Source organism: Lissotriton vulgaris, chromosome 7, assembly GCF_964263255.1.
Source record: "Lissotriton vulgaris chromosome 7, aLisVul1.2, whole genome shotgun sequence".
NCBI classification, from domain to species: domain Eukaryota; kingdom Metazoa; phylum Chordata; class Amphibia; order Caudata; family Salamandridae; genus Lissotriton; species Lissotriton vulgaris.
This window is the reverse complement of record NC_141695.1, coordinates 121,196,737-121,268,825: the sequence shown is the minus strand read 5'-3', so window position 1 is coordinate 121,268,825 and position 72,089 is coordinate 121,196,737.

Here is a 72,089-nt window from a genome sequence, read left to right as displayed (position 1 = left end):
AATAAAGCTTCATGAATTGAATTGAATTGACTCAATGTACATGTTCAGTAACTTTCAGCAAGGAAAGGCGCTCCCAGCTAAAGCTGTTGTCTGTTCAATCCCCAGCTTGCAATCCATGGATTGATGTTCCTCTATAGCTCAGCTGGCTTAAATGCATCTCATATACTCTGCTTGAACATTGTTGAATGTTTTTAAATAAACAATAAATGTAGAAGACCCTCTAACCTCTCGCCTACTTATGTTCTGTGAAATATTGTTTACTGTTTATAAACAATAACAAAGAAAATAGGATATCAGAATCTATGAACTATTCACCATTGAATTTTCTAGTTAATATTGTTAAATAGTGAATAAAGAATAGACAATACTTTGAAGCATTAACAAATTGCAATGAAAAAAACATTTTAGAAACCTTTGCCAATTGTGCATGAACATGTATAATGCAGAAACAGGTTACTTAAATAGCAAATATATGAAGATTATATCACCTGTACTTCTTACAGAAAAATGTCATTTGGGGGCAGGGAGGTTTGTTTGGATTGAACCAGGTGGACCCCCTGGAGAACACAGAAGACTATCACATATGTGTTTAAGGTAATCTCCCTCCATCTCTGAAGTAAACAAGAGAAGTGGGCTAGATGCACCTTACCGATGCCCCCTTGACAGACGTTTTGTTGGTGATTGTTAGATCTGGGGGTCTCTAGTTGGCAGAGGTAAGTACCTTAGGCCAAGTAGGGACCCTTGCTTCTAGTCAGGGTGAAGGAATACACACAGTAGATAACCTCCGCTCTCCCTCTAGGTAGCTTGGCGCGAGCAGGCAGGCTTATCCCCAAGGCAATGTGTATAATATTTGCACTCAACACAACAATAATCCCCAATCCACCACAAACTGAGACCACACAGGTAAGTATTTTATAAAAATATAAATAACTTTTATCTGGTTGCAACAATGTAAATAAGCAGTTGCACGATAATCACTTCAGTATAGCAATGATGAACTTAATCTTAATTGGTGTTTCTAAATTTCAGGAAGTTCTTGAAACAAATGTCTCTAGTCTCTTTTAATCGGCAAAAAGATATGCCAATGATTGTGTGATCAAAAACGCTCTCAAAATGAGCCAAGAACCATGCCAATGTTTTCTAAAAGAAACGCTCTTCAAAATGAGCCAAGAAACAATGCCAGCGTTGAAAAGATCTGTCACAATGAGCCCCTGGCGTCAGGGACCCTAAGCGCTTCAACGCGTCTCACCCGGTAGCTGGGGGGAGGGGGACTCCCTTCCCCGTGATCGGTATCTCTACAGGCTCTCAGGCGCACCTCCCGGGTGAACGCTTACTCGCGCTCCAGCCCGGCCGGTCTCAGGACGCTCTCCGCCCGCTCTCGGTCCTTCAGAGAGCAGCAAGGGGAGCAGAGACGGCAGGCCGGGGGCTGGAACACTCCGTAGATCCCTCGGCGAGGTCAGGTCAGTCTTCCCCCGGGCCCGGCGGTGATCCCGGTGATCTCTCGGCTCCTCGGCAGCTTCAGTCGAGGCAGCCAATCCCGTCGCGGCGTTGCAGATGAGCCCCTCTGAGCGCGAGGCCGCCAACCAATGGCAGCGCGGCCTCGTGGATGACGCTCCGCTACAAGGACCAATCCCGTCGCGACTCTGGTGAGGGGGCTCGGCTCTCTCACCCAATCAGAGCGCGGCGGGCTCGTTCTTCGATACACAAACGCCGGAGAGATGCGGGGCACTTCCAAGGGGGTTACTGACCCCGGGCTGCGACGATGACACGGCCAGCAATTATTTTTCAGCGTTCCTTACGCTGGAGAGGCCCACAAGCCTCAGATCTTCGCTCCCTACGTGTCGATGAACACGTCGATCTCGGCCACACGGCAGGCTGGTTCAGCGCGGCGCCCTCACTCAGATCAGAGAGCAGCCAGTGCGCTACACAGCCCCACACAGTGTTTCACGATCTCTGCACTGCACAGCAGCTTCAGGGGGGGCGCAGCAGAATCTTGTGGTCCTTTGGGCAACCTTTATGTTCCTGGGTTGCAGACAGGGAGCCAGCTCTTCTCAGGCCCTTGGAGATTCAGGTTGCAGACACAGCACACAGCAAAGTCTTAGCAGTTTCAAGCAGGTAGGGTCACAGCTCACAGCAAAGTCCCTTTCTTCTCCTCTCCTTCAGGTGGATAGCAGGATAGGTCAGCCCTTAAAGCACACAGCAAGGCAATCTTCCATCAGCTCCTTCAGCAGTCCTTCTTCTGGCAGAGGTTCCTCTTGATTGTAGAATCTGATTTTCTGTAGTCAGGGGTCCTTCTCTTATACCCCAAAAAGGCTTTGAAGTCCTTTGAAGTCTTTTGAAGTCTTTGTGCAAAGGGGGCCCTGAGCCCGGTCCAAACCAGTTCTGGGGGTCTGGGGTGTTTCTGGTTTCCTCCTTCCTCCCTGTCCCAGGGACAGAGGTGACAGTCGCCCAGCAGGAGGTGGAGCCAGCTTTGTGGTTAGGCAGGCACAGCCCTTCACTATCAGGTGCTATCTCCTCCCACTTCCCTGGCAGCAGATGCTGCCTTTCATCCACGGGGCTGGCTCAGATAACCCCCTGGGGCTCTGCAGACCCTGTCATCCTCAACCCAGACAGTCAATCCACAAACAGTCCCAGGCACACAGAAAGGTTTAGACAAGAGAACAGCCACTTTCTAAAAGTGCCATTCTCAAACACAGAATTTAAAAACAACCCTTACTAAAAGATGTGTTATTAAATTCTGAGTTCAGGGATATCTTTCACTTATGTCCCATCTTGTTCCTATGGGAAGATAGGCTGGGATCCAATGGGACCAGCCTCCCCCATGTTACTCTATGGAGCAAGATAGCCTTACAGCAGTGAGCACACAAAATGGCTGCTGCTCACTACCAGAGCATGTTACCTGCACTAGTACATGCTCTACCTTATCCATGCACTGCACCCTGCCCAGGGGGGTACCTTGAGCCTTCCATAGGGGTGACTGGTGTGCACAGACAGGGAAGGGTTAGGCCCAGCCAGTGGGGACACTGGCCAGGCGGACATGGCAGTCCACTGACTGCACACAGGCCCTGCGCTGGCAGGCCTGAGACATCATTTTAGGGATACTCATGTGGGTGGCGCAATCTGCGCTGCAGGCCCACTAGTAGCATCTGTCATCACCAGCCCTGGCACACACAGTGCACGTTACTAGGGACTTCATGGTGACACAAATATGCCAATCAGGTATACCCAATCAATATGACAATTTACAGAGGGAGCACTTACCCTCTGACACTGATCAGCAGTGGCAGAGGGTCCAAAGCATCTAAACCAGCAAAAACGAAATCCAGCACAGCATCAAAAATACATGAGTCAGAGGCAAAAAGATGGGGGAAAAACCACGCCAAGGATGTCAGGTCTTACACGTGTCCCCTCCAGCTGAAAGTGGGGAGAACTACCCAACCTCTTGGGAGTCCTCATCACTAAGGCGGAAGAACCTGGACAGACCATCAGCATTGGCGTGTTCTGTACCAGGGCGGTGCTCCACCGTGAAGTCCATCCCCTGTAGGGAAATGGACCACCTCAACAGTTTTGGATTCTCACCCCTCATATGCATTAACCATCTGAGGGGCCTGTGGTCGGTCTGAACACGGAAGTGAGTCCCAAACAGGTAGGGCCTCAGCTTCTTCAGAGCCCAGACCACAGCAAAAGCTTCCCTTTCGATTGCACTCCATCTCTGTTCCCGGGGGAGTAGCCTCCTACTAATGAAAGCCACCGGTTGGTCTTCACCCTCCTCATTGATCTGTGAGAGTACTGCTCCCACGCCTTGCTCTGAAGCGTCAGTTTGCACAATGAACTCACTTGAAAAGTCAGGTGCCTTAAGCACCGGTGCTGTGCACATGGCAGTTTTGAGTTTGTCAAAAGCAGTTTGACAGGCCTCAGTCCAATTCACTTTCCTGGGCTGATTTCTAGATGTCAGTTCTGTCAAAGGGGCTACAATGGTGCCATAACCTTTGACAAACCGTCTGTAATACCTGGTGAGACCTAAAAAGGCTCTCACCTCAGTCTGGGTCTTGGGGGGTTCCCAAGCCAGAATGGTATCAATCTTTGCCTGTAGGGGCGCCACCTGGCCGCTCCCCACCTGGTGTCCCAAGTACACCACAGATCCCTGCCCTATCTGGCACTTACTGGCCTTGATAGTGAGGCCTGCCTTTTGCAGAGCCTTCAACACTGCGCAGAGGTGTTGCAAGTGTTCCTCCCAAGTGGAGCTGAACACAGCAATGTCATCCAGGTATGCTGCGCTGAATTCCTCCAGCCCTGCTAATACCTGGTTGACCAGTCTCTGGAATGTGGCAGGGGCATTTTTCAACCCAAAGGGCATGACACGAAACTGGAAGTGCCCCTCTGGTGTTGAAAATGCTGATCTTTCCTTGGCCCCCTCAGTTAAGGCAATCTGCCAGTAACCTGAAGTCAAATCAAAGGTGCTCAGGTACCGGGCAGCTCCCAACCGATCCACCAGCTCATCAGCTCGGGGGATGGGGTGCGCGTCAGTCTTGGTGACCGCATTGAGCCCACGGTAGTCCACGCAGAAACGGAGTTCCTGGGGGCCACCAGGGGTAGCAGCTTTCTTAGGCACTAAGACCACTGGGCTAGCCCAGGGGCTGCTGGAGGGCTCAATGACCCCTAGCGCTAACATCTTAGAAACCTCTTCTTTGATGCTAGCCCTGACCTTGTCAGCCACTCTGTAAAACTTCTGTTTCACAGGCAGGTTGTCACCAGTGTCCACATCGTGGACACACCAGTCAGTGACACCTGGGGTCAGGGAAAACAGGGGGGCGAACTGACCCAAGACTTGGCGACAGTCCTGTTGCTGCTCTGGGGTCAGGGTGGGTGAGAGTATCACCCCATCAACTGACCCATCTTGCTCCTTGGTTGCCAGAAGGTCAGGGAGAGGATCACTATCCTCCTCCCCTCCTGCATCTGTAGCCATGAGCAAAGTCACTGCTGACCTCTCAAAGTGGGGTTTGAGGCGGTTTACATGCAACACTCTCAGGGGCTGCCTGGGAGTCTTCAGGTTAACCAAGTAGGTAACCTCGCTCTTGCGCTCCACCACCTCATATGGCCCAGACCACTTGTCACGGAGCGCACAAGGCTCCACTGGCTCCATCACCCACACTTTCTGCCCAGGTTGGAACTCCACAAGAGAGGTGTTCTGATCATACCATCTCTTCATTTCCTCCTGGCTAGCCTCCAGGTTCTCTTGAGCGAGCTTCCTGAAGCGCTTGGTCTGGTTGCGGATGGCCAGCACATAGCTGAACACATCCTGAGGGGTTTTCCCACGGATTTCTCCCACCCCTCCTTCACCAGAGTGAGAGGTCCTCTGACAGGGTGGCCATACAGCAACTCAAAGGGGCTGAACCCTAAGGATTTCTGAGGCACCTCCCTGTATGCAAATAACAGGCATGGTAACAAGACGTCCCACTTCCGCCTCATGGGCTCCTCTAGGCCCATAATCATGCCCTTCAGGGTGCGGTTGAATCTTTCAACCAACCCATTTCCTTGAGGATGGTAAGGTGTGGTGAACTTATATGTCACTCCACACACCTCCCACAGAGACTTCATGTACCTAGAGATGAAGTTTGTACCCCTGTCAGAAACCACCTCTCTGGGGAATCCCACACGGGAAAAGATCCCCATTAAGGCACGGCCCACCACAGGGGCTGTGACTGTCCTGAGAGGGACTGCTTCAGGGTATCGGGTGGCATGGTCCACCAAGACCAGGATAAACCTGTTGCCTAAGGCTGTCTTGGGGTCCAGGGGCCCCACGATGTCAATGCCCACCCTCTCAAAAGGGGTGCTCACCACAGGAAAGGGTTGGAGGGGTGCCACGCACTTCCCTCCGCTCTTGCCACTGGCCTGACAAGTTTGGCAAGACTTACAAAAGGCAGCGACGTGCTTCTTCATCTGGGGCCAGTAGAAGTGGGTGACTAGCCTGTAATAGGTCTTGTCTTGCCCCAGATGTCCTGCGAGAGGCACGTCATGAGCCAGACCCAGTAGGAAGTTCCTGAAGCGCTCGGGAACCACCAGCACACGGGCTGCACCGGGCTCAGCGAACTTAGGCTCACTATAAAGTAAGTCATCCTCCCAGTAGATCAAATGTTCCTTGGACCCCAGGCCTGCTGCCTGGTCTGCAGCCTGCTGCCGCACACCAATGAGGGAAGGGCACTCCTTTTGAGCTTGGCAGAATTCCTCCCTGGAGGGACCACCATCTTTCTGCCACTGGGACAGCTCAGGCAATTCCCCTAGTTCGGCCACCTGTTCCCCTGTAGGTTCCAGGGCATCCCCCTCAGGTTCTGCTTCCTCCTGGACCGTGGGAACAGTGGGGGCTGGTTTCCCGCGCACTCTGCCCCATCCTCTCTTGACAGGTCCCTGGGCCATTGTTCCAGGCTCCAGTTCTGCTAATCCACCCTTACTGGCTGCCATTGCACGTGTGGTCACACAGATCCACGCAGGCAAGCCCAACATTTCCAAGTGAGTCCTGTGCTCTACATATTTCCATGGAGAGCTCTCCAGGTCATTACCTAATAGACAATCTACAGGCAAGGCATCACTTACAACAACTTCCAATGTACCGGAGACTCCTCCCCACTCAAATGGAACACGTGCCAACTTGCAGAGGCGCACTGAACTGTCAGCTGCCACCACAGGACGGAGTACATCGGGAATGATCTGCTCTTCAGACACCCATTGACACCTGACAGATGTCACACTGGCCCCTGTGTCTCTCAGAGCTTCTATCTCTTTTCCATTGATGGTCACCTTCTGCCCATATTTCTTAGTGTTTAAGGGCAGCAAGGTTTCCTGAGCCATCTCTTGGTCTCCTAAAGAGACAAGGCTCATTACTGCTAACCCCTCCTCCCCACTAGAAATCAAATCCCCTCCCAAAGCTACACTAGCTAATGCCGGTGTTGGAGCACCAGTGGGTGCTGGAGGTTTCTTTGGACATTTGGGGGCAATGTGCCCCACTTCCCTACAGGCATAGCAAGTAGGTGGGGGCCTGTTGTCCTGCTTGCCCTTATGGGGCCAGGACTTCTTAGACTTGGGGGGTTGAGACTCTTTCTCCTGGGAACTATTTTGGGGCCCTTTAGAAGACTCCTTTTGATTACCCGTGTCCCCCCCACTCTTCTGCTGGGGACCCTGTCCACCCTTGGCTGGGGTACTTACCACCCCCTTGTGGACCCTGGTGCTAGTCCAGCGGTCCGCCTCTTTAGCAAGCTCACTGGGATCAGTTAACTTGCTGTCTAAAAGATACTGGCGCAGCTCTGGAACACATAAACTACTTAAGTGCTCCCAACTAATCAAGTGACACAACCCCACATAATCAGTAACTTTGCTGCCCTTTATCCAACCTTCCAGTGCACGCGTGTACATACTCACACACTCCACCCAAGTACTTGAATCAAGCTTCTTGAAGTTCCTAAACTTCTGGCGGTACTGTTCTGCAGTGAGCCCATACCTGAGGCACAAAGCCTCCTTCATGGAGGGGTAGGCTAAAGTACCTGTTGCTTCTAAGGGTGCCAAGACATCCCTCCCAGAGGCCTCAAAGTGCTTCCATAAACCTGCCCCCCAACTTTTCTCAGGCACTTCATTCATCTTTAGGGCTAGTTCATACGCTCTAAACCACGCATAAATATCCTCACCCCTCTGATAATTCTGTACCAGATCCTTTGGTATGTATACCTTACCCGCCTGTACTGGTTGTGCGCTGCCACCATTAGAGCTGGACCCCCCTTGCTTTTCTTTGATGTCCAGCTCCCTCATGTTCCTCTCATGAACCAATTGGAGTTTCTTCTCCTCCAAAGCGAGAGCATGTCTTCTCTCCTCCGCCGCCTTCTCATTTTCAAGGCGCATTCTCCTTTCATCTGCTTGGGCTCTGAGTTTAAAAATCTCAATCTCATGAGCCCTAGCTCTCTGATTTTCCTCCAGCTCCTCTGGAGAAATAACCCTACTGGAATGGTTGCTGCCAGCCTTAGATGCTGACCGCGCTGGCAAATCACTGAGCAAAAAAACATTCTCCGGTGCGCCTTCCACTTCAGTAGCTTCTTCTGAGACATGTTTGGCCTCCCACCAGGCCCTTAGAGCTTTCTGTAGCTCTTCCTTGTTTGCGCTGCCCATTCACTGGGCATCCAAGCTGTTTGCAGAATTGTTTCAGGATATCCTTTCTGTAGTTGTACAGCTCCTGAATTTCGAATTCCACTTCCAATTCTACTCTCACGCTTGCAGCTTTCACAGACATGATGCTTCCTAACCTTTTCAACAAAAGGTTTCACCAAAAAGAAAAAAATCTTGCGCAACCTGTGCTGCTAAACTAGACTAGTGATGTACAAGAGATCACTGCAGGTCAAGTGCAATTATTAGTTCAGAATCCGCACCGCTGTCCACCAATGTTAGATCTGGGGGTCTCTAGTTGGCAGAGGTAAGTACCTTAGGCCAAGTAGGGACCCTTGCTTCTAGTCAGGGTGAAGGAATACACACAGTAGATAACCTCCGCTCTCCCTCTAGGTAGCTTGGCGCGAGCAGGCAGGCTTATCCCCAAGGCAATGTGTATAATATTTGCACTCAACACAACAATAATCCCCAATCCACCACAAACTGAGACCACACAGGTAAGTATTTTATAAAAATATAAATAACTTTTATCTGGTTGCAGCAATGTAAATAAGCAGTTGCACGATAATCACTTCAGTATAGCAATGATGAACTTAATCTTAATTGGTGTTTCTAAATTTCAGGAAGTTCTTGAAACAAATGTCTCTAGTCTCTTTTAATCGGCAAAAAGATATGCCAATGATTGTGTGATCAAAAACGCTCTCAAAATGAGCCAAGAACCATGCCAATGTTTTCTAAAAGAAACGCTCTTCAAAATGAGCCAAGAAACAATGCCAGCGTTGAAAAGATCTGTCACAATGAGCCCCTGGCGTCAGGGACCCTAAGCGCTTCAAGCGCGTCTCACCCGGTAGCTGGGGGGAGGGGGACTCCCTTCCCCGTGATCGGTATCTCTACAGGCTCTCAGGCGCACCTCGCGGGTGAACGCTTACTCGCGCTCCAGCCCGGCCGGTCTCAGGACGCTCTCCGCCCGCTCTCGGTCCTTCAGAGAGCAGCGGGGAGCAGAGACGGCAGGCCGGGGGCTGGAACACTCCGTAGATCCCTCGGCGAGGTCAGGTCAGTCTTCCCCCGGGCCCGGCGGGGATCCCGGTGATCTCTCGGCTCCTCGGCAGCTTCAGTCGAGGCAGCCAATCCCGTCGCGGCGTTGCAGATGAGCCCCTCTGAGCGCGAGGCCGCCAACCAATGGCAGCGCGGCCTCGTGGATGACGCTCCGCTACAAGGACCAATCCCGTCGCGACTCTGGTGAGGGGGCTCGGCTCTCTCACCCAATCAGAGCGCGGCGGGCTCGTTCTTCGATACACAAATGCCGGAGAGATGCGGGGCCCGGGCTGCGACGGTGACACGGCCAGCAATTATTTTTCAGCGTTCCTTACGCTGGAGAGGCCCACAAGCCTCAGATCTTCGCTCCCTACGTGTCGATGAACACGTCGATCTCGGCCACACGGCAGGCTGGTTCAGCGCGGCGCCCTCACTCAGATCAGAGAGCAGCCAGTGCGCTACACAGCCCCACACAGTGTTTCACGATCTCTGCACTGCACAGCAGCTTCAGGGGGGGCGCAGCAGAATCTTGTGGTCCTTTGGGCAACCTTTATGTTCCTGGGTTGCAGACAGGGAGCCAGCTCTTCTCAGGCCCTTGGAGATTCAGGTTGCAGACACAGCACACAGCAAAGTCTTAGCAGTTTCAAGCAGGTAGGGTCACAGCTCACAGCAAAGTCCCTGTCTTCTCCTCTCCTTCAGGTGGATAGCAGGATAGGTCAGCCCTTAAAGCACACAGCAAGGCAATCTTCCATCAGCTCCTTCAGCAGTCCTTCTTCTGGCAGAGGTTCCTCTTGATTGTAGAATCTGATTTTCTGTAGTCAGGGGTCCTTCTCTTATACCCCAAAAAGGCTTTGAAGTCCTTTGAAGTCTTTTGAAGTCTTTGTGCAAAGGGGGCCCTGAGCCCGGTCCAAACCAGTTCTGGGGGTCTGGGGTGTTTCTGGTTTCCTCCTTCCTCCCTGTCCCAGGGACAGAGTTGACAGTCGCCCAGCAGGAGGTGGAGCCAGCTTTGTGGTTAGGCAGGCACAGCCCTTCACTATCAGGTGCTATCTCCTCCCACTTCCCTGGCAGCAGATGCTGCCTTTCATCCACGGGGCTGGCTCAGATAACCCCCTGGGGCTCTGCAGACCCTGTCATCCTCAACCCAGACAGTCAATCCACAAACAGTCCCAGGCACACAGAAAGGTTTAGACAAGAGAACAGCCACTTTCTAAAAGTGCCATTCTCAAACACAGAATTTAAAAACAACCCTTACTAAAAGATGTGTTATTAAATTCGGAGTTCAGGGATATCTTTCACTTATGTCCCATCTTGTTCCTATGGGAAGATAGGCTGGGATCCAATGGGACCAGCCTTCCCCATGTTACTCTATAGAGCAAGATAGCCTTACAGCAGTGAGCACACAAAATGGCTGCTGCTCACTACCAGAGCATGTTACCTGCACTAGTACATGCTCTACCTTATCCATGCACTGCACCCTGCCCAGGGGGGTACCTTGAGCCTTCCATAGGGGTGACTGGTGTGCACAGACAGGGAAGGGTTCGGCCCAGCCAGTGGGGACACTGGCCAGGCGGACATGGCAGTCCACTGACTGCACACAGGCCCTGCGCTGGCAGGCCTGAGACATCATTTTAGGGCTACTCATGTGGGTGGCGCAATCTGCGCTGCAGGCCCACTAGTAGCATCTGTCATCACCAGCCCTGGCACACACAGTGCACTTTACTAGGGACTTCATGGTGACACAAATATGCCAATCAGGTATACCCAATCAATATGACAATTTACAGAGGGAGCACTTACCCTCTGACACTGATCAGCAGTGGCAGAGGGTCCAAAGCATCTAAACCAGCAAAAACGAAATCCAGCACAGCATCAAAAATACATGAGTCAGAGGCAAAAAGATGGGGGAAAAACCACGCCAAGGATGTCAGGTCTAACAGTGATGATAATAATTTGGTACTTTCCTGCTACCAATGGCCCATACTTGTCATAATCACAAAAGCCAGAGCTGTGTTGGCCCTAAGACAACCACACTGGTGCTAATATTTGAAATGTACAGTACCTCTTATGGTTCCACTGCTCAGGAGCCACCAACCATACACACAAAAACTCTCCTAAAGAGGGAACGCCTCATATGTTTCAAAACTATCTTTTTCTGGAAGTTTAGAATAGTTCAGATGATCATCACATGATTATTTCTTCTTTTAGTCCATATGTGAGGAGGGAGCCATAATATGGTTTCCAAAGAACGTTTTAGTTTTGTTTAATCAATACATTACACTCCGGGCCAGCCAACGCGTTTCGTCCTGAAAAGGACTTCATCAGGGCTGTAATCTAAAAATATATATGTGTTTTTAAATGACAGGATGACTAAAACATAGTCTTTGTACAATTCAACAAACATTTAAAGACACACAACTATTATTAAAACAAGAATCTTAAGACGCCCCACATCCTCGAACAATATACAATTACAAAAGACAATCTTAACATAAATGTTCCCACATTTCACTCATGTAAGAGCAGCTCACAATCCATTCCCCTCTGAGATTACAAGACATCAACATCATATTTCGTCATGCTAAGATCCCTTTTAAGGTATGTGCAACCTTTATGAACAAGGATAACAAAGTTCTGAATTTAAGAACTACATATTTGGACTGTAATGCAATAAAGTGAACATTCATCGGTCTACTCATTTTACAAAATAGTGTTTCTCTATATGGAATCGGTATGGGCTAGCATGAGTAGGGCATTGAAAGAGCAGCCTACCCCATGTGAGTTCTGGAGAAAGAAGCCAAAGATTCCAATATTCAACTTCAATCAGCGTATGCGCTCATACCCCGTACATTTAAATAATACCTGCTACTCCTTGATAGCAACAACTCCCCATGTACACATTCTATACTTCTTACTCGCGCACAACACTTTCTTAACTCGAAGACCACATTCATTGATTACTCTCACCCTTCATTCATAGTATCAGGTGGCAACTTCCTCACAATCTCACATACAACCCATCTGCTCCAGTCTTGTGGCTCATTTCATTGCTTCCTCCATCTCTCATCTATAGTAGTTCAGAAAAGCATGCCACGTCTCCAACATGGGAAATACATTTCTAGTAGTCAGTCATTGCTTCATGTACAGATCTTATAACACGCCCTAGCCAATCAATGTATCTTAAAATTCAAACCTACCAATCCCCTGCCCATATCATATAATCAGTGAATTTCTCACTGATCAATCACTCAGTTTATTTCTTCCATGTAAACAAATCATAATATAGGGAATTTCAAAACTCAAACGCAATGCTTTGTGGACTAAAAGAAGAAATAATTACATGATGATCATTTGAACAATTCTGAACTCTCAGAAAAAAAGATTGTTTTGGCACATATGAAGTGTTCACATGTCAGTAATACACAGCTTGAAGAAGGTTGCTGCAATGGAAAAGGCTGACATTGTCTGGAATTTTATGTCAGCAAATACCCTCTGAATGTACAATACTGCCAGACACACTGCCTGACAGGAGACATCAGACTCAAAGTGTAGGTAATGACCCTGCTCTACCTCAAAGACTCCCGAAGACCTTTTAGACTTCTCAAGCATAGCAAGATGATGAACGGAGTGCTGAAACCTTTCAACCACTCATTCACAGTCAACGGATCTGCGTTGAATCCATCGTTATTTTGCTCACTATGCCAACCCAGTTGTACCCAGCCAGAGGCCAATCAGTCTTGACCCTGCTCCTCATGGGAACAGTCCAGCCTCAACTGCCAGCAATCCAGTGGCACAGTGAGCATGGGACCCACATCTGGGCATACCCATGGTCACTTAGAGCAAACATAGTAAACACAAGATGATGGACAGAGTGCTGAAATGTTTAAACCACTCACCCCTATTCATTAGAGATGGATTGAATCCATCGTCCTTCACGAAAAGCCAGAGCAGTGTTGGCCCGAGGACGACGGCACTGGTGCTAATATTTGAAATGTACAGTAATAGCACACTATGCCATCCCAGTTTCGACCCATCCATATGTAAATCAGTCTTGACTGTGATCCTTATGGGCACAGTCCAGGATGAACTGCCAGGCCAGATCCTCCCAGGACCGGAAACCAGGATCCTAGGACCAGTTTGGGGTATCACCTGAATCCAGTGGCACTGCGAGCAAGTGACCCACGTATGGGCAAACCCAAGGCCACTTAGAATAACATAGCAATCACAAAAAAGATGATGGGCGCAGTGCTAAAAAGTTTCAAACACTCACTCCCAGTCAAGAGATCTAGGATTAATTTACTGTTCCTTTGCTCACTATGCCACCCCAGTTTGGACCCAGCCTTGTGCAAATCAGTCTTTACCCTGCTCCTCATGGGAAGAGTCCAGCCCGAACTGCCAGGACATATCATTCTTGGACTGGAAACAAGCATCCTAGTACCAGTTTCGGGGTATCCCCATATTAGCCAGGCCAGCTTGAATCTAGTGGCACAGCGAGCAAGGGACCCACGCCTGGGAGTACTCTTGGACAATTAGGGTGAACATAGTAAACACAAGATGATGGAAAAATTGCTAAAACATTTCAACTACTCACCTCCAGTCGAGAGAGCTGGGTTGAATCCATCATTCTTTTGCTCCCTATGCCACCCCAGTTTGGACCCAGCCATGTGCAAATCAGTCTTGACCCTGTGCCTCACGGGAACAGTCTAGCCCGAACTGCCAGTCCAGGTAGTTCCTGGACCGGCAACAAGCAACATGGGACCGGTTTGGGGCATCACCCATCATCAGCCAGGCTAGCTTGAACCAAGTGGCACAGCAAGCAAGGGACCCACGTCTGGGCCTACCTGTGGTCACTTAGGGCGACATAGCACAAGATGATGGACGGAATGCTGAAACAATTGAACCGCTCATCCCCAGTCAAGAGATCTGTGTTGAATCCATTGTTCTTTTGCTCACTATGCTTCCCCAGTTTGGACCTAGTCATATGTAAATAAGTCTTGACTCTGCTCCTCATGGGAACAGTCCAGTCCGGACTGCTAGGACAGGCCCTCCCTGGACCAGAAACATGCATCAGGGGACCACTTTAGGGGTATCACCCATCATCAGCCAGGCCAGTGTGAATTAAGAGGCACAGTGAGCAAGGGACCCACGTTTGGGCATACCCTTAGCCACTTAGGACACACATGGCAAATACAGCAAGATGAGGGACTGATGCTGTAACTTTTCAACCACTCAGCCCAGTCAAGAGATCTGGGTTGAATCCATCATTCTTTTGCACACTATGTTATCCCAGTTTGGACCCAGCCATATGCAAATCAGTCTTGACCAGTGTTCCCTGTAAGGTGCGCATGCGCACCTCGGAGCCCCCGAGTGCACAGTGCCATGTGTGTAGCGCGCACACACATCCCCCGAGAGCAGGGCTCATTATGTGCTTTTGCTTAAGCATTCATGTTAATGGCAGCGCCCGTCACGACCTGTGATTAACATGAATACTTTAAACAAAAGCACACAATCCCGGGCTGGGAGGGGCGGATATGCTCAGACTGAGGCCTGTCTGACATTGCAGCGGGCCCTTGTAGGTCACGATCCGGGGACCGACTGGGACGAGGGAGGGTCCATCTCCAATCCCTGCTGCCGCCTTTGATCATCAGTGAGCTGCACTGCCCGTGATGTCCAAAGAAAGCTGTGCAGCCAAACTAAAAGAGACTTTTCTGAGAAAAAAAGATTTGGAACACTAGAAGCGCGCTTCATAACAGTGCATTTCTCTACAGCAATATACTACAATAAACATCCAAGAAAGAAAACCAAAGAAATGCAGCGCAAATCACAGTGTGCTTTCAGAATCACCTGAAAGCAAACGCTGTGCTGCATTTATTCTCTTAATCGAGCTGTGCTGCGTGGTGATTGTGTGCCTTTTTTTAAGTTTTCATGTTAATTGCAGCTCATGACGGACGCTGTGATTAACATGAAAACGTTAACAAAGGCACACAATCACTCTGCAGATGCACTCTATTAAGAGAAGAAATGCAGAAGGCCTACAAACACGGCATGTGCTTTCAGGTGAAATACGCTTAAAAGTGGAAGGACAAACCATTTGTCTCCGAGTCATGCAAGTTCTGTCATCAGAACCTCTCCTTCGTTTTTCCACAAGAACATTTCAAGCATGAATGGAAAAATATCTTAGTTTGCATATGTTTTCTATATAATTCTGGTTCTGCAATATTTGCTGCATAATGCAGCATCTGCTAATTAATTTGACAATTTTAACTGATAAATTGTTTGTAGCTCAAACGGATCAAAAGTTACTAAAAAATGTGACTTGTGTTTCTGCGAATCGGACGACCCTTTGCAAAGGTTGACTGATCACCTTTCTCACTGCAGGATTTGTATTTTACACTGATACTAATAAGGCAAAATCTTTCTAGAGACTGTTAGCATGCGTAAAAATAATAAAGTATCAGAAATTATACTGCATTACGGTGCAGCCTTTTTTAGCTGCATAATTTAATCAACACTGCAGCATATTTTTGTCCTCCATTGCTGCATAATTCCAGTGGCACCAAAACAGGCAGCACATGTTAAAAGTGCTTGTGCATGAAGCAGAGGGACCATGAAGTTTGTGAACTTAGTTTGGCGTGCTCAAATCCTGCATTACCAACCCGTGGCGAGTTACAGCTAGTACTGCTGAAACAAGGCCAAAGGAGGAACGAATGGGTGAGATGACCTGGCCTCAAGGGCAGGGCTGGCTTTAGCCCTAATTGAGCCCTGTGCGACAATGTTTGTTGGTGCCCCCCAATTACTCCCTCCGTCACTGATTCCCTCATTACCAGCCTTTAACAGTCCCCTTCAAGACTCCTTAACCACACTCTCGCTCAGATGAATTGAACTTGATTTACAGCACCACTGATACCAGTGTAGGGTGTCAGAGCACCTTACATCACACTCATTACACAGAGACAATTAATCATATGTGTGTAGATAACTGTATAGGAAATGTTACATAAAACAAAGGACTCCAAGGTGTACGAGTCACATGACCTCCATACTAGTAAACAGTATAGTTTAATCGTGATTGTCTGGAGAAACACAAACTCTGAATTTAGGAGGTAAAACGAGAAGAACGTTCTCTTTAATAACCAGAATTTATTTCTATTCAAATGAACCATGTTTGCAACATTAGGATAATCAGGGAAAAAACATGCAGCTCTTAGATGACAGTTAATAGCTCACTGTTCTATGTTAGGTTTTTGACTTTTAAACGGCAAGTAACATAAGGATCTCTCTGGCAAAAGCAGTACCCCACTGACCCATTTACATTATGTGCACTTTGTGATCTGGATGGTACATTTTCTTTGCCGCAGGCAAATTAGCCCTCTGTGCTAACTTTCCATGAGTCAAAACTTCCACTTGACAAAACTCCATCTCTTTCTAGGAAGAACATTAATTAACGGAGTTATCATGACATTTTTATTGTTGACTAAAATTGCTGCAGGCCAGGAAGGAGGCAGCAGGTGCTTTTAGAAACATAATAAACTTGCAAGCATGACACCCAGCTCGAAGTCAGTACCCAAAAGCCCAGCTCTATTAGGAAAAGAAATGCAGCAACATAGCTGCCAAGGTATCAAATTGCTATGTGAGACTGTTTAAATCCTGCCTTAACACCGTTCACATGGATCTCTATGTGAGGAAATGCACCGTCTTTTCAGTTTTTTAAGCAAAAGTTTGGAGTGATATTTAGCGCTGCACCCACATGCGTGGTCTGGTTACTGGCGCACATAGCCTTGGTTGCAGCGCACATTGACCTTACACTGCCGCACATAGAGGAAAAAAATTAGAGTGAACATTTGTCTTGACCCTGCTCCTCATGGGAACAATCCAGCCTGAACTGCCAGGCCAGGTACTCCCTGGACTGGAAACAAGCATCCTGGGACCACTTTTGGGATATTACCCCTCATCAGCCAGGCCAGCTTTAATCCAGTGGAACAGCGAGCAAGGGACCCATGTCTGGGCATACCCTTAGCCAAGTAGGGCGTACATAGCAGACACAAAATGATGGACAGAGTGCTAAAACTTTTGTAACCACTCACTACCAGTCAAGAGATCTCGGATGAATCTATTGTTCCTTTGCTCACTTCGCCACTCCAGTTTAGACCCTGCTACAGGCAAATCATTCTTGACCATGTTCATCATGGGAACAGTCCAGCCCGGACTGCCAGTCCAGGTAACAAGCATCCTGGGACCAGTTTTGGGGTATCACCCATCATCAGCCAGGCTAGCTTGAATACCGTGGCAAAGCGAGGAAAGGGACCAACTTCTGGGCAAAACCTTGGCAACTTAGGGCGAATATAGTAAACACAACATGATGGACGAAGTGCTCAAACTTTTCAACCACTCACATCCAGTCAAGAGAGCTGGGTTGAATCCATTGTTCTGTTGCTCACTATGCCACCCTACTTTGGACCCAGCCATATGCAAATCAGTATTGACCCAGCTGCTTATGGGAACAGTTCAGCCCAAACTGCCAGGCCAGGTCCTCCCTGGCCCAGAAGCAAGCAATTCTGGGCCACCCTTCATCAGCCAGGCTAGCTTGAATCCAGTAGCACAGCGAGCAAAGGACCCACGTCTGGGCAATCCCTGGGCCACTTAGGGTGAACACAGTAAACACAAGATGATGGCCAGAGTTTTTCAAACCACTCACCTCCAGTCAAGAGAGCTGGGTTGAATCAATCGCTCTTTTGCTCACTATGCCACCCCAGTTTGGATTTAGCCGTACACAAATCAGTCTAGGCCATTCTCGTCATGGTAACAGTCCAGCCTGAACTGCCAGGCCAGGACCTCCTGGGACCGTAAACAAGTATCCTGAGACCAGTTTTGGGGTAAGGACCCTTATCAGCCAGGCTAGCTTAAAACCAGTGGCACAGTGAGTCGGGACCCACGTCTGGGCATACCCATCGCCAGTTAGCTGAACATAGCAAACACAACAAGATGATGGACAGAGTGCTGAAACTTTTCAGCCACCCACCCCCAATCAAGAGATCAGGCCAATTGTATGCCCAGACATCGGCCTTGGCTCGCTGAGCCACTGGATTCAAGCTAGCCTGGTCACAGGATGCTTGTTTCTGGGCCAGGGAGGTCTTGGCTTGGCAGTTCAGGCTGGACTGTTCCCATGAGGCACAGGGTCAAGACTGATTGGCATATGGCTGGGTCAAAACTGGGGTGATGTCACGAGCAAAATAAAAATGGATTAAACCCAGTTCTGTGACTGGGGGGTGAGTGTTTGAAAAGTTTCAACACTTCGTTCATCATTTTATTTTGTGATGCTGTTAGACTTTTCTCCAAAATTCTGCTTTCAGCAGGCATATCAAGCAATAAGAAATGCCCAAGCATCTTGCCCAGGTGAGGTATCTAAAGACATCTCCCATAACCGAGACCTAAATCAGGCCCTAAATGGTTAATGGAGTTGATGGTGAAAGATGCACAGTTGCCACTGCTTAGAAATCCAGAGCCAAAACCTTGTAGCTGGATTGTTACATGGTTTTGCGCCATCAGTCATAGCTACGGGCCAGGCACCTTATGCATAAGAGCTCGTGCCGAACAAATATTTGTGAGTGCCAAGGCCAATACAAACATTGTCACTGAAGCTGTCACAGGACAGAGACTGAGAGAGGAAGCAGGTGGCATAGTCACAGTGAGAGACAAGAATATGGCAACTCCCGCAGACTTACCTGAGGCCTTCAAATGATGAGAAGATCAGAAAGCCCCTGACACACAGCTATATTAAAAGGCCCGGTATCTGAGGGGAACAACATGCCCATACCTTTTTAATTTAAGAAAAATAGGTCCCAAAACTTTTGTGAAAAGACACCATCTCTGGAAAGTTATTTCCAAGAGTTGAAATGCTTCAGCTTAGAATCAGGCACGGAGTCTCCTATGCTGTGAAACTGAGAGAGGGGCAGACAGCTAAACAAGCCTTCTTGCCAGGGTGCCTGGTTGCTTGGTTGCCTGAAAGAAATGTAAATGTGTACAACTGGTTAATCTGAAAATGTAAATATTCTTGGAAGTTGGTATTGGCTTTTATTGCTAATACAGATTTATGTTTTTAGAGTGGTATTGCAAGACAGTAACCAGCTGAGCTGTGAAGTGTGTGCTTTTAAAGGATAGTTATAAAAGAAATTGCACTATGTACAATCTATATTTAGGAAGCTATTTCTAGCCTTAAGCCTTTTTGCGCATTTTTAGCAGCCTATCTTACACTGTGTGTAATGCAAGATTAAACTAATCACCTACTTATTCACAGTGCTTTCTGTAGAGACTGGGACCTCATGTCACCAAACATTCACCAGTTAGGGTCCGATTCCGATCTCGGCTGGAAAGCACTCCGACCGGGCCGGATCCGGGGTGTTTTCCGACCGAGTCCGACTCCTGCAGTCCGATAGAGCGAGTACGATGCGGCCGTATGCTGTCGGACACGGTTCGGACGGACTCCCATAGAAGTTAATGGGAGCCGATCGTACCTGGGCTCCCATTGATTGAATGGATACATTGCGGACAAGTGCACCCCCTACAGTGGATACGCATTGGTGCCATCCGCACCATACATGCCTGTGTTGGGGAGACCCATGGGTCTCCCCCTGTGTCCGAGTCAAAAGGCTGCGGGTAACAGGGGGTTTGATGCAGACCCCCAAAGCCAAACTCCGGGAGCTATTGCGACCCAGAAGCTCCAACTCGATCCGGCTGTCCGAATTGAGCATCGTACTGGCTCGGTCGGAATTCGCCTCCATTGCGCGCCACGGTTAGCTTATGGCCGAGACGTACGGAGCGGTTCGGACCCGGAAACAATTCGGACTGAGATTTTGCGCTTGTTCGTATCGTACTTCAACGTCCGGACCCGTGTACGAACCAGACGGAAATTCAGCCTCAGAATCCGATCCGCTAATGCCGAACCCGATTCGGTTTCCTTCCGACTGAGATCGGAATCAGCCCCTTAGTGTTCTCCACTGCACCAACCAGGATTCAATTGTGTGGTTCTCTGGTTACACACAGACCTCTGCAGTGCATTAACTAATAGAGGTGTCCTACTGTACAATAATGCATTTCCCACTAATTAACTAAACTTGCGTTTATTTTTTATTTGAGATGTACCTTACTTTATACATAATTACCTAAAGGTGAAAGACTGAAAAAAGTTACATAATAATTTGGCTTTTTAGCCACGCCTTTGACCCTGCCCCACACTCAACCCTTCCCCTTTGCTCACAGTATCACAGTTTCTATAATTTGTTTTGCACTTCAGCCACTTCACAAGAGTGAGCTCTGGTTACAGCATTTCCACAATCCAAAAGAGATAACAAGACCTATGAAGGGAAAGAGTCCTGCCAGTAATGGTGCCGGTCAGAGCTGGACAGACACTTTTTGCTACGAGGCAGATGAAAGCGGTCTTTCGAGCCTCCGCTCTTTTTCATGAAGATGCATAGCCTTAGCCTTATACTAAAACCAAGCAAACACCAAATGAACCTTATATAGGAGAAAAGGAGAATAGATGGCGACACATAGAGACACTGATAACCAGGCCTCATATTTGCCTCCTGAAATCCTATGCTGTATAATAAGAACTGAAAACTGAGAAGAACGGCACCTCCTAGTAACACTGTGCTCTCGATGGAACTTTTTGACGATGCCCCCTAAGGGGAAACCATAACTGTCTGTACTTACCGTGGTGCCCTAGAAACCTTGGCCGATCCCCGGTGGAGCTGTCCTATGCAGTTATAGAGGAGTTTGGCTCTGGTTCATCCCTCGGTCATCACCTACCCAGCCGAACATCGGACATTGTTTTCCTCGTCTCCTTGTTGTGTTTCTTTTCCCTCACCCGCCTCCTTCCTCCATGATTCTTTGACTGCCCCCCCTTTTCCAGTCTGACTTTACTTTGGCCCCAGAAGATCTTTCCCCCTTGCCGTTTTTTTCTATGTTATGCTATGCTTTAGTAGCTTGTAACTATGTTATACTGTTTCCCTTTCTATGTTATATGACGCTTCAGCAACTGATGTAACTATGTAACAATGTTTTGAAACAATGTCCTACCGCATGTAAAGCGCTCTGATAACTCTGGGTCTAGCCAGCGCTGTATAAAACTTTTCAAATAAATAAATAAAAATAAATACATTTTTAGACCTGTACATACATCAAACAGCAAATTTAAACAGAATGCACTTTTAAATGTGTTCTAGAATGCGTTAACGAACCCAGACCAATAATGAAAGTAAACAGAGGCAGAAAAGTCATGTCAGAAATGGATACATATGATTTTTTTTTAAAGCCCTATTTAGAATCATGTTTGTGCCTTTGCAGACTCTTAAAAAACAACAAATAAACTGTATTTTTCTCTTAGGAAAGTGGCAACCCTAGTGGAGAGAGCAAAGTTCAATAATTCTCCTTTCGAGGCTGAGTGAGTGAAAAGCGTTTATCCTGTTTTCTTGCATTGATGGGGAGCATTAGCACTAACCGTCAAGTCCCAACATCAGGTGCAGGCGTAGCCATCACGTGCAATATCAGTAACATGTGAGTTGGTGCACCAGGTGCAGTGGCACCGGGCCCCAGAGGCCCATGCGGCACACTCATTCTTAATTATTGCTGCATTTTATAATTCAATCAACAACTGGGGGATTTTCCTTCCTTGCACTAGGCTCATGACACTTTGGTTACCCGCGGCATGAAAATAACCGGTTTAGGGGCCAGCAAACAAAAAGATTGAAAACAAAGGTGAAAATAAACAGAGAAGGGGAGCTCCGGATGTGATGCGCTGCACAGACGAAACTAACGACTTCGCCCGGATGTCACCTTAATGGAGACGGAGTGTTACTTCCGGGGCTGACGCACGTGCACCTTCGTAGTTAGTGGCACTCTTGTGCCCTCTGGCGCTCAGTGTTTGAACTGCACAAAAACCCTCCAACTCCAGAATCACACCCAAGAGATCCGTCTAGAATATTAACTTGCAGAAGCAGTATCCAGTAGAAATATGGATTTATGTGTAAATCATATTAAAACGCAAACATTATTATAACTATTATTTATTAAGGGCTTGCATTGCCCTTGTGTCATGTAAGGCGATGCAAGGCAACGCAAGCCCTTAAATCAGATTTACTACACCGCAAAGTCACTTGCGTAGGTTTGAGTGTCATAGTAAATCTGGAACAACGCACGGCAACGCAAGTCGCTGCCTTGCGTTACTCTGCCTTGGGATGGCATTCCAAGGGTGGATGGAGCGTGGGTGTTCCCACGCACCCACCCATAGAGTTTGGCACATCCCCGATTTACTAACAGTATTAACACTGGGAATGCACCAAAATGCTACACCTTCTCACGGGAGGCGCAACGAGGAGAAATATCTTTAGTTCTTGTTACTTCCTCTTTTTATAAGCACTGCTTTGAGCAGCACAGATAGAAGAAAATGCAACAGGGGAAGTGCACAAAAACGATCCTGCCTGCAATGCAGGTACCCTTGCAGCATGGCGCAAGGGTGTCTGCTTTGGCGCTTTGCAGCCACGAGTGTGCCCGCGCAGAGAAAAAGCAGGAATGCACCATGTGGTAAACAATATGCCACAATCCGTCTCTCTCTATTTGACGCAGCACAGCAAGTTGTCTTCCTGTGTTGCTTCAAAACTTGATAAATCTGCCCGGAATCACTGGCAAGAGCGTTGAATTTAGTAGTAGAACACGTGCTGAATCTCTTGGTTTGCCAGTTGATTTTAACTTGTGCACAGTCCAAACACATATGCGAAGGATGTAAACATTGTGCCTCATTTACGAATTTTTAGCTCAGGGCAGTCCAGCAAGTCACTTTGCTGCACTGCCTGCATAAAAAAAGGGCAGGAATGCTCCGTATTTATGGCATACGGCGCATTCCTGTCCTTTCCCCCTGCTCTTGCACTGTTTTGGCTGCCTTCGTCAACGCAGGCACCCTTGAACCATGGTGCTAGGGTGTCGGAGTTGTTGGCAGGATTATTTTAGTGAAGGATGGGGAACCTTCCTGCACAAAAACAATCCATGGAGCCTTTGTCCCCTATCTATGTGTGCTGCATTCTGCATCACACACATTCTGCATCACACATAGAAAGAGGAAAAATGAGGAGAAATAAAAATAAAGATAGTTCTCCTCGTTCCCCCATTACTCCTCCCTGGGTGGGCGTACGGTTTTGACACATTCCCAGGTTTACAAGTCTTTGTGAATCTGGGAATGTGTCGAAAGCTAAGGGTGTTCCATAAGAAAACCCACTGCACTGTCCAAGCCGTGCCTCCCTGATGCAGTGTAAGGCAACGCAGCAACTTGCGCTGCGTTGCCTTACTCCATATCTACGAGGCTATCAAAAGCACCGCAAAGTGGCTTTGCGTGGCATTGTAGATATGGGTATGCACTCTGCACCGCCGGCGCGTCACAACAAGAGACACACCGGCTGCGCAATTAATCCCCATTGTTTTTTGTATAATAATAAATCGATTGAAATGTATGCTTTTTCTTAGCGCTAATAGGAGGTCGAGTTAGAATAAAATGTTGTTTCTTTAACTGTAGTAAAACAGCCCCTCTTTCAATGGAGTCAGTGACAAATTTGGAAGTGGAATCTATTATGAATGACTTGTAACTGTGAACTGAATTAATAAGGAGGCAAAGCACACCGCTATCACATCAGAAGAAAGCAGACTGTATTTCTTAATGTGCATTAGTAGAAACAAAGGGGCATATAGTTCAAATGTTCACTGCTTTATTTAATCCATGTAATATGCCTCTTGGATAACCTTACCTCATTTTATAACATGTGTTTTGTTCTTATGGTGGTAATGCTTGGCCTTTGGACTGGGGATCGGAAATACTGTTTGGAGGTGTCAGGGATGACTTTCTACTAACATTTAGGAATGGTCGTTTGGAATAATCTTGTGGTGATAAAATAATAGCAGTAAGGGTAATTGTGGGAAGTGGATCACAGTAAGAATCCTGAAGGTTGTAGGTACAAGGGTCTATGATGCACTGCTTTCTTTCCTGCTTCTGAGCAACAATGAGAAACTCAAAATAAACTAGGATATCTCTGGCTGTAGGCTTTGTTTGTATACTTTATTGGCACATAGGGGCATATTTACAAAGAACTGGCATGGGGCAGTGATGAAATGCATCCTATTCATAAGATACAGTGCATTCCTGTTCTTTCAGCCCGCATAAAAATTGCAGCCGTGCGCCAACGCAGACCACTTGCACCACAGTGCAAGGGCATATGTGTTTATTTATTTATTTTGTGTTTTATAGAGCGCAAACCAGACCCGTGAGGGTATCAGAGCACTTTACTGTAGTAACAGGTGGGATACAAGGACAAAGGTGAAAGAGAGCCAAATAGGGAAAAGATAGATACAGCATATGGTAAAACAAACAATCATGTTATCCGGCTACATTATGAGGTAGGAACAAATCGCTACATTAAGCAAGAGAAGCAGTATCAACACCCGGGAGGTTTGCTCAGAAGTGCCGGGTGGGTAACGTAAGGAGAGAGGGTCAAGGGATAATGCCATAAGGGAGACGAGAAGTCCGGTTGCGGAGGTGATTGTAACATGAGCGTTAGGAGAGGAATTTGCCCATTAGGAACGTTTTGGCCTCCTTTTTGAAGTGAGCTAGAGACGGTATATTTCTGATGGCGGGTGGGAGTGAGTTCCATATTCTTGGGGCAGCCCCAGAGAAGGCCCGATTGTACGTTCTTTTTTTCTTGAAGGTTGCAGGTTGGAGCAATAGGACTCTGGCGGACCGGGAGTTTCTGGCTCTTCCGGATATCATAAGTTTCTGGGCGAGAAAAGCATGGGACTTGGAATAAAGAGCCTTGTGGGTGATGCAAGCCAGTTCAAATTGGATTCTGGCCTCAAGAGGAAGCCAGTATAGAGCTTTGAGGTGGGGCGAGATATGGTGGAACTTCTTAGAGCCAGTTAGCAGTCTTGCGGCAGCGTTGAGGCAGGCTTTCAAGGGTGCCAGAGAGGTCTTTGGTAGGCCTGATAGGGTGGAGCAACCATATTCAAGCCTAGAGATGACTAGAGCCTAAATTGCCAATTTTAGATCTGGGGTATCGAGGAATGGTTTCAGGTTTCTTAGGTAATTCAAATGAAATCTGGCAGCTTTGGCCATCGCGTTGATATGGCCACGCATGTTCAGGTTTCCGTCTAAGGTAATTCCAAGGAATTTAGCAGAGTCCACAATGGTAGGGAGAGCAGTTTAGCGCTGTGATAGCCTTGATCCAATCTTGAATGTCTGTGTTGGCGTTTGGTGGTGAAATTAAGAGGAACTCCGTTTTTTTAGCAGTGAGATTAAGCTGGTTAGATGTGAGCCAGCGAACAGTCAGCTCATTCAAGGAGCGAATGTTCTCTGGAGAAGAGATTTTGATGTAGATCTGTGTGTCATCAGCATACATGTGGTAGGAGATACTGGCGGTGCACAGCACCTCTGAGAGCGGTTCTAGGTAAAGATTGGAGAGGGTAGGGGACAAGGTTGATCCTCGGGGGACTCCAACTGTGATCTGAGAGGAAGCGGATAGGTTGCCGTTGATCAGGACTCTGTGAGTGGTTCTGGAGGAAGGACCTAAACCAAACAAGAACAGTGCCATCTAGGTCCATCCTAAGGTTGAGGCGATTAAGGAGAATTTCGTGGTTAACCGTGTCAAAGGCAGAGGATAGGTCCAGGAGGATCAGGAGACAGGTTTTGCCTTGGTCAAGGGCTTGAAGGGCATAATCCATGATGTGGAGGAGTGTGGTTTCAGTGCTGTGCCCGGGTCCGAATCCAGATTGCAAGTCGTCTAGAAGGTGGAAGTTGGTGATGCGATGACTCAGCTGCTGTTGTACACATTTTTCCAGCTCTTTAGCTAGGAGTGGGATGTTAGATATAGGACTGTAGTTTTCAGGAGTAGCAGGATCTAGCATAGTTTTTTTTTTAAATGGGGACAACCTGGCCGGTTTTGAGAGAGTCAGGTATCGATCCCTGTAAGAGGGAGGCGTTGATTATTGTAGTCCAAGAGGGGATGATAGCCTGAGAGGCAGCAGCAAAACAGTTAGATGGGAGAGGGTCATTGAAGTGATTGTTGGGGCTTAAAGAGGATAGGATTTTTGAGACAGAATGTTCATAATAGACTTTAAAGTTGGACCAGAACGCTCAGTTTTTGAGGGAGGTCTGGGAGGGCAGCATGAAGTAAGGAGTTAGAACCGGTGGGGTTAGGGAATAGGTAGCAGACATGAGTTCCTTTCATAGGGCAGAGATTTCATCACAGAAGGAGGAGAATTGTTCGCATGGGATTGGAGATATGGGGGTTTCTTTGGACGATTTAGCTAGTTTATTGGATTGGTGTTTGACCAACTCGAACAATTTGCGAGGTCTATTGTTGGAGTTATCCAGTTCTGTTCTGAAGAATTCTTTTTTAGAGTTGAGGATTTTTTTGCTATAGGTGTTTCTGGTGTGGCGGAGAAATTTAAGATCGGCTGGTGAAGGGTGCTTTTTCCAGTTCGGTTCTGTTTGCCGGAGAGACCTCCTCTTGTTGTTGAGGGATCCGTTGAACCAGGAGTTCCTGTCCTTGATCTGGGTTCTTTTTAGTTTTAGCAGAGCAAGGTCATCGATAATGTTGTATATATTTGTGGAATAGTGTTCAGTGAGGTTGTTGACCGTGGTGAAATGGGGGGAGGTCAGATTCACGGCGGGCAGACAATTTCACATGGTCAAGGTTCTTGGTCTCTCTGATCCATCTTTTGGGGATCACCGGTTGCGTTGTCCAAGTTTTGTGGGTGCCAGGCATAAGGAAGGTGATTGCGTTGTGGTCAGACCAGTCACAAGGATCTATGGAGATGAGTTTGACTGCAGATTCCTTGGAGATGATCCAGTCTAGAATGGCGGCTTTTGAGTGAGTAGGGAGGGAGCAGGCTTGGGTAAGGGCTTGGTTGGCCAGGAAGTCTCTGATGGCGTGGACCTGCGGGTCCTTGGGGTTGTTCCAGTGCAAGTTAAAGTCTCCAAGGAAAATGTCATTGGAGTTATGATAGGCCTTGGCCGTGATGATTTCCATGAGGTAGTCTGTAAAAACGTCATTCTTGCCTGGGGGTGATAAAAGATGTGCAGTCTGCACTGTAGGATGGTGTTGTTGCAGATGGAGAGAACAAGATATTCGCAGGAATCTGTAGGTTCAGCCAAAAGTTCAGTGATAAGGAGGTTGGAGCGGTAGATGCAGGCAATGCATCCCCCTTTTTCTGATTGTCTGTCCAGACTTATGATGTGATAGTTGGGCAGGACTAGAAGGTCTAGACAGGGCGATGAAGATTTATTAAGCCAGGATTCAGTCAAGATCGCTAAGTCCGCATTTATGTTCAGGATGAGACTGGCGGCATCAGAGGCATGCTTTACCGCAGAACGACAGTTGATAAGGAGACCGGATAAAGGGGGGGTGTGATGCGTGTCATGACTAGGGGCAGAGGTAGGGACTAGTGCTAGGTTACTGTTGACTATACCTCTGTTGCGGAGAGTAGCTGATCTATTGGGGTTGATTTCAACCTGTTGGCCTGATTGTTTTTGTGCAGGAAGAGGCCCCTTCCTGCACAAAAACAATCATGAGAGGAGTTTTCCTCTTGCTATTTGTGCTGCAGAATGCAACACATGTGGAAAGAGGAAAAACTAGGAGAAATCCTTGTTATGCCTGCTCTGGGGAGGTGTATCTCTTTGGCACTGCCCCAGATTCATACTATGTTGTAACTTTGGGGCAGTGTCAAAATCCATGGGTGTTGCTTGGGAACATCCACAGCAGCACCCAGGGCATGCCTCCCTGCCGCAATGTAAGGCACTGCAGTGACTTTTGCTGCATGGCCTTACACCTTATCTTCAAGGCCATGGAAAGCCACACCAGTGGCCTTGTAGGTGTGGGTGTGCACTGTGTGCCACAGGAGCGTCAAAAAAAGTGACTATCCAGTGGCACAAGGCACTTTTAAATATGCCCCTTTTTCTCCACAGTTGCTGGTAAATGTGAATGCCAGAATAGGAAAGAAGAGGATGTTGAGATGCGAAAGGTGGAAGAGTTGAGTTAAAAAAATGAAGCATCATCACTGTAACAAAGTCCTGAGCATTTAATGCTTCAATTCTTCACTTGACTGTGCAGAGAATCCTGCGAGCTGCACATTGGGCACTGGTTAACATTCATTGTTAAGTCTTGTAGACTTTACTGGGCTTGCAGCCAGTGTGTGCTGTCACATGCTTACAAGCTGTTCCAAATTTTGGTGTGATTAAGGGTGGAGCTTCTTTGGAAGCCAGCATCAACAAATTGCCAGTAATTGTTCTATGTTGTGTACTTGGAGCATGCTTGGAAAGGGTTTGACGCCCAAACCTATTTGCTCCTCTTGGCTTCCTGTGTGCTTTTTCCACAATGAACTCATCAATCAGTGACTCCACCAAGGGTACTCCACCTTTTAAAAGGAGATGCTTTAGAGCTGATCCAGTCTCCTCTCAAATAGGGCTTTAGTCCAATTGAACCCTCACCTTTGGTTGAGAGTAGGTACTGCCCCCTCAGACCAGGATGTGGGTGAGTGGTGATTGGTGGTGATCCAACTGTAGTTACAGGGGTACAGACCTTTTACCCTTATGGGATGGATGCCTGCTGGTCGCCCCTAGTAAACTCCAACTATTCCCCCACAACTAGGACCTTGCCCGCCACACAGTATACGTTGTTTGAGGAAGAACAAGTTACTTACCTTCGGTGATGCTCTTTCTGGTGGATACTGCAGATTCGTAGCCTCTAGAATATCCCCAGGTGCCAGCCTGGTTCCGGAAGCTTGCCAAGCAGTGCTCCCGCGTGCCACTGGGTGGAGAGTGTGGATCTGCATTGACTTCGTTACATCCCAGAAGTGACTGAGCAGAGCTGTATGTAAGTGCCAACTCTGCGCACCGATGTCAGTTTCTTTCTTGACTCCCTTTGTGCCCTTAGACGTTGCCCACCATACGATTAGAGGTACCAGTGTGCAGATCTCTAATTGGGGACCCTATACTTCTATACTGATTCCTCACCTTTAGAACAGATACTTATTGAGTTGTGAAGCAACACAAACACATAGGACTTGTGTAGTAATAATCATTTATTTCACCCTGCAACAAATGCAGAAAGCGCCTTCAGACACCAACTCCAAGTACCATTTCCTCACATCCTACGTTCCACAATCGAACACAGTCAAGGATATGTTAACTACAGAGAGACAAAGATACATATACACATTCTACTACTTATCTTCCCTTACCAACCACAACACATACGCAACAATACTAAAGCAGTACCTCCCAAGGTGGAGGGTCTGTGGATTGGGCACAAACCAGAAAGTCTGCAGGATCAAACGAGCAAATGCTTCCTATCAGACTTGGCTCTCCAGGAAACAGTACTTAGTGAATGGGTGTACTGATGCCCACGACGCAGCCTGACAGATGTGAAGGTGAGGCAGTCCATGTTCCAGCGCAGTGGTGGCAGCCTAGGCTCGGGTGGATGGGCAATCAGTCCTTCCGGAGGCTACTTTTAAGCCAGTGAACAGCAAATCTTCTGCAAAGAACTATCTGTCTTGACCAAATCCCTTCTTTTCTGTACTGCTTTACCCTTATTTGTCCTAGAGAACCCCACAAAAACACGACAGTCTTTGGTAAAATCAACATAAAAGCTTAAAGCTCTTTTGGGGTCCAAATGATGTAGTCTCTACTCCTCTTTCAAGGGGTGAGATGGGTCAAAGAATGTTGGGGGGTTTATGGATTGCCCAAAGTGAAAAGGAGTCACAATCTTTGGCAGGAAGGCCGCCCTGGTCTGCAGCACCAGTTTCTCCAAAAGAAAAGGTGGTGTAAGGCAGTTGCACCGAAAGTGCTTGGAGCTCACTTATATAACAAGCTGAAGTGATAGCCACAAGCAGGAGAGACTTTAGAGTCAAAAGGTGCAAAGAGAGAGCTGTGCATTGGTTCAAAGGGAGTACACACGAGAAAAGTCAAAACAAAATGATGGTCCAAATGTGGCATCATGTGGCACCTTGAGCCGTGACACCGGCTGGAAATTAATACTGCTACTCACTGTGACTATCTAGTCTCTGGCTCGCTAGCCCAGACGGCAATGACCTCACATGTGGACTACGGTAATTAACTTATTCCACTACAGGAGACATCTGTTAGATTTGGCACAGGTAGGTGCTTGTGACAAATAGGGACCCTCGTCTCTAGTCAGGATAAGGGGATTACACTCCTAAAATAACCCCTGCTCACTCCCTTGGTAGCTTGGCACGTGCAGACAGGCTTTATCTCAGAGGGGTTGTGTGTTAAGCATTTGTGACCACATACAGTACCCCTGTGACAACACTACAAATGGACACCACACAAGTTTTATATAAAAAATAAGTAGACCTTATATAGAGTTACCACAAGACCATAAAAGACAAAAATTCACAATACTATTACTTTAAGATGGTAGATAAAGCTTAGTTCAGTTCAGTTCTTAAGATGCAACACTTTGCGTCAATGTACCTTAGGTAGCGTTGAACTTCCACGACAATCAATATCGTAGTGAAGGAAATTCGGCGAAGTTCAGGTGCAAAGAAATGAAGACGTGAAGATCTTCCAGATGCGGCACGCTTCTCGTGGATGCGAGAAGTTCTCGGTTTGATCCGTGGACTGCAGCGGCGACATGCTGACGATGCGACGGCAGCAGCTCCAGCGGTGACACTCTTCTCCCACGATGCGTGAAGCTTCCACAAGATGCGACAACTAAAGCAGCGACTTTCAAGATGCGACAGCAGCAGCTCCGATGGCGGCACGCTTCTCGGGGATGTGAGGCGCTCTTCTTCGATGCAGTGCAGTACGGCAGTTCCAGCGGCGACACCATCCTTCGGAGTTGCGACGGCAGGCACAGCAACGGCGACACGCTCCAACCTCGTTGCAAGTTTCTTCTCTTGATGCAGTGCAATGCGACAGCTACAGCGGCGGCACCCTCCTTCGGAGTTGCGACGGCAGCAGCAGCAACGGCGACATGCTTCCTCTTAGTTGCAACACGCTTCTCTCCGATGCAGTGTAGTGCGACAGTTCCAGCGGCAACACCCTCCTTCAGAGTTGCGACGGCAGGCACAGCGACACGCTTCTTCTCATTGAGTCGCGCTTCCAGCTCTTTGCGACACGCAGTTCCTCAGAAGGCCTAAAACAGTAGCAGGCACTTCCAAAAGAACTCTGGGGAGCTGGGGGGGTGAAGTCTGTTGTCCTTGAGACTTCAGCAGGGGGCAAGCTCTTTTCCAAGCCCTTGGAGATCCTTCACAGTTGAAAGCAAAGTACACAAAGTTCCTTTCGCCTTCCTTTGGCAGTAAGGCAACCACTGCAGGCCAATCCCCCAAGCAGCACTTCAGCTTGGGAATAGTCTCTCCTCAGTTTCTTCAGGTTCCTCTCCTCAGTAAAGGTTTCTTCTTATAGTACAAAAGTGATCTATTTACTTGGGATCAGGGTCCCAATATTTATACCCCAAAATCCTTTGTACTCTGAGGGGAGAGGGGCCTTTGCCCAGTCCAAGCCAGTTCTGGAGCACTCTGTTTACCAGACTTCTCCTTTCCTTTAACAGTGCTGGGCAGAAACATCAGACGCCCCACAGGAGGTGGAGCCAGCATTGTGGAAGGCAAGTACAGTCCTGGAGCACTTTGTTTACAGGACTCCTTCTCTTCTATCAGTGTGCAGGGCAGGGAGATCAGCCGCTCCCCAGGGGGTGAAGCCAGCACTGTGGAAGGCAGGCACAGCCCTATTCAAGGTTCAGGTGGAACTTCTCCCTCCCATTTAGAAGCAGATCTCTCTATTCACCACTGGGGCCCTATTCTAACCATTAGTCCCACTCTGCAACTCTAGGCAATAGCTTGCTTAATCTCCACAATGGCCCCAACAACGCTAGGATGCCTGGCCTCACCTTGGGGGTGCCCAGGAGTGGGCACTTCACCGGGAAAGGTCAGGAAGGGTTTCTTAGCGGTATTCGTACAAAGCGCCGAGATGCCTCCGGGTAGTCGTGCGCTATACAAATACGTGATTATCATTATTATCATTATCATTATCATCCTTTCTCTTGGAATCCTCCAGCCCTCTCACTCACAAAACCATACAAAAGGAGATGATGGACGGAGCATTTGAGAAAATCAAGCACTCACCCCCAGTCAACTGATCTGGGTTTAATTCATCACCATTCTTTAGCTCACTCAGCCACCTCAGTTCAGACATGGCCATATGCAAATCAGTCTGACCCTTGTGCCTCATGGGAACAGTTCAGCCCGCACTGCCAAGCCATGTCTTCCCTGGACCGGAAACAAGCATCCTGGGACCGGTTTCGGATTCATAATCCTCATCAGCCAGGCTATCTTGAATCCAGTGGCCAAGTGAGCAAGGGACTCACGTCTGAGCACAGCCTGCGAATTCAGGGGGAACAAAGCGATACAAAAGGGGATGATGGACGGAGCGTTTGAGCAAATCAAACACTCACCCCCAGTCAACTGATCTGGATTTAATCCATCACCATTCTTTAGCTCACTCAGTCACCCCAGTTCAGACATGGCCATATGCAAATCAGTCTGACGCCTTTCTCTGTGGTGGTCTGCAGGTGCTGTATAGGTTGGAGGCAGAACAAAGGCGATGGAGCATGTGCCCCCCAGCCTTTTGGGAGCCAGGTGTAGGCTTTGGTACCACAGATGAAGTACATGTTGGGTGATGCAACAAACATGGGGGGGTCAGCAGTGCTCAGAGTCCTCGTGATTTGACAAGTGCTGTGACCCATGATCTTAGTCCTGTGGCCTTCGATGCAGACAAGGCCTGAGATGTTCACCACAGATAGGGCCACTGTCAGAGTTGTTGCAGTTCTTTTCTTTAGGTAGGAAAAGGTAGGTCTGGCCGGGTTGTTGAACACTTGCATTTCCACTCGTTCTTTGGCGGGGATGTTCATTGGGAAAGTTGCATTTGAAGTGAAAGGGCAAAAAGGAGCGGCCGTTCTTCCTGTTTTGTTCAGCCAGAACTCGTTGTAGAATTGCTTAATTGTCCCATCGGATGTGGCATTGTCTTTGTAGCTCTCTTGCAGGAGCATTAACCAGGCGAGGCAAGATCCATGAACAGAAAAGGGTGAAGGGATGAAAGGAATGGAATGTTCAGGGGCATGAGGTAGCAACCCACAGATCCAACAGTTTGTGGCATTTTCGGCAAGACTGTGCTGGTGCAATAACTGTACAAAAGAATTATTCCAAAATTCTTTACGTAGTTCTCAGAGGCGTGGTGACAGTGATACCAGATAGTGTTCTTTCTTGGTGGTGGGTTGCATGGAGAGCGACATTGTCCTGTAAGCAGGAGCACTCTCTTCAATGATCCAGACTGTGGCCATTAGCAAGAGGCAGGTGAGAGATGCTGCCACGAGTACTATTGTCTTTGTGCTGTGTAACTTGGCAATTTTTGAGTCTTTGCGGCGGTTCTTCAGTCGTCCGGGTTCTTCCATCATCTTCAAGAGGCTTGACGACTGGCAGGACCACATGCTTTCGTCTAGCGTTTCTCCTGGTAGCATTTGTAGTGTTAGCTACCGATCTGAGACTTTTGACTCAGTTAGTTGCCTGCTTGTCGGAGCATTCTCCTTTGTCGATCTCAAGTTGTACCCTTTCTTGGATGGTACCGTGGGGTCGGGAAACTCTGCCAGTTTAAGTGTCTCTGTCTGTGGGTAGCAACTAAGGGTTGGTCGATTCTTTGTCAGGAGCTCTTCTTGGATGTTCACTTCTTCGCAGGTTGTCAGTGTCGGGGAGATCTTCTTACAGTGGTGTGCATGAAGCCAGTTTCTTTTTCCTTCCACTCGAAGGGCAGTTCGGGTGGTGATCAAGACTTGCCAGGGGCCCGTCCACCTGGGTTCCAGACTCTTCGTCCTCTGAAAATTTCTCGTCAGCACGAAGTCTCCAGGCTTGATATCATGTCCTGGGCCCCTGCATACGTCTGGTATGGCTTGCTGCACCTGTTGGTGGATAAGTGTTAGTTAGTTCGTCAATTTGTACAAATAGTCGGACATTAGTATGTCCGGGACATAATTAATGGAGGTTGGTTTTGGTGCCACCCAAATGTTCATAGGCCTGCCGAAGACTACTTCATAGGGGGTCAATCGGTGCTTGGTTGGGGTGGAGCGCATTGATAGCAATGCCAGTGGGAGGGCGTCGGGACATTTCAACCCAGTTGTGGCGACTATTTTTGCAAGCTTCAGTTTTAGCGTGGCGTTGTGTCTTTCTACCAGGCCCGCTGACTGGGAGTGGAAAACGGCGTGGAACTTTTGCTTTACCCCCAACCCTTTCAGTATATTTTGTATTACTTCTGCTACGAAGTGGGAGCAATTGTCGCTCCATAAAATTCTACAAAGGCCATATCGGGAGAAGAACTCCTTCAGTAATACCTTCGCAGTTGCTAAGGCGGTGTTGTCACGGTGGGGTAGGCCTCAACCCATTTGCTAATGGCGCACACGATCACTAGAATGTCTTTTAGACCAGGGTACCTCTCCAGCTGGATGTAATCCATCTGGAGGACTTCGAAGGGGTGATCAGGGACTCCAAACCCTCCCCGTGGTACTACGGTCCCTTTCCCGGGGTTGTATTGCAGGCATACTATACATTGCTGTACTAGGCACTTTGCTGATTCTGTTATTTTGCTATTATGCCATACTCTGGTGATCAGTTCGGTCATGGGGCAGATCCTATGTGTGCTGGTAAAAGTGCCATGGTCAATATGGGGATCAGATAAGCATTAGGTAGCAGCCATTTGTTTCCGTCTCTTGTTCTCCAGCAGCCTTCCTCGTCTTTTAGTCCCACCCGATCCCATTCAGTCAGTTCATCTTGTGTGCCTGTCGTTTGTATGTCCCTTACAGTGGTTCTAGCGTAAGTCCATTGTTCAGCTTGTGACCTGGTCACGTACATTTGCGTCGTGGTTCTGTCCTTGGGTGTGGCTCGGGCAGTAATGTCAGCTAGTGCATTTCCCTGTCCAATGAGATCTGTCACTTTCTTATGTGCTTGGCATTTAATTACTGCTAGCTGCTTGGGGAGGAGGAATGCTTCTGTCAATGCGGAGACTAGATCTCCTTGTAGGATGGGTGTGCCGTGTGAAGTCAGGAACCCTCTTTCTCTCCACAGGAGCCCAAAATAGTGAACCAACCCGAAGGCGTACTGGCTATCGGTTTATATGTTTACTGTCGTACCAGCTGCTAGAATACATGCTCGTGTGAGGGCAATGAGCTCAGCTGCTTGGGCGGATCGTTGGGCAATGAGGGCTGTCTCTAGGATGGTTCGGGCTGTAGTGACGGCATATGCGGCTGAGGTGGTGCCATCGGGGAGTTTGATGCACGAGCCATCTACCCACAGTTCCCCATCTGGTTCTGAAAAGGCAGTGTCTCTGAGATCCACTCTACTCTTTGTTTGTTCGTCAGTGAGGGTCACGCAATCGTGCAGTGGAGTCACACCAGGGTCATTCTCGGGTAGGGGAAGCAAAGTGGCTGGATTGAGAGTGGTGCATCGCTTCAGAGTGATGTGTGGGGCTAGCAGGGTCAACTCGTATCCTGTCAGTCGTGCGCTAGTTAAGTGTTGGGTTTTGGTCTGGTTCAGTAGAGTGTCGACTGCATGGGGTACTAACACAGTGATTGGATTGGAGAGCACTATTCCTTCACTCTGGCGTATGGATACTGCTGCAGCTGCCACAGTGCACAAGCACTCTGGCAACGCTCTAGCTACTGGGTCGAGGGTGGCAGAGAAGAATGTACAAGGGCGATGTTTGTGACCAATTGATTGTGCTAAAACGGACAATGCACATCCCTCCCTTTCATATGTGTAGAGGAAGAATGGTTTGGAGTGGTCTGGGGTTCCTAGAACAGGCGCCGAACAAAGGGCATCTCGCAATTCTTTGAATGCTGACTGGCATTCGGGTGGCCAGGGGAAAGGTGAGAGGGTGTCTTTGGTTAGGAAGGAGAGAAGGGGTTTGACAATGAGGCTAAAGTTCGGCAACCACTGTCGGCAGAATGAGTTGAGGACTATCAAAGAGGGGACTTGCTTCTGATTCTTGGGAACAGGAGTGTCTAGAATTGCCTGGATCCTGTCGGGTGTGAGTTTCCTCCCTTCTTTTGATAAAAGGTGACCTAAATATGTTACCTGTGGTTTGCAGAACTGCAATTTCTTTTGAGAAACTTTGTGTCCATTTTCTGCAAGGAAGTGTAGGAGTTGGATGGTGGCTGTGATGGCTAGCTGAGTGGTGTCTGCTGCTAGAAGGATATCGTCTACATACTGTATCAACACCACCCGCCTGGTAACTGTACGGCATCTAACTGTCTTTTGAGCTCCTAGCTATAGATGCTCGGGCTCTCGGTGTACCCCTGGGGTGCTCAACAAAATCTATATGAGCTGGATCTAGGATAATTCTGAAAAGATAGCGACTGTCTTGGTGAATGGGTATGGAGAAGAAGGCATTTTTGAGATCGATAACAGTAAAAGTGGTAGCAGTGGACGGAATTAGGGTCAGGATGGTGGTGATGTCAGAAACTACTGGGTACAGTGGTACTACTATTTTGTTTATCTCCCGCAGGTCGATGATGAAGCGGTAGGCTTTTCCATCTCCCTCTACCTGTCTCTTTATGATCAGTAAAATAGGACTGTTACAAACATTGCTAACTACCTCTTCTACCACTCCTGCCTCTACCAGTGACTCTATGATTTCGGTCAATGCTTTCTCGCCCTCTGACGATATCTTGTACTGTGGTACTTTCGGTAAGGTTGTTTCTTGTCGTATTGTCACATGTACTGGGTCAATCATCATTCGTCCTACGTCTGAATCAGCCCTAGCCCATAGATGCGAGGGTAAAGTGTCTAGTAGGGATGTGTCTGTCTCAGAAATGGGAAACATGTGTTGGGATGGATTATCTCTTTGGTGTTGGTGATTGTCATATAAGATGACCCGTACCCCGTCCGGCTAACATCTGATAGTTGCACGAAAATGCTTCAACAGATCGAGGCCCATAATGGCGTCTGGGGTGTTGGAGGAGAGAAGGAACGTCGGTTCGATAACATTGTTTTCAAGTTTGAAAGGGATCGGCCTGGACAAAGGGTTGGTGGTGGGCGTACCATCCAATCCTATTGAGGTTAAATTGTGAGCCAGACAAGGGTGCCCTTGGAATCAGTCGTTTGGATAGCGCACTAAGTGTTGCTTCTGTGTCTACCAAAAATGTCGACTCTGTGCCCAGGGCCTTTGCGGTAACATAAGGGCCTTGCTTGTCAACATATAGCTCGACTGGATCTCTCCCTTTCCCTTGGCTGTCCTACGCAAAGTCGTATGTGTTGTCGAAATCTGACTGCTGATACTGATTCTGTCTGGGATGATCAAATGAGTTTTCTCTGCTTGGCCTCTCTTTGTTAGCTTCCTTCGTGTACCCTCTCTCACGTCCTCTTCCTTTCTGTGCGCTTACTATTTCCCTCACCCCTCTGCCCCTACCGATTCCTACCAGAATCGGGCATTGGGATTTCCAGTGTCCGTACTCTTTACAAAACGCACATTGATCCAGTCCTAAGTCTTGTCGTCCTGTATATGGCGTCGATGAATTACTTCTAGGCGGTTGTGCCCTAGGGGTATTCTGTTGGTATGCTCCCTTATATTGCTCCCTTCCTGTATTCACTCCTTGGAGCTGCGCTATCAATACCCTTTCTTTCAAGTCTTTCTTCTTCTTTTCTGTAGCTCTATCAATTTAATTTTTCTGGTGTTCATAGTACTGGGCCATCTGGAGGATGGCCGCTGGTTTAGAGGCTGCCCAGCTGCTTTCGCTGGTCTGCAGTTTTGTGAAACTTCTGGTAACAGTCCCTTAATATAATTCTGGACAAACAAGTGGTGTCCGGTTGCGGTGGACATGTCTTTTCCGTTGTAATCGGAGAACACTGTTTTGAATCTGGAGAAATACTCCGAGACATCCTCTTGTGGTTTCTGGCGGCATGCGGTTACAATGGACCTCTCGATCCTTATCTCCAGGATTATAGTCTTTACTTTCTTTACTATTTTGTCGGGGAGGTCTAGTATGGCTTTAACCGGTTTCTGTCCGGGGTTTCGCTGTTTATCTAAAACACTGAGTTGTTTCCAGGTATGGCCGAGCAGCTCTGTGTGGTCTACTCTCATTTGTTTCCACACATCCGCTGGCAGACATAGCCCAAAGAATAAATCAATATTGGTGAGTGTCATAATGGTTGATCCTAGAGCGGTACCTAATTCTGTATAAAATGCGGTGGGATTCTTACGTAAATCCAGTAAAGATTTACGGAACGTTAGGATGTCTTGTCTGTCCCATGGCTGAGATACCTAATTGTAGACCACCCTTCCTTTAGCATCCCGGTGGTTTATGTCGTCATTGTTCCCTTGTCCTCTCGGGGGACCCAATAAGGGGCAGCTTTTTTTATTGGCATCATGGTCTCCGGTTTTTCTATCGGGGGCCCTGTCATTGTAGATGTCTTATCCTTAACTACCCGTCCTTGTTCTACGAGATGACGGAATACCTCTAGTGTGTACGAGAAGAGTTCTGCTACATCACAGTCATTTTCATCTCCCGTATCTACCTTTCTATAAAGAGACATTAGTCGCTCGGGCCCTACATCTTTGTACTTTTCCTTGTAAGCAGTGAGTGTGTGATAACAGAGGCGAACAATGAAGTGTCGCTTGCGCTTTTCGACATAGGAGTTGCATATGTCAGTTATGTACTCTTTGGTCTCTTTCCTATCTACGAGCGTTTTAACTATTTCATTGATACTTGCTCGTTCGTCTTTACTTAATTGTAGGATCCTCTGCAACCCTTTCTCTTTTGATTCAGCTTCTACTGACGCGCCTTTTGATGAGGCAGTAGGCACAAGAGACTCTGTTGGTGTTGAGGCTATAGGAGTCAAGGCAATGGTGCTGCCTTCAACTACACTTTGGGATTCCTGACGTTGTACTTCCTGATGAGTGGGGGCATAAGGAGGAGGCATGTAGATGATCGGAGGCCTAATAACAAATCATCATCTACTTTTGTTTAGTTGGTAACTCAGGGTAAAGAGTCGAGGGCGTTCTAACAGGATATTGACCTGAAATCTTTGATTCTTGTTCTTTTCTATCAGTTTCTCTTTCTTTTATATCTTCTTCTAATTTATTACAAGCTTGGTGAGCTGCTTTTCGTATCTCTTTATCTAGTTTAGCTTTGCTTCTTTTCTTTCATTGAGTTGCTTCTTTCTGCCACAAACCATAACTTTCAAGCATGGCTGGCGTAGTTCTCTTTCTGCGAAGGGCTATTCCTAGCGTTTCTATTTTATCGGGGTCAAAGGATCCCGTCAGTGGCCACTGATTTTCCCGATCTTTCCTAGTGCGTTTATGCCATTGTTTGCTATACTTTACAGTGGCTAATCAATATTTCACATACATGTCCTTATTAGGGGTGCCCTGCGGTGGTGCTAGATGACTGACCTCTAAGAAACAGTCCGGCCAAAAACAATCAAACAATTTTGAGAAGACAGGCATGACGTAACAAAGGTCAACAAAAAAATCGCAAATCAATTTAGGCAAAAAGCCTGCATTACTTGTCCTTCGCTGTCTGCAAAGAAAGAGAGGATTCCTAATCTCTGTTTGTTTGCACACAGGGAATGTCTCAACTAAGGGGAATACTAGTATTCGGTCAAACTTATTCAACCAGTCAATCAATCAATAAGTAAGAATCGATTTTTCACGACCTTACCTGGACCGTTGTGGACAGTTTCTTCGTCGTCCCCTTCCAGCGCCCGTTTGTCCTCTCACTCCAACAATGCGGCATTCCTGTAGGGTCCCAGTCAGGACCGCAGGTCACTCGAGAGAGATCCGTTCGGAACCTGTGAAGTTCAGTTGATCGGCAGCCAGACGAGGGACTCATTTAGGCAGGTGCACTCTGATCGTTTAGATGTTCACTCCGTCGTTAGGACCGCTCTACCGGACCCACGTGTCGCTGATGGGCCCCAGGTTGGGCACCAATTGATGAAAAGCAGCAAGACTCCCAAGACTTTCGATGCCGCTTGGTGCAAACCACCTCTAATTCACCTTAAGATTAGCGATCAAAATAACGAGGCAGGCGCTAGACTGGAAGGCGAAGAACAGGTTTATTATTCCAGAGGAGAGCAAATCACTTCAGACACCGGGGCTATCGTCAGGAGGTGCTCTAACTGCATCTCTGTGGTTCCGCCTTATATACACAGGTTTGCCACTTTATTACATGGTCAAACATTCTTGGCATCATTTTACTGCATGGTCAAACATCCTTGGAATCCCCACCTCAAGCTAGTTCCTACACAAACCTAGCAGCAATCGTCCCCCACCCAGATCTAACAGATGATCGCTATCTCGCAGCTGGACATTCCGACAGGATCTAAAACATGTGGGAACAGTCAGATCTAAGGGGTCGTGTCACTGATTAAATCCGGCCCCTTTGTTGGTGGAACAAGCTCTGCCGTGTTTGGGTAATAAACTATGTCCACAGGGGTCGGTTAGTGCCTGGGACTAGACTGAGTGGCCAGGTGCAGGGAAAGAGGTTATCAAAGAGGCCTGCCCGTGCGTTGAGGATGAAAGGACAAGTGGGTTTGGCACGGAAAGTGACTCCAGGGCATTGTCATGCTGACAAGGGTTTACGACCCCAGTATGTGTGTTCAGGCTTAGTCAGAGCGCGGGGGGATGACAGTGAGGTCAGGGTGACACACAGGTGACCAGCAGTGTACGAAATGGCTGCGGTATCTAAAATGGTTGCCGCTTACGCTCACACACGGGCCTTCGCTAAGCAAGATGGCGCCGGCAATGTCCATGTTTATCGTTTTACATTTTACAGTTTCACGTCTGAGCATACCTTGCCAACTAAGGGCGAACAAAGCGATACAAAAGGGGAAGATGGACGGAGCATTTGAGCAAATCAAACACTCACCCCCAGTCAACTGATCTGGGTTTAATCCATCACCATTCTTTAGCTCACTCAGCCACCCCAGTTCAGAACTGGCCATATGCAAATCAGTCTGACCCTGTGTCTCATGGGAACAGTCCAGCCCGAACTGCAAAGCCATGTCTTCCCTGGACTGCAAACAAGCATCCTGGGACCGGTTTCGGATTCATAATCCTCATCAGCCAGGCTATCTTGAATCCAGTGGCCAAATGAGCAAGGGACTCACGTCTGAGCATACCCTGCCAATTTAGGGCGAACTAAGCGATACAAAAGGGAACGATGGATGGAGCGTTTGAGCAAATCAAACACTCACCCCCTGTCAACTGATCTGGGTTAAATCCATCACCATTCTTTAGCTCACTCAGCCACCCCAGTTCAGCCATGGACATATGCAAATCAGTCTGACCCTGTGCCTCATGGGAACAGTCCAGCCCGAACTGCCAAGCCATGTCTTCCCTGGACCGGAAACAAGCATCCTGGGACCGGTTTCTGATTCATAATCCTCATCAGCCAGGCTATCTTAAATCCAGTGGCCAAGTGAGCAAGGGACTTGCTCACTTGGCCACTGGATTCAAAACCAGACAAAGGAATACACAACCTAGCAGAGGCAGGCTTGAAAGGTTAGGCAAGCAAATACCTACTTTCTAAAAGTGGTATTTGCAAACACAGAATGTTAAAACCAACTTCAATAAAAGATGTATTTTATCATTCTGAGTTCAGGCATACTAAACTCGAATTTTTACCATGTTCTCTGAGAGAGTTAGGATTTTAAACATGTAATAATCTAACAGCCCATTCTGGCCTATGGAGAACAGGTAGCCTTGTAATAATGAAAACCAAAAATAGCTGTAATTCACTATTAGGACATGCCACACACACATCAGGATTTGTCCTACCTTATACTTACAATGCACCCTGCCCTTGGGCCTACCATAGGGGTGACTGATATGAAGAAAAGGGAAGGTGTAGAGACTGGCAAGTGGATGCACTTGCCCAGTCAGCATGACTGCACCAGACTGCATGCAGGCTCTGCAATGGCAGACCTTAGGCACATTTAACATGGCTGCTTCTGTGGGTGGCACAACCAGTGCTGCAAGCCCACCAGCAGCATTTGGATTTACATGCCCTGGGCACACTCAGTCACTAGACTAGGGTCTGACAAGTAAACCAAATAGCCAAACATGGAACCACTGATTAATACATCAATTTACAATAGGGAGCACTTGCACTGTGGCACTGGATAGCAGTGGCACAGTGCCCAAAGCATCTAACACCAGCAAAAATACATGAGGCAACAGCAAAAATGGAAGGGAGACCGACGCCAATGGTGCCAGGTTTAACACGTGTCCCCTCCAGCTGAAATGTGTGGAGAACTACCCTAACTCCTGGGAGTTCTCATCACTAAGGTGGAAAAATCTGGACAGACCATCAGCGTTGGTGTGCTCTGTACCACCGTAAAGGGTAAGTCCATACCCTGTAGGGAAATAGACTACCTCAACAGCTTTGGATTCTCACCCCTCATCTGCATCAACCATCTGAGTGGCCTGTGTGTCTGTCTGAACCCGGAAGTGAGTCCCAAACAGGTATGGTCTCAACTTCTTCAGTGCCCAGACCACAGCAAATGCCTCTGGTCCCGTGGAAGTAACCTTCTACTGATAAAGGCTACAGGTTGATGTAGGCCCTCCTCATTCATCTGTGACAGAACAGCCCCCACACCATGCTCTGAAGCGTCTGACTGAACGATAAACTCACTTGAAAAGTTGGGTGCCCCGAGCACGGGCGCCGTGCACATGGCCGCTTTCAGGGCCTCAAAAGCTTTCTAACAGGTGTCAGTCCAGATCACCTTCTTGGGTTGCTTCCTGGACGTCAGCTCTGTCAAGGGTGCAACAATGTTGTCATACCCCTTGACAAACCTCCTGTAGTACCCTGTGAGACCTAAAAAGGCTCTCACCTCTGTCTGGGTTTAGGGCGGTTCCCAAGCCAGGATGGTTTCAATCTTAGGTTGTAGGGATGCCACCTGGCTGCTCCAAACTTGGTGTCCCAAGTACACCACGGAACCCTGCCCGATCTGGCACTTACTCGCCTTGATCGTGAGGCCTGCCTTCCGCAGCGCCATCAACACTTCCCAGAGGTGGCGCAGATGTTCCTCCCAACTGGCACTGAACACTGCAATGTCATCTAGGTAGGCTGCACTGAATTCCTCCAGTCCAACCAACACCTAGTTGACCAACCTCGGAAAGGTGGCAGGGGCATTCTTCATCCCAAAGGGCATAACACAGAACTGGAAATGCCCATCTGGTGTGGAGAATGCTGACCTCTCCTTTGCCCCATCAGTCAAGGCGATCTGCCAGTACTCAGACGTTAAGTCAACCGTGCTGAGGTACTGTGCAGCCCCTAGCCGATCAATGAGCTCATCAGCTCTGGGGATGGGGTGCGTGTCAGTCTTCGCGACTGAATTGAGCCCTCTGTAGTGCACACAGAACCGGAGTTCAGGTGTGGCACCCGGCGCTGCAGCCTTCGGGACCAAGACCACTGGGCTGGCCCAAGGACTTCTAGATGATTCAATCACCCCTAGTGCAAGCATCTTTCAGACCTCCTCTTTGATGCAAGCCCTCACCCTGTCAATTATCCCGTAAGACTTGTGCTTCACAGGTAAGCTGTCTCCTGTGTCCACATCATGGACGCACCAATCTGTGAAACCAGGAACCAGGGAGAACAGATCAATAAACTATCCCAGCAACTGGAAGTCATTCTGTTGCTCATGGGTCAGGGTGGAACGATCCACTGACCCATCCTGCTCTGAGGCTGACAGGAGGTCAGGAAGAGGCTCAGTCTCCTCCTCCATCCCAGCATCTATTGCCAAGAGCATGCCCACTTCAGACCTCTCTAAGTGGGGCTTAAGGCAGTTGACATGTAGGACCCTCAAGGGGTTCCTAGGAGACCGCAAGTCCACCAAGTAGGTAACTGGACTCTTGTGCTCCACAACCTCAAATGGTCCGGTCCACTTATCCTGGAGCTCACAAGGCTCCACGGGGACCATGACCCACACTTTCTGGCCAGGTTGAAGCTCTACCAGAGTGGCATTGTGGTCATACCAGCGCTTCATCTCCTCCTGGCTGGCTTCCAAATTCGCCTCAGCGAGTTGCCTGAAACGCCTAGTCTGGTTCCTGAAGGCCAGCATGTAGCTATATATATATATACTAGCAGCCAGTCTCGACGATGTCTGGGTATGAATTGCTGCCGGCCAGTAGTATATTGTTTTGTAGGATTTCGTTTTGATAACATTTCTTATCTGTGACAGGCCTGTGAAACGCTCCGATTCACAGTGCACTGCTGATGCACTTAAGAGTGCGCATTCAGTAGTGTGTGAACTCGAGTTTCCCTACTTTATTTTTCCTTGCAATATTATATAGCGCAAACTCGACAACATGGCATGAGCACAATTTACATTACAGAAGAACACATTCATTTGTGGTAGGCACGAGGAAACAAAGCGATTTGCCTAGAATCACAGGATGTTGAGCTGATGATTGATTCGAACGTAGCTCCCCAGCTCTAAAGTTCACAATTCTAGAACTTGTGGCGGGAGGTGTGTCTAAAAGTGTATGTCGGTGCTGGCCATCAATGAAAGAGACCTGTGCATTTTTCAAATGGGTGGTAAAAAAATATGAGTATGGTGCTGGAGATGTGGGACGCCGAGCCACCAATGAACTTACCGGGGAGGGTAAACACCCATTATTCCGCAACTTTTTTTCCGCATACCATCAATTTGCATACTTTCATTACAAAAGTACCATGACTCCGCAATGCCATTATAACGCATGGCATTACATTTTATATGCTTTTACCACGCTACATTTACAAAAAAATTCGTTGTAAATGCATGAATGGTAAAAGCATGTTTTTTTTTTTAATGTTTGGATAAGGTAAGTATGAGTATAGGGGTATATGTTTTGGGGTACTGAGGTATATGTTTTGGGGTGTTTGGATATTTTAAGGGTTCAGATATAGTTTTGGGTTATGGGGTACAGGGGTAGTTTTAGGGTTTAGGGATAGGTATGGGTTTTGGGGTACAGGGGTATTTTTAGGGTTCAGGGCTAGGTTTGGGTTTTGGGGTATAGGGGTATTTTTAGGGTTCAGGGGTAGGTTTGGGTTTTGGGGCATAGGGGTATTTTTAGGATTCAGGGCTAGGTTTGGGTTTTGGGGTACAGGGTTATTTTAGGGTTCAGGGGTAGGTTTGGGTTTTGGGGTACAGGGTTATTATGGCTCAGGGCTAGGTTTGGGTTTTGGGGTACAGGGGTATTTTTAGGGTTCAGGGGTAGGTTTGGGTTTTGTGGTACAGGGTATTTTAAGGGTTCAGGGCTAGGTTTGGGTTTTGGGGCAGAGGGGTATTTTTAGGGTTCAGGGCTAGGTTTGGGTTTTGGGGTACAGGGGTATTTTTAGGGTTCAGGGCTAGGTTTGTGTTTTGGGGTACAGGGGTATTTTTAGGGTTCAGGGGTAGGTTTGAGTTTTGAGGTGCAGGGGTATTTATAGGGTTCAGGGCTAGGTTTGGGTTTTGGGGTACAGGGGTATTTTTAGGGTTTAGGGATAGGTTTGGGTTTTGGGGTACAGGGGTATATTTTTAGGGTTAAGATGGGTTAGTGTTTAAGGGTGTTGGGGTATTTTAAGGAGTAAGGGTGGGTTATGATTAGGGGGTGCAGGGGTATTTAAAGGGAGCAGGGTGGACACCCGGAGCTGGAATGTACAGAACCTGGGAAGAAAAAAACAATGAAATATTGGGCACAACGCTTGCTTTTTTTCCGTAATCCAGCGCTCCACACACGCCCACGCGCCCAGCACATGCCCACAGCACACAATTTGAGACATGGCATGAAGGGCAGAACATACCACACGCCCCCAGCGTTTGACACGCCCCCAGCACACGCCCACAGCACAATGCAGACACGCCCACAAGGGACTACTTTGATGGCATGGTTCTTTTACCGTTTAAATGTATATGGTGGGCGTCTGCATAGCCTATGTCCTTCTGCTGCAACTGCCCTTTCCATCGCTGTATTGGCTGTTGTGATTGGTGCTGTGGTTCCTGAGACTACCCGCCTCAAAGGTTTGGGCTCTCTCTTTATTATATTAGTATGAATATCCTGGGGGGTTTCCTGGGAGATTGCTCCCAGCCTTTTTTAACCAAACTCAGAGGTACACTGACCGAGTGTCCACAGAGAAGCTTAAAGGGACTGAACCCTAGAGATTTCTGTGGCACCTCCCGGTATGCAAACAACATGCATGGCAAGAGGACGTCCCATTTACGCCTCATGGGTTCCTCAATAATCATGCCCTTTAGGGTTCGGTCGAACCTTTCAACCTTCCCTTGGGGGTGGTAAGGAGTGGTGAACTTGTAAGTCACACCACACTCCTGCCACATGGACTTCATATACTTGGAAATAAAGTTGGTTTCCCGGTCCGACGCTACCTCACGAGGGAATCCCACTCGTGAGAAAATTCCCATCAGTGCTCGTACCACCACGGGGGCCGTCCCTGTCCTCAGAGGTATGGCTACCGGGTGGCATGGTCTACCAAGACTAAGCATGGGCGGAAAATCCGTTCCGCTCGCGGATTTTGCAGATTTTCGGTAAATTCGCAATCCGCGAGATTCGCGAATTTCCCGCAAAATCCGTGAGCGGAACGGATTGGGTCAAAAGTTCAAGCTGACTTTTTGTAACTATTTTAGAATGGCGCAGGCAAACTGCCAGAGCTTCTAAAATAGTTACAAAAAGTCAGCTTCAACAGGAAGCACTAATAGATAAAGTAAAGCAGGTGCTAGAGTTGAATCTCAAATTCAGTTACACAATCATTAATCACCCCAAACTTGGGGTGATTAATGACTGTGTAACTTAATTTGACCTGCAACTCAAGCACCTGCTATACTTTATCTATTAGTGCTTCCTGTTAAAGCTGACTTATGGCTGAGGGCAGAAGGGCACAAAGTGGGACAGAGGGCATGAGTTAGGCAGAGGGCAGAAGGGCACAGAAACCAGTGGGGCAGAGGGCAAAAGGGCACAAACAATAGTGGGGCAGAGGGCAGAAAGGCACAAAAACAAGTGGTACACAGGGCAGAAGGGCATAAAAAACGAGAGGGTGGCAGTGATGAACCAGGCAAAAAAAAAACACGAACTAGCAAAGCGCCCCGCGAATACGCAAAAGTTCCCCACGAACACCCGCGAACACGCAAAAATAAAAAATCCGCAAATTTGCGCGAATTCGCGAATTTTGCGGATTGCGAATTTGCAAATTCGCGGATCGCAAATTCGCAAAATTCGCCCATGCTTAACCAAGACCAGGATGAACCTGTTGCCCATGGCTGTCTTGGGGTCCAGTGAACCCACAATGTCAATCCTGCCCCAAATGACCTGCTAATGGCACAATCATGAGCCAGCCCCAGTAGGAAGGCTCTGAACTTCTGGGGTACCACCAGCACATGGGCAGACCCAGGTTCAGCAATCTTAGGCTCACTATACAGGACACCATTCTCCCAGTAAATCAAGTGTGACCCTGACTGATCACCTGCAGCAGGTTGCCGCAAGCCCACAAGAGAAGGGCACTCTATCTGCTCCTTGCAAAATTCCTCCCTTGAGGGGCCTCCTTTTTGCTGCCAATGGGTCAGCTCAGACAGGTACCCAGTTCAGCTACTTGCTCCCCGGTAGGCTCCAGGGCATCCCCATCAGGGTCTACCTCCTCCTGGGCCGTAGGAACTTCGGGGGCAGTTTTCCCGTGGCCCGCCACTTCTCTCTTTGGCAGGTTCCTGGGCCGCCCTCTCAGGCTCCAGGCCCTCTTGAGGACCCCTACTGGCTGACATTGACCGGGTGGTCAAGCACGCCCAGTCAGGCAGTCCAACCATCTTCAAGAGAGTTGTTTTCTCTACCTTTTCCCAAGGGGAGCTCTCCAAATCGTTCCCCAACAAACAGTCAACAGGCATGGCGGGCCTCACAGCTACCTGAAGAGTACCAGAGATCCCCCCCCCCACTCAAAGGGAACCTGAGCCATTGGACAATGACTCTCTGTGTTGTCGGCGGCAACAACTCGGCAGAATGCATGGGGAATAATCTGCTCTTGAGACACCAGGTGATACCTGAAGGCTGTCACACAGGCTCCTGTATCTCTAAGAGCCTCTACCTTTTGGCCATTGATGGTCACTCGCTGCCCCTATTTCTTAGTGTTCCTGGGCAGCTGAGCTTCTGAGACCCTCTCACAGTCTCCTAAAGAGACTAAGGTCATCTGTGCGGGACCCCACCCACCTTGGACATCAATCTCCTCCCCCAAGGCTACACTAGCCATCTGCTGGGGCGGAGCAACAGTGGGTGCTGGTTTACCAAACAGGCGGCACCTGGTATCATTCGCCTTATGACCCAGGTCGCCACACTTGTAACACTTCAGGGGCCCCTGGAGAACAGGACTACCTGTCGGGCCCCTTGCTTTCTCTCAGGGGGAGGCTGGGAACCTTTCCCTTGGTTCCCTTGGGGACTACTTTGGGGACCTTTCCGGAACTCCTTTTGTTTACCCTTGTCCCCCCCCCCCCCACTCTTCTGCTGGGGACCCTGCCCACCTTTGGCTGAGTCTCCCATGTGACCCTTGTGGACCAGGGTGCTCACCCAGTGGTCCGTCTACTCAGCAAGCTTCCTAGGGTTAGTCAGTTTGCTATCTATCAGATGTTGGCGCAGCTCTAGAGAACAATTATCAGACAAGTGCTCCCATTCAATCAAATCAAAGAGACCTTGAAAATCATTAACCTTGCTGACGTTTACCCAACTATCCAATGCTCTGCAAAAGAAAGTGACATATTCAACCCAAGTACTGTTTTCTAACATTTTACATTTCCTGAACCTCTGCCTATAGAGCTCAGGTGTCAAACCATATCTAGACATCAATGCATCTTTCATGTGGCTGTATGAATTGTGAACTTCAGAAGGCAAGTCTAACAATGTGTCCCGCCCCTCACTAAGAAACCTTCCCCACAACCACGCTCACCAATCTCCCTCAGGGACCCGGTGGGAAGACATGGCTACCTCCTAGGCTCTGAACCACTGACCAATATCATCATTTTTGTAAAACTCTTTCACCACGTCCTTGAGAATATACACTATACTTTCTGTATGTACTGACGGTATACTGCCACCAGAGGGAGTAACTTCTAAACTTTTGGTTTTAAACTCCAACTCCCTCAAAACTTTTTCATGCTCAAACTTCATTTTCTTTTCCTCTATATCTAACCTTCTATTTTCTAATTCCAGTTGCCTAGTCACCTTGAACTTGGTCATCTCCATTTCATGCCTTCTTGATCTCTCTCTGTCCTCCAACTCCTCTGGAGACAGACTTTTGCCAGAACCAATGCTATCTGCAGGGGGAGGTATTCTCCTTCCACCTGAGCCCACTGACCCTTCCTGTTGCACAATTGCATGGTCACCCTCCTCAATCTCAGGAGTTTTACTCTCTTCTACCCAGGCCCTCAGCGCCTTGTAGAATTCTTCTTTCTTGGTGCACCCAACAGTGGAAACCTTGAATTTCTTGCAAAAATACTTCAGCTGCTTTAATTCGTAGCTTTCTAGCCTTTCTTCTTCCCATTCACAATCCATGGAGGCTACTGACTCTGTATCTCCCATGACAACTGAATCGGGCATCTTTCAAAAAAATAGAACAAAAATCCAAAAAGGAATCTACCAAAGAGTATGTGGTTGCGTTATGGTCTTCACTCACTAAGTAGTGTTCACCAGTCACTGTACATGAGTCACAACTGCGAATCCATCATCCCTTCCGATGACAAATAGGGACCCTCGCCTCTAGTCAGGATAAGGGGATGACACTCCTAAAATAAACCCTGCTCACCCCTTGGTAGCTTGGCATGAGCAGACAGGCTTTATCTCAGAGGCGTTGTATGTTAAGCATTTGTGACCACATACAGTACCCCAGTGACAACACTACAAATGGACTGTAGTGTAGTTCCAATATTCCCAATGGGCTCTGCGCATTGGAATGACATAAACAGCAGTGTAGACGTAGGACTGAGGTCATCTAGGTCTCTACTGACTATGTTAGACTTAATTACTTTTGCCAGCTAGCTCAGAGGTCACTAGAAACTTTCTCGAATGTTCAGGAAAGGGTTAACCGTCCTGATTTAGACAAGAAGGGATTCGTTTCTGACAACCGCATAAACATGACAACTTTGCTCCCTCAGAATAAAGAGTGTATCTCTAGAGTCGTGCGAAAACAACAGACAGCTATTTTACTCATGCTTAGTTTCACCAGAGTGCAGAGAAATAGAGAGACGGGCGTTTTCAATAAAAGGTGTTATTTTATTGAGCAGTCTTCTTTCTCATGCAAGAGAAATGAATTGCCACAATTGCAATACTTATTATAAAGTAAAGTGCGTACAGTAAAAGTAGTATTATGAAATAATACTGTAAAAGCATTGATATGGTTTGTTAGCCATATGATACTTTAAAATGGATAAAATATATACATACATAAAAACATTGACTAACGAACTCAACTGGTGCTTCTAAGATACGCCTACCCCGGTGTACCTGACCTAAGCCTAATACGTGGGAAGGAGTAAGTAAGTAGCAGCTTTAAGTTAAGTTAGGTTTTTGCCAAGTATCGGAATCAAGAATTCTCTCTAAGGTTTTAATCAGCTCCGTACCTTGGTTATAGAATGAAGGAGGTCTTGTATCTCGCTTCTCAGGACTCGATCTCCCAGCAACCCGCGAGGGTGACTTGGGAACACCAGAGCTGGATTTTCTCGGCTGGAGAAAAAGACAGCGTCTCTCTCAGTGCGTCGAAGGGAGGGGCGTTTTCCCTTGGCTCTGGCAACAGCTGGGCTATCGGGCAAGAACGCCGCTCTGCTCCTCACCACCGTGTGTTTGCTTAAGGCAACGTTGGTATATTTATACCTGAAAGGTGCCGGGTTTGACGTAAGGTTGGACATAAGACGTCACTTAGAACTAACAGTTCTTTCTGGACTCCAGGAGTTCTTGTGCAAATCAAAACAAAAGCAGGGGGAATTCCCGGGCTGCTGGAGGCTTGGTTTGTTTAAAGAACGCATTGTGCTTTCTAGGAATCTATGGGAGTCGCCTTGCCGTATTTTGGACTGCATGGGCTATTACTAAATATGGATATGATTCTTATGCCTTTATAAGATACTATTTGTTATAACCACATAAGGGCATGAATCGGGAATATCGAATTAGGGTCCTAGATAGAAATACAACACCCACTCCACGTATTAATGTCCACATTACTAAAAAAATAAGCAATATTAAACATACGGTGCATGTGTGTTTTCCAACCCACCCCAAAATGCATAATTGCATTTGAAATGGTGTATGGTTTATACACGGAAATTAGTATTGGTACTGTACGTTTTTTTCAAGCAAGGTTATCATTCAGTTAAATGCATATATATCAGCTGAATAAATTGTGAAAATTACACATGAAATGGCTCTGTATACAGAAGAGAAGGTCGAGACCATTTCATCACATATTTATACCATAATGTGCATGTGCTAGAGGCTGGCGTAAAATATTTTCTCTAATGTCTCTAAAAATAGAAGCTCTGTTCTTTAAGAATAGTTCCACTTTAAGCAAAGTACCATGTGCCGGAAAAAATTGTAAATATTTTTGATTTGAAAGAAAAATAATTTCGCTTTCAGGGGAAAAAATAGTTCCATATGTTTTCAGTTGCTTTGTTTAACAGAACTGAATGCCAAATTCAGAGTTCAGGGAACGCTGTGTGCTTGTTGTTTTTAAAAGTCATTCTCGTTGTTCAGGGGAGAACATCATAACAGACAGGCTTGCAAAAAATTGGTCTAAAACATCAGGTGAAAGTTCGACCAAGTTTGAAAATACTGTAACTGTGCAGTTCTGTGCGTGATTGCTATCATCGATGTTTGGATCAGCAATGCTCACAGAAGGTTGTACCTGTTTGGTGCTGCTTTCCTCTCGAACTTCACCGCCACCTACTCGTAATGGTGAAGTCTCAACGAATGCTGTCATCAGAATAGGTAGCCGCTGGGGACAACACGTTGCATGAGTCGTTACAGGACAAAGCAAAGTATCGATATCCATTGGTACTGCTGATGGTAGTGTAAGACAGACGTCCAACACGCATTCTTCTCCGCATAGCAGACATCGAAGCACAGGTAAGATGCAATCCTGCCAGATTGGTCTGAATGAAAGAAACCCAGTTGTACTCAGATCTCTTAGTCGGGCTAATCCGAGGACCTTAGTGATACGGTCTCGATATCGTATTGCTAGGATCCTTCCTTCTTCGTTGCCGGAGTCTTGTCTGTGGATTGGCTTGCCATATCGGAGCAGAAGGAACAAAAATAAAATTCCTGCTACGAGTCCCAAAATTAAAGGTAGGCCGCCAAAGACAGAATGGACAAAATTCGGGAAGATGCCCAGAGCTGTTTCAAATGGTGTTAACAGTCCCGAAAAAATTGTCTTAAATACATGTGCGATGCCACTGGTATCAGACAGGTTTAAAATTTGACTTAACATTTCTACGAAATGCACGGGGCAATTTGTCGATAAAAGGGTATGTATCTCTGATGTTGTCCTTGCAACTTGCAGATCATACGTTTCTTTGGACGAGGTCAGCGGCACAGTAGTCTGTAAAAGAATAGACTTCATTCTGCTTAAAGTATCAATTCGAATAGAAGAGATATTCACATAAGGCCATATTGCCGCCTCCATGTCTGGATTGCTGTTTGGATACAATACTTGCATTCAGCAAACGACCCTGGAAGTAACGGTTACGAGATAGCATTCTCCTGGCACCTTTCCACAACAGCTGTGGTCATTTATTAAAATGTAGCTACCGTTAGAAAGTTGTCTGGAGAATGGTTCTATCTGTGTTGCAGGAGTGCCTTGCAGGTGACATAAAAGGTTATTTGAAGACCCTTTGCAGGCTCCATGCAAGTTAATACCTTGACACAGAAATGTACCGCTTAGTGATTTTTTTACAATTATTACCACTAAGGAATACCTCCTTTTTCCCTTCACTATAACATTTGGGTGTGTAAGGTAAATCCAAGCTTGATTTGATGTATCCTTTACCCAACCTTTCATACTGGCCTGCTGGTATATATTCTTGGCAATATTTAAACTGGAAAGTTGTTATCGGAATTGTAATTGTTCCGTGTATTATCCATCCAATGACAGGTCTCTCTGACATTGTCAATGGTAATCTCTCAAGTTTTTTAATGCTCAAAATCGTATAGTCTGCTCCTTTTTGTGCCAAACTGATTTGTTTATCAGTAAGATTAAAGATAGAAAATCTTGAAGTTATGTTGATTAGACGCCATGGCACGTAGCCTGAATGTAGGTTTTGCAACGTCCAGCCTAGCTGTACAATAGAACGCAATTGGGACTGACCATGTTGTAACATTAGCAAGTCTTGCTCTATTATATCAAAGCAGATGATACAATACTGTCCAGTGAATATATTCTGGAAGACAGAGCCGTTAGCCCATTGTCCACTACAGAAAGTGATTTTTCTAAATTTATACGATCAATTTCTCGTATTTTTTCTGCTGTTTCAATTTACATTACTTTCCAAGCTTCGTTGTATGCAGCGTATATACCGGCCGCTATGAAGCGTTTTTGACGCTGTTTGCGAGGTCCCAATATGAAATCTCGCAAGTCAGCACCTTCTTTAAGTAAAGTCAAGTGTTGCTTAATTTCAGCCAGCGTGAATTTCTGTAGCCACTCAAGGCATAATTTCCCTACACTGTATGTTGTAACTATCCCTGCATGTTGTCTCTGGGAATATCTTGGGACTGACCTGGTCAGTTTGAACCCCTGTCTTTTGTTCAGGAATCTATTTTGACAGTTATTTGTGTCTGTGGGTCAGATCAACCATTTTTTCCAATCAGGATTTGTTCTGTTTTGGTGAAAAATATGGGATACGTCTATTTCCACATCCGTAGTACTATTACTATCAGGTATGGGCTTCGGAATAGACGGTTTATTTAAGTCTTTTATCTTAGCTAAACCAAGACAAGTAGTTTGTTGAATGGTATCATTCAGGAATATTATTTGTTCTGGGATAATGCAGGCTCTACATTTTTTTTAAATTTTAATATCTTTATTAAGTAGAGATCACGATTTATATCGTACAATTTGTCATTAATCAGATGTGTGGTGCAAGAAGAGTGTACTGAGCTTATTTTTCACAAAAAGAACAAAAAAATAAATTCAACATATTTAGCTACAACATATCAAAGCTGAGAGCCTGCACAGTCCGATTACATCCAATGTTACATATATTATAAAAATGAGTCTGATGAAACAATATTTCGTAGCTATCCTATTGACAGTTAATTATAAATGAATGTACCAGAAAAATGGTACATGGAAGATCAGGATTACTCAGTCTTCTGATTCCATATGAGCTCTAACCGGGCCCCATATTTGCTGCCCCAATGCCATTTTTCGCCTTCCCTTCATAACGTACAGATTATATTCCAAATTATAAGTGAATAAAAACCGAGTTCGCCAAACGTCAAATGAAGGAGGTTCACTTTGCAGCCAACATGAGGCTATGCATAGCCTTAGAACCGCTGTGGCCACAAATATCAGATAGCCAATGTTGTTGCTAGGGTCGGCTTGTACACACCCCGTATCTATACCAAGCAGAATCTGCATGATTGAGAGCTGAAAGGGTGTACCCAACATCTCAGATAGAAACTTATTTACATGCCCAAACAATTCTACTAATTTTACACAAGTACCAAAAATATGTTTTACATCCGCCTGATGGGTGCTGCATCTGAAACATTTTCCATCTGGGTCTCCTCCCCACTTCGAGATTTTGTCAGGAGTACGGTACATATAAAACAAGGTCTCATAGTGTTGTGTTTTAAGATTAGCGAACATGAGTATTTGTCCAGCAAGCTCAATAGATCTCTCGAACGGTATTCCAGAACATCCTAACCTGTTCTCCCATTTACTCACTTGTACTTCTATGTCATTAGGCATGGCCTCTAGCATTAAATTGTACAATACTCCAATTCGGGCACCTTTTTTATTAGCCTCAATAAGAGGGTTAGGTTTCATGCTTATATTCATATCTGTTAAATACTCACGCATTTACAAATATTTATGGAAATGTGTAGTTGGTAATTGATATTGTTCCTTCAACTGAGTGAATGACTTTAAGCCGTCCCTGGTATACAAATCCCCCACAGTAATTAGCCCTCTTATTCGCCAACTAACCACGATACGATCCCAACAAATACTGGGATGTAAGATCGGGGCAGTCAATGGGGTATAGGTAGAAGCCTTTTCAATTTTGTAGTACTTTTTTATTACCTTCCAAACTTTATAAGCTGCGATTACCACCTTAAATCTGGTTTATTTGTAGTAATTCCAATCTATATTAAGAAAAAGGCGGTTCCTGGCTTCCGCCCCCCAAGAGCAGACCATATATTGAAGGTTGCAGTGCTAGCTCCACAGGTCCTACCCCAGTGAGTAAAATATTCATCCGCTGGAACATACACGCTTAGTAATATAAAAGAAAGTCGGGAACCGACCAGCCGCCAACTGCCCTAGGGAGTACCATATACTTTTTAGCACGCCGTTCTTTTCCTTGAGCCCATATGAATTTCATACAGATCGCTTGCAGCTGTGTAATGTATGCAAGAAGAATCTCTAGTGGTACACAGCGATAAAAATATAAAATCTTGGGTAATACAATCATTTTGAAAGTATTGCATCTGCCTACCAACGTTAAATGTAGGCATTCGAATTGATCCAATTGTTTACGGATCCCGCTGAGCAGTTTCTGCCAATTAGATTCTACCGTGGTTGAGGCCGAGGCACTAATCAACACTCCTAAGTATGTGACCTCAGTTAGGGCCCGAGTATCAAAAAAAGACTTTATATTGACACATAGTATCCGAGTCTTAGCAGTGTTTAGTTTATACCGAGCCATATATCGTCGCTAGATGTTCAATCTCAGGCATAGCCAAAGACGGCCTTGGAGAGAGCACGGCAACATCATCGGCATACGCTAATACCCGATATTGTTGATGTTGTATCCTAACTGGGGGAATCCGAGGGCTCTTCTCCATCATTTTTAAAAATGGATCTATGTAGAGGGCGAATAACAGCGGGGAGCATGGGCACCCTTGCCTGGTTCCTCTCTGTATTGGCACCACTGCTGATTGTAGCCCCATTACATAGATTTGTGCCTTGGGTTGTTGATACGATTTACAAAAGGGGGTGGTGATGAACAGAGTGTCTGAATTGAGCAGACCACTCTTACCCAGTCCAAAGATCAGGGCTTGATCCATCACCGTTATTTATCTCACTGCCCCATCCCAGCTCAGAACCTGGCTATATGCAAATCAGTCTGTCCCTGGCCCAGTGCATCATGGGAACAGGGCAGACTAAACTACAAAGCCAATTCTTTACCAGAAAGGAGACAAGCTACCGGGGACCGGTTTCTGGCATTTCAGCCTCTTCGGCCCGGCTTGCTTGAATCCTGATGGAGCAGTGAGAAAGGGACTCATGTCTGAGTATACCCTGCCACACCTATAGTGGCCAAAATCGATTTACAAAAGGGGGTGGTGATGAACAGAGTGTCTGAATTGAGCAGACCACTCTTACCCAGTCCAAAGATCAGGGCTTGATCCATCACCGTTATTTATCTCACTGCCCCATCCCAGCTCAGAACCTGGCTATATGCAAATCAGTCTGTCCCTGGCCCAGTGCATCATGGGAACTGGGCAGACTAAACTACAAAGCCAATTCTTTACCAGAAAGGAGACAAGCTACCGGGGACCGGTTTCTGGCATTTCAGCCTCTTCGGCCCGGCTTGCTTGAATCCTGATGGAGCAGTGAGAAAGGGACTCATGTCTGAGTATACCCTGCCACACCTATAGTGGCCAAAATCGATTTACAAAAGGGGGTGGTGATGAACAGAGTGTCTGAATTGAGCAGACCACTCTTACCCAGTCCAAAGATCAGGGCTTGATCCATCACCGTTATTTATCTCACTGCCCCATCCCAGCTCAGAACCTGGCTATATGCAAAACAGTCTGTCCCTGGCCCAGTGCATCATGGGAACAGGGCAGACTAAACTACAAAGCCAATTCTTTACCAGAAAGGAGACAAGCTACCGGGGACCGGTTTCTGGCATTTCAGCCTCTTCGGCCCGGCTTGCTTGAATCCTGATGGAGCAGTGAGAAAGGGACTCATGTCTGAGTATACCCTGCCACACCTATAGTGGCCAAAATCGATTTACAAAAGGGGGTGGTGATGAACAGAGTGTCTGAATTGAGCAGACCACTCTTACCCAGTCCAAAGATCAGGGCTTGATCCATCACCGTTATTTATCTCACTGCCCCATCCCAGCTCAGAACCTGGCTATATGCAAATCAGTCTGTCCCTGGCCCAGTGCATCATGGGAACAGGGCAGACTAAACTACAAAGCCAATTCTTTACCAGAAAGGAGACAAGCTACCGGGGACCGGTTTCTGGCATTTCAGCCTCTTCGGCCCGGCTTGCTTGAATCCTGATGGAGCAGTGAGAAAGGGACTCATGTCTGAGTATACCCTGCCACACCTATAGTGGCCAAAATCGATTTACAAAAGGGGGTGGTGATGAACAGAGTGTCTGAATTGAGCAGACCACTCTTACCCAGTCCAAAGATCAGGGCTTGATCCATCACCGTTATTTATCTCACTGCCCCATCCCAGCTCAGAACCTGGCTATATGCAAATCAGTCTGTCCCTGGCCCAGTGCATCATGGGAACAGGGCAGACTAAACTACAAAGCCAATTCTTTACCAGAAAGGAGACAAGCTACCGGGGACCGGTTTCTGGCATTTCAGCCTCTTCGGCCCGGCTTGCTTGAATCCTGATGGAGCAGTGAGAAAGGGAGTCCCTTGCTCATTGCACCATCAGGATTCAAGCAAGCCGGGCCGAAGAGGCTGAAATGCCAGAAACCGGTCCCCGGTAGCTTGTTTCCGTCCCAGTGTAAGAATTGGCTTTTGTAGTTTGGTTTGCCCTGTTCCCATCATGCACTGGGACAGGAACAGACTAGTTTGCATACAGCCAGGTTCTGGAACTGGGATGGTGCAGTGAGCTAGAAAACGGTGTTGGATCTAGCCCTGATCTCTTGACTGGGTGAGAGTATTCTGTTTAATTCAGAGACTCTGTCCCTCACCACCCCTTGTTGTAAATATTGGGATGTTGATACAGCGCCTGGATAGATTTTATAAATTTTGGCCCGAACCCTTGAAGCTTCATCAAATCCCATAAGAAGGCCCACGACACTTGGTCGAAGGCCTTCTCTGCGTCCAGTATAAGGCTCAATGGGAGGCCGTTTGCATAATCTATTAAAGTGATCACTCTATTAACATGGTCAGTTGTGCCCCGCTTGGGGATTAACCCATGCTGATACATAGAAACCAGTGGGGTTATCACCTCTGGGAGCCTTGTGGCCAGTATTTTCAAATACATTTTCCCATCAGTATTTAGTAACGAAATAGGCCGGTATGAAGCTGGTTGCTCCGCCGGTTTTCCCTTCTTTCTGAAGACCACTATACTGGCCTCATCCCACGTTTTAGGATGGTTCCCAATCTGAGCCATCGTAAATGTGGCTAACATGTCATATTTCAAAACTGGAAAAAAAGATTTGTATATCTCCAGGGGAAGCTTGTCCCACTGCCTTTCCTACTGGAAGTTCATTAATTGCTGCTTCAAGTTCAGACATCGCTATTGGAGCCTCCAATTTATCTGCGATTTCCTGATCTAGGTTTTGCTCACATATTTGTCCGAGCAGAGATAGAGCTTTACTACTATCATACTCTTCACTAGTATATAGACGAACATAGAATTGTCTAAAAACTTCCAGAATTCCCATCTCGGTTTCTACAATCTGTCCAGTTTCATTTTTAATACTGCTTTGCGAGGAGACAACTGGCAGCTGTGATCGGGTCTCGCAAAAGGAAGGCAAAAGAAAGGCACTCGCACGGATACAGTGTTGCTCGACCTCTCCTGCTGATAGTTTGGTAGTTTACTACAAGCAGCGGAATAACCATGGCCCGAAGGGCAGAGGTAAAAAAAAAAACGGCGGCAACGCAGCAAGCTCTAATGCGTCAAGTGCGGTTCAAGCCTCGAATCCTCCTGACCCTAAAACCGGTGTATCGGGGAAAAGTGCTGCGCTTAATTACAAGACTACTCAAGGTGAGCTAAGCACGAACACAAACAAACGGAAATGGCTCTAAAACCCCTGTTGTGCATGCAATTTTTTTGAAAAAAGGTCCTTTGGCCAGTGTAAAATCCACAGCTGGTGATAACAGTAAACAGAAGTGCTGGCAACTCTGTTAATACCGGAAATGTGATTGGTTTGGCCCCCCGAGTGTAACACCAGTGTTGGGGGTGCTGGGGATGAAACACAGCGGGCAGCAAATGAGGATAGAGTTGACTCAGAGTCCGCAATTTTAGAGGGCAAGTTTTATTCTATGCCAGATCTCTCTGCTGTTTCTGATGATGAGTGTACTAGTCTGCCAGGCGAATGGGGAGAGGAAGAGGCAATTACAGGGGAAGATGAGGATATGGCGGATACGGAGAAGTCACCATTGCAGCGTATGGGTCTGGTCGATTATCAAGATACTGTCAGACGGAACCCCGAGGCTGAGGGTCTCTCACGAGAAATGACTCCCCTTGCACAACCCGCATGGGAAGGGGGGAGAGTAATCAATCAGAGCAAACACAAGACCACAACCAAGGTTTAATGGAGGAGGAAACTAACGGGGCCACTCTGGATTTAATCTACAAGAGCATTATGGCACATAGGGCAGAGTTTAAAGCTGAAAGTAGCCATACTCAGGGAGCAGTCCGGAAGTTGCAGAATACCATGCGACGAATGGTTAAATCTATTAACGACCTCACTACGCGAGTTACAGAAACTGAGGAGCGTATATCGTGCACCGAAGATACACTCACAAAACAACAAGTGGCAATAGAGACTCTACAGGCGACAAGGGCTGATGTGGAATGGAAACTAACGGACTTAGAAAACCGTGCAAGACGCAATAATCTTCGAGTTTTGGGCATACCGGAATTGGGAGAGGGGAAAGACGCACGTGAATTCATTATCGAGACTTTTTCAGAAGCATTTCCCACGCTAAGCGACTGGCAATGGGAGAATGATGTTATCAGGGCACACCGATTCCCGTTCATCCAGTGCAAAACTCATGGAGCCTCAAATTCAGCTGCAGGCCCTAAAGCACTTCCACGGGCGATATTGATCTGCCTAAATAACTTTATCTTGAGAGAAGCAATATATGACCTAGCTCTCCCGGATAAGCGTCGTACAGGCAGTGGGTGCAAATTCTTCGTTCGACCGGATTTTTGTTCTACAACCGTGAAATTAAGATGGCAATTTGACAACTATTTGCGCCATTTCAAGCTAAGGGCGCACAGGTATTTCTTTTGAATCCAGCTAAGCTCAAGGTGATTTATAAGGGACAATCTAAATTTTTTACATCGGAGTCCCAGGAGCAAGCGTATCTGAAAATCATTGAAACCACTACTGGAGCACCTTAACTTGATTGGGTGCTAACAAAGAATTCAACAATTTATCTCACAAGGGTGAGAATCTGGTACCGTAAAGAAGGCTGGTGACTTCAGCCTGCACTAGCAGTATAAATTAACGCTGCTATCCGACTTTCTTCTTTTTTTTCTTTTGGAGCAGATTAATGGGACAATTACAGATCAGAGACATTTACAGATCAGAGACATTCAGTTTGGAGTTTTCAATTAAATGGTTTAAAGGGATAGAGATGCGTTTCTTTGTCTGACCTTTATGGATCATGTTAGTTGACTGATAACCTTTGGCTGGTTAGAGATAATCTGCTCCGCTATGTTTGGGCTAAAAGATAGCAGGGAAATGTAGTAGAAGTAGAAGTAGGACGTTCCGGCGGGATTTCTGTTGAGGTGGATCATGCACATTCGCATCATTAAGGATCCTTTCCTTTTGCCCTACAGTGGGTGGTTGGAGGGGGAGGGGTGGAAGGGGGGTGGGGTTGTTTCGGGGGGCACTAGGGTGGGGGGGTTAAACATAAAAAGAGATCACAAGTGCATTTTTTTCTTCTGTATTTTGTATGTGAGGGTTGCAGGGCAGTGGGGGGACTGTCTTCTGGTCATCGGGAGAATACGGAATGGCAGCTAGAATGTTGAGAATAGGTACATTGAATGTCAGGGGTCTTAATGCAATAAATAAAAGACAACAAGTAGCTAGGGAATTGCAGTGGCTCAGCTGCGACATTATTTCTCTTCAAGAGACGCGCATAGCATGGTCTAAGCGAAAACTTTTGAGTGAGCTTGGGTATAATGTGTTAGTATGTACTAAGCAAAGCTCTACGACCCGCGGGGTGGCTATATTAGCGAGAAAGCAAGTTATGGGCTCTGGACGGGCTTTAGAGGATAATGGCGGTAGGTGGGCAATTACAGAATGCATCATAGGAACCTTTAAGTGCACGGTATGCTCCATATATGGATCTAACTTTGATGAGACTACGGTTCTAGAACATCCTAATGCTGAGCTATCAACAAGGCCTACCCCAGTAATAGTTTGCGGAGACTTAAATATCAATCTCCAACCTGGTTCATTAGGTAACGATAAATATATGTATGTTGGTAGGAAACCTAAAGTATATAGAGCACTACAAGCACTCGTTACCTCACATGGGTTGGCTGATGCCTGGTCTCATCTCAGAAGTGACAATCCGGGATATTTTTTTTTTATTTTTTTATTTTTTAGGTTCTTATAGAGCGCGTAGTCACCCTCGAGTATCCCAGCGCTGAAACCTCGGACTCCTAAAGGAAGGGGCAGGGAGAAGCTACAGAAGTATCAGGGGAAAAGGAGTGTTTTGAGGGATTTCCTGAATCGTAGGAGGTTTGGTTCAGCTCTGAGACTCGGGGGGAGCGCATTCCATTTTTTGGCTGTGTTGACTGAGAAGCGGTGGCCGCCTATGCGGGCCTTCTTCACCCTAGGGACAATGATAAGGTTTCCCAGTTCTGATCGGAGCGCTCTCGTCGGTTTGTATGGAGTGATGCAATTTTTCAGAATAGGGGGGCCGGCGTTGTGCAGAACCTTGTGGGCTAGGCACAGGGCCTTAAAAGCGACTCTTTCCCTCACGGGGAGCCAATGAAGTTTCTTCAGAGCTGGTTTGGCTGAAGTTCTTGCTGGGGTGTTCGTGAGTAGGCGAGCTGCGGCGTTCTGGGTTTTTTGCAGTATTTGGAAAGTGGCTTCCGGTGCTCCAAGGTATATGGCGTTGCTATAGTCTAGCCTGGATAGAACTAAGCCTTGGATCAGCAGCAGACGGGACTGGGGTGGTAGTAAAGGGAGCACCTTTCTGCATGATCTAAGTAGGCCATAGCAGATGCCGGCTGTTTTCCTAGCCTGTGTCCTGAAGGAGAGATCTGTCTCCAGCCATACTCCCAGACTCTTAACCTCTGTCTTGGGAGTAGGTGGTTCACCCATACAGGCGGGCCAGAGGTTGGAGGGGAGGCTCCTAGTTTTGTGGCCTAGGAGCAGGATCTCTGTCTTTGACCCATTTAGTTTAAGGTCAGAGTCACTCATCCATTGATGGACGTTGGAGAGGCAGTCTCGTAAATTGGAGGGCTCTAGCTTGGGGTGGGAGAGTGTCACCACCAGCTGGGTGTCGTCAGCATAGCTGACGATGGTGACTCCGAATGGTGAAACCAGCTCCTCCAGTGGGGCCATGTACACGTTAAAAAGTGTGGGGCTCAGTGAAGAGCCCTGAGGCACTCCACACCGGAGGGGGATAGAGGGGGAGCGGCTTTCTCCTTCCCAGACCTGGAAAGAGCGCCGGGAGAGAAAGGATGTGAGCCATTTCAACGCGCTGTCTTTCACGCCGATGTTATCCAGGCGCTGGGTTAGGACCTGGTGGCTGACAATGTCGAATGCGGCGCTAAGGTCTAGGAGGACCACTGCCACTGATCCTCCCGTGTCGATGATTTCTCTTGCCCTCTCTACGGCAGCAAGGAGGGCGGTGTCGGTGCCCTGGCCTGGTCTAAAGCCTGTCTGGGAGTTTTTGAGGAGATGGTTTGCTTCTAGAAAATGAGATAGCCTTTTATTTGCAAGCTTCTCCGCGACCTTGCCTATCCAAGGGAGGAGCGAGATGGGTCTGTAGTTGGAAAGGTCCGTGGGGTCTAGTGAAGGCTTCTTGAGTAGTCCTTTGACGACAGCCTCCTTCCAGCTTTGTGGGACTTCTCCTTGGACAAGCGAGATGTTGATGAGGGCAGTAAGTTTCGCTATGATGGTCCGAGTGATGCCTTTAGCGAACCGTATGGGAACTGGGTCACTGGGGGCGCCGCTTTTAGTAGATGCTAAAGTTGCTGCCACCTCCTCTTCGGTGACTGGTCCGAATGAGGCTAAATGAGGTGCATCAGGTTTAGCAGTGGAGTTCCCTAACGATGGGGGTGAGACCTTGGCTTTTTCTGCGGTGGCAGAATTGGTAGCAGGAAGGGAGGAGAGGATTTTTTTAATTTTATCGTCGAAAAAATTGGCCAGGTTGGTACATTTTTCTTCGGCTGCTTTGGGGTCCATGGGTATCTGCGGGGGGGCTGGAACGTGAAGGAGCTCTTTGAGGATAGAGAAAGTCTCTTTAGCTCTTTATACTTTTTACTCTGCACCACACCAGAAATTGGTGCGCCTCGATTATTTCTTAGTGCCACAAAGCTTACTTCACGATGCGCAAATGCAAGTGTATCCCCGAGCCAAGTCTGATCATGGTACTGTTGTCTTGTCTATTCAGATATTCTGTCCTCCCAGCAACCCTCGTGAATTTACCTTCGCCCGCAAGCTGCTGTTGGACGTAAAATTTCAAGAGTATATGAGAGAGTGGGTTGTTGAGTTCTTCAATCATAATAGAGGGAGTACCGAGAGGAGGATAGTCTGAGATACGTTCAAAGCGGCTTTTAGGGGGGAGGTGCTCAGCTTTGGGTTGTACGCACAAAAACAATTACGCCATAAGCTGCAGGAGCTATGATTTAGGAAAGGCTGAAGAGCGGCTGGGTCAAGATATATGCTGTAGCAGAGATATTCAAGATTCAGTAGCAGAGGTGGCCCGATGTAAGGCAAAGGTAAATTATCACTGGAGTAAGGAGGCGGCAAAAATCTATGAGACTAAGCGCCAGCTGTTATATGAGTATGGGGAGGCAAGTGGCAGGTGTCTGGCCCAGAGAATGAGAACTAGGGAAGTTGCACAGCAAATTAAAAGTATTAAAAATGCAGGCTCTAAATAATGATTCTAGACCTTGTACCTGCCAGTCTTTTGTTCCCCAGATGGTTTTTGTTTCAATGTTATTTTTCCAAAATTAAAAACCAAATGTAGACATTTTGTCATAAAACTTTTCAGAATAAACCAGTTTAGTATTTGTCAACATTGTTTTCATTCCTGTCTTATTTAACATTTTAAAATAAAACGTTTCTGGATCACTGTTGTTAAACCCTGAGAAGTATGGAAATTTCTCATAAAATGTCTTCGAACTTCCTTTTGGTGGAGTTGGACAATGTTCCCATTGATTATAAGTAAAAACATTTCTAGGTTGTGCAGATTTATGCAAATAGTGATGACCATAGTGATTGTAACAGTATAATTCTTCATAATTTGATGAACCCTGTAAATAATCATGTTCTGTAAATTTAGCTGACATTACTAGATCTGACATCATATTATTAATATTTTCAAAGTCCCAATCATCAGAAAAAAAACTTTTTATCACAAAAATTACTTAAGGAAACCTTAAACTGGTGTGGATACTTCAAGAGCTAAATCGGGCCATAAATTTCATAGTCAGTTCTGTCCCATGCTATACCCCCAGGTATTGGATTAGCTGTGATGTTCACTGATGATAGTTCTCTTTTCTCGATGTGGGGGGATCTGTGAGACTTTAGGACCAAGTGGATGTTCTGACTTGCTGTGCCCATTGTACTATATTTTCCATCAATGAATTTACCCAAGTATAAAACCATGATGAGCCAAAGCAGGAGGAAAAGTACACCTAACACAGTCCAAAATTCAATCCATGGTGAAATCATATATCTTTCTTTTAGTTGGTGAAACAGCTCAGTTATTTTTTCTTTGAAAGTTCTTGTTGCTGGCTTGTCTCCATGTTCACTTGGATCATCGGAAAAGTCATCAAAGTTGATCAAATAGCCAGATGCAGTTTTGCCAATTGGTGGGATTGCTTCCGGATTTCCATTGATCTTTCCATGCTCTTTTGTTACATTTGTACAGTCTGAGGCTACATCGTTGTAGATTGGTGTATCATCAGGAATTGTTGCAATTTGGGTTTCAAGAGGCACAAGTTCCATGGCTTTGTTGCATAGTCCTTTTTATTTACTGCAGGTTTATCAAATGTGATTAGTCTCTCAGTTTGAACCTCTTGGATTGTAGCAAAGTTTGGTCTTCTGCTATTTCTTGGTAATCCACTGGGCCTGCTATTTATTATCGGCCACATTTTTGTGGTTTCACTAGGTCGATGGAAACAATTCTGTTTTCCTTTTTACCAGCAAGTGGCGGTAGTACTACTGATTTTGTTCCGCTGATAGCTAAGACAGGTACTGCTTTTCTGTAAGAAGGCCCAAATTCCTTCTTCACTGCGATCTTTTCTCTGACCATATCCCCAATCTTTGGAATTCAGACAGGTCTTGCTGGGACAGGTGGTTCTTCAGTGGTTGTTGGCTTAAACTTTATGTTACTTAGACTCTTTCTTGTTTCATTCAAGTCCTGTAAAACAGCCAAAGTTTTTTCTTCTACCACTGAAGTTTGACGATCCAGATCCTGGATAATCATTCTAGTACCAAACAAAAGTTCATACGGACTGATAACTCCTAGAGAATTTCTTGGCATGTTATTAAGACTACGTCGGACACTTATTAGATGTTTGACCCACCCATCACCCAAACCTAATACCCTCGCTGTTATAGATTGCTTTATATCACGTTTTTTTCTTTAGACTACTGCATGTTCCTCAGGATGGAAGGGAGAAGAGTACCGCAATGAATGCCCATGCTGGTCATGGCCTCTTTGTAAGCTCGAGAGCTAAACGCAGGACCCTGGTCAGAATGTAGCATGCCAATTGCGTATGTGCCGATAAAGACTCGCAAATCTTTTATAACAGTTCTGGAGTCAGCCGAGCGCTGCGGCCACATTTTTAAGTGAATCTAGTCTTAATAATTATTGGGACGCATTTCTCCGGCTGGATTCCTGCGTATAGATCGCCTGATGCTTTCTAATAAAGGTGCCCTGGCAATAGTCTGGTCCGGTTAACAACTACGATCTCTGTTGCAGTCTGGACAATCCATTGTAAATTTGTAAATTTGCAAGCTCACCCCCGGCCACCAGTATTCTGATCTGTAATTCTATTAGAAATTTCAAGATCTCTTGGTGCGTTAGACCCAATCCCATGTGTGCTTCTTATAGCAAGAAGATTCTCCGGTTCGTGTTTGGAATTACTCTATCCCCCACTCCAGGGATTTGAGCAAAAGGAACGGAGTTCGCATCAATTATGTATGTATTACTGAGTGAATAGTTGAGAGGTAATGCTGCATAATCGCCTTTTAAAGACGCTTTTACCGCCAGCATGGTTTCTCCATCTATGTGTTTTTCATAGAACGCTTTTTTGTGGCTACGGAAGCCGGTTGAACCGCTGCCGCTGGGGCTCTGTTAGCCAATGAATTCCCTGCAACGTGAACGCCATCAAGTTGACTCAGTGTATCTGTCACGTGAGTCTTTTGTAGTTTTTTCTGCAAAAGGACTACTTTTTCCCAAAGCATTTTATGCTTTATTGTGGCACCTGTGTCATCTTTGTAACCGTTTTTGCTCCATGTCTGCATGTCACTGTTGTATGACTTGACGCAGTAATGCGAATCGCACACTATTAGTGTGGGGAATTCGCACTCAGAATTTTCAAGCGCCATCTTTAAAGATCTTATTTCAGCTCGCTGAGCTGAACAGTTTCTGATTGATTCAGTTTTGGTAATCATCGGTCTGAATTTACCAGAGCGTCAGCGACCTTTACCAATCTCGCACGCTGCATTGTAGGATTTTTTTCTCTACATCGTAATGGTGTGCAAATCTGTCCATATAGATTACACAGGTATATTGTTCGAGAGGCAGAATTTCGATTGGCAGAGGATATTCTTGTTCGTATTCTAGATCATCTAGTTTTTTCATTTTCGGGTCAAAATAGAATTTCCCGTTTTCTGTAGCAAGAGAATTTTCCCATTGTATCCATTTTGGATCTAATGCCACTGTATTCAGATTGCGTGGACTTGTTAATGCATCAAGAGCTGATTCTGCTGTATAAACAGTTATTCTCTCGCCTTGGGCTAGGGCTCTTTCTCTTGCTACAGCAGTTTGAACCGCTGTCAGAATTTTTTCTGTAGAACTGAATTTCATTTCAGCTTGAGTGTACAAATGTGATTTGTAAGCTATAGGTACCGTTTCCCCCTCATTAGAGGTCAGGTATGTGAATCCGCATCTTCCTGGGATGACTCGAATTACAAGGTTGCGTTCGTTTGCGCGTGTTTGCAGTTTTGTTTTAGTTAACATGTCTGTCTGTAATGATCTCAAAATTTCTGTGTGTTTTTGAGTCCAATGTATTGGTTTGAAATCAGGTTTTATTAATTCATAGAGAGGTTTAACCCTCTCTGCATAATTTAGAATGTATGTTCTACCGAAATTCAGGAAGCCTAGTATTGATTGTAAATTTTTCAGCGTTTTTGGTGCTTGGAGTACTGCACACTTCTCTAGTAAGTTGTCTGCTAGGCTTTTGCCTTCACTTGATAATTCATATCCTAAAAATAGGACTGTTAGATGGGCAATTCTTGACTTTTTAAAGTTGAATTTGTAACCCTCTGATGCGAACCCAAGAATTATGGTGTTCACTCTTTTTAAGTGAGTCTCCAGGTCATCGTCTGTAAGATAGATGTCATCGACATATGATAATGCCTCATCATCATATATTTGACTACTGCATGTCCTTCAGGATGGAAGGGAGAAGAGTACCGCAATGAATGCCCATGCTGGTCATGGCCTCTTTGTAAGCTCGAGAGCTAAACGCAGGACCCTGGTCAGAATGTAGCATGCCAATTGCGTATGTGCCGATAAAGACTCGCAAATCTTTTATAACAGTTCTGGAGTCAGCCGAGCGCTGCGGCCACATTTTTAAGTGAATCTAGTCTTAATAATTATTGGGACGCATTTCTCCGGCTGGATTCCTGCGTATAGATCGCCTGATGCTTTCTAATAAAGGTGCCCTGGCAATAGTCTGGTCCGGTTAACTACGATCTCTGTTGCAGTCTGGACAATCCATTGTAAATTTGTAAATTTGCAAGCTCGCCCCCGGCCACCAGTATTCTGATCTGTAATTCTATTAGAAATTTCAAGATCTCTTGGTGCGTTAGACCCAATCCCATGTGTGCTTCTTATAGCAAGAAGATTATCCGGTTCATGTTTGGAATTACTCTATCCCCCACTCCAGGGATTTGAGCAAAAGGAACGGAGTTCGCATCAATTATGTATGTATTACTGAGTGAATAGTTGAGAGGTAATGCTGCATAATCGCCTTTTAAAGATGCTTTTACCGCCAGCATGGTTTCTCCATCTATGTGTTTTTCATGGAACGCTTTTTTGTGGCTACGGAAGCCGGTTGAACCGCTGCCGCTGGGGCTCTGTTAGCCAATGAATTCCCTGCAACGTGAACGCCATCAAGTTGACTCAGTGTATCTGTCACGTGAGTCTTTTGTAGTTTTTTCTGCAAAAGGACTACTTTTTCCCAAAGCATTTTATGCTTTATTGTGGCACCTGTGTCATCTTTGTAACCGTTTTTGCTCCATGTCTGCATGTCACTGTTGTATGACTTGACACAGTAATGCGAATCGCACACTATTAGTGTGGGGAATTCGCGCTCAGAATTTTCAAGCGCCATCTTTAAAGATCTTATTTCAGCTCGCTGAGCTGAACAGTTTCTGATTGATTCAGTTTTGGTAATCATCGGTCTGAATTTACCAGAGCGCCAGCGACCTTTACCAATCTCGCACGCTGCATTGTAGGATTTTTTTCTCTACATCGTAATGGTGTGCAAATCTGTCCATATAGATTACACAGGTATATTGTTCGAGAGGCAGAATTTCGATTGGCAGAGGATATTCTTGTTCGTATTCTAGATCATCTAGTTTTTTCATTTTCGGGTCAAAATAGAATTCCCGTTTTCTGTAGCAAGAGAATTTTCCCATTGTATCCATTTTGGATCTAATGCCACTGTATTCAGATTGCGTGGACTTGTTAATGCCTCAAGAGCTGATTCTGCTGTATAAACAGTTATTCTCTTGCCTTGGGCCAGGGCTCTTTCTCTTGCTACAGCAGTTTGAACCGCTGTCAGAATTTTTTCTGTAGAACTGAATTTCATTTCAGCTTGAGTGTACAAATGTGATTTGTAAGCTATAGGTACCGTTTCCCCCTCATTAGAGGTCAGGTATGTGAATCCGCATCTTCCTGGGATGACTCGAATTACAAGGTTGCGTTCGTTTGCGCGTGTTTGCAGTTTTGTTTTAGTTAACATGTCTGTCTGTAATGATCTCAAAATTTCTGTGTGTTTTTGAGTCCAATGTATTGGTTTGAAATCAGGTTTTATTAATTCATAGAGAGGTTTAACCCTCTCTGCATAATTTAGAATGTATGTTCTACCGAAATTCAGGAAGCCTAGTATTGATTGTAAATTTTTCAGCGTTTTTGGTGCTTGGAGTACTGCACACTTCTCTAGTAAGTTGTCTGCTAGGCTTTTGCCTTCACTTGATAATTCATATCCTAAAAATAGGACTGTTAGATGGGCAATTCTTGACTTTTTAAAGTTGAATTTGTAACCATCTGATGCGAACCCAAGAATTATGGTGTTCACTCTTTTTAAGTGAGTCTCCAGGTCATCGTCTGTAAGATAGATGTCATCGACATATGATAATGCCTCATCATCATATATTTGTAGTAATTCTGTTACCCTTGCTGAGAATAATCCTGGGCTACTCTTGAATCTCTGTGGGAGTTGGCAAAATTGTTTTTGCAACCCCATTATTGAGAAAGCGGTCAAATACCTGCTTTCAGGTGCAATGTTTTGACAGAAGAATCCATTAGAGATATCTAATGTTGTTTTATATTTTTTGCGCACGATGTTGTCCATTAGAGCTGTACTGTGAGAGTTTTGTACTGCAAACATTTTGCAGCAGGAGTTTAAATGTCTGTAGTCCAAAACTAGGCGATATGAATCGTCTGGCTTGGAGACAGGAAACAAAGGATTGTTCATTTGTGAGGTGCGTGTTTCAATCACCCCATGATATTCAAGTTGATCTAAGATCTCCCTAACTTGCTTTTTAGCTTCTTGTTTAACTGGGGACTGCCTTTGTGCAGTAGGTTGATTTTTTAACTGGATTTTGTGGTGAGGAGAGTCCTCATCCCATCCTACATAATTTTTGTATAATGCAGGGGCTTGACCACTGCCCATTTTCTTGCGAATGTGTATTTTTTATGAATTGGAATATGATTTGAGAAGGCAGGCATAATCATTTCTTTGCCATGAGGGCACTCACTGACATACTCTGGTGGCCAGTCTTTTTCAGCTAACAGGATGTCATAGTCTTTAGAAAGATTCTCCCAAAAGAGACCTTTCATTTTCCTAGTTTTATCTCCCTCTATATGTAATGTTATTTCATATAGTTTATGGGGCACGCTAACTCGTGTGTCTGCAGTTTCCACCTGAATGTATTCATTCGTGCCCACTGTCTCCAGAAGATTCATCAGGATCTTGCGAGCTATGGTCACTTCTGCTGCGCTGTCTAGCATTGTCTGGGCCCACTCTCCGTTTTTCAGTTGTGTCCTCAGAATCCTCGGCATGTTTAATTTTAATAATTGGCGAATTTTACGAATTCGCGATCCGCGAATTTGCAGATTTGCAAATTTGCAATCCGCAAAATTCGCGAATTTGTGCGAATTGGCGGATTTTTGTTTTTTTGCGTGTTCGCTGGGTTTTTTGCGTGTTCGCGAGCTGCTTGCATAGCGAAGTTACCCATGCAGTCGTTTATGGGCACAGCACCCTCTGGTTCATCACTGCCACCCTCTGGTTCACCACTGCCACCCTCTAGTTCACCCCTGCCACCCTCTGGTTCACCCCTGCCACCCTCTGGTTCACCACTGCCACCCTCTGGTTCAGCAGCGAAAGAGAGGGAGAGAGAAAGAGAGAACGAGAGAGAAAGAAAGAGACAGAGAAAGAGCAAGAAAGTAAAAGAGAGAGAAAAAGAGAGAGAGAGACATGGAAAGAGAGAGAGAAAGAGAGAAAGACACACAGAGAGGGAGAGAGAGAGAGAGGATGAGAGAGAGAAAGAGAAAGAGAGAGAGAAAGAGGGAGAGTGAGAGAGAAAGAAAGAGAGAGAGAGAAAGAGAGAGCGAGAAAGAGAGGATGTGAGAGAGAGAAAGAAAGAGAGGGAGATAGAGAGAAAGAGAGAGAGAACAACAGAGAAAGAAAGATAAGCAGAAAAAGAGGAAGAACTTGAAAGAGAGAGAGAAAGAGATAAATAGAGCAAGAAAGGAGAGGGAGAGAGAGATAGATAGAAAGAGAGAAAGAGAGGGAGAGAGAGAGGGAGAGATAGAACGAGAGAAAGAAAGAGAGGCCGGATCTCTGAAGGGCCAGATTCTTGAGTTGCCCCTACAGAACATACAGCTTTTTATTTTTAGCAAAATGCATATGAAAATTGTGCTGTAAAGGTCTCTTTTAGTTTAACCCCTCCTGAGAACTCAAAATGGGCGTATTTGCCATCCTCTCCCTTCTTCCTGTTTTTTATATCTGTAAGTGCTTCCTG